This window comes from Chamaea fasciata, unplaced genomic scaffold (assembly GCF_029207755.1).
Source record: "Chamaea fasciata isolate MVZ Bird 193981 ecotype frontalis unplaced genomic scaffold, bChaFas1.0.hap1 SCAF_29, whole genome shotgun sequence".
Classification (NCBI taxonomy): domain Eukaryota; kingdom Metazoa; phylum Chordata; class Aves; order Passeriformes; family Sylviidae; genus Chamaea; species Chamaea fasciata.
The window spans coordinates 4,596,681-4,667,554 of NW_027094114.1; the positions used below are offsets into that span (position 1 = coordinate 4,596,681).

Sequence of the window (70,874 nt, forward strand, 5' to 3'; positions counted from 1 at the left end):
CCTGCTGACCGGGCCCTGTGCCACTGCCCTCTGCCTTTCAGGTCCTGGAGTGCCTGGACTTTACTAAATGTGGTGGCAGGGCCCTGATGGTCATGTCCAGGTACCTGCGGAGCAAGTGCAGAGAGAGGCATCGCCTGGCGCTCAGAGGCCTCCTGGTGCTCAGCAAGGATCCCCTGATGGTGAGAAGGGGACAGCAGCTGAAGCTGCACTGGGGAGAGCAGCCCCATGGGCTGGCTGGGCTTCAGGAGCTGAGGCAGCTGCTCCCAGCTCTCCTGCCTCAGCTGCCCAAGTGCTTTGGGGACAGGCCTTTGGCCTCTGGGCCCTGTGGCAGCAGGCTGGGCTTGCAGTGCCAGGGCGCTGTCGCTGGTGCAGCTGTTGACGGCTTCACAGCACAGCCTTGTGTTCCACACAGGTCAGAGGAACAGGCATCCTATCTCATCGGCTTGTGGATGTACTGGGTGATGCAGATGGAGAGGTGGTCAGGCTGTCCCTGTCTGTCTTCATGAACGTTCTCCAGGACAAGTATGTCCGGGTATCAAGCACCACTGCTCCAAAGCTGGCCGAGGCACTCCTACCGCTCTTTGACCACGTAAGGAAGGCTCTGTGCCCCCAGCCATGGGCACTGGCTGCTGCCCAGAAACCTTGTGCCCCGTGGATTTTTAGGCTTTTTCTCAGGTGCGCCTTGAGAAGTTTGTGCTCAGGTCTTTTACTCTTCCTTTCCTCCAGGACAACAGCCATGTGCAGCTGCTATCCATTCAGCTTTTTGAAAAGGTGATGGACTTGGTAGTGGATCAGGGAAAAGAGCCACTGAAGAGAACTGTGGGCCAGAGCCTGCTCCCTCTCTTCTTGCACTGCCATGATGACAACCAGCGCGTAGCAAAGGTGAGGTTTCCTGTGATGCTGGTGCATCCCTTGGGACAGGGCTCGGATGACTCCTGCCGTGGCGTCTTGCAGGCTGCAGCCTCCTCCAGGCCTTGGCACATGGACGAGAGTCTTGTGCCCTGGGCTGTGGTGCTATCTCTGCATCTCTGCTACTTTCCAGGCCTCTTTGGACACACTGCTGCCTGCAACCAGGTTCCTGAAGAAGAGGGGTCTGAAGCAGGCGGTTCAAAAGAAGAACCTGATGAAGTTCGGCAAATGCCTGGTAAGGATGGCCTGGAGAAGCCCCAGCCTCAGCCTGGAGAAGATCCGTGGCCGCGGGGCTGGCAGCTGTGGCCCCTGCCCAGTGCTGCACCCAGGGGCTCCGGCCTGCGCCCCACACGCCGCTCCCTTCCCTGGGCCCCGCGGGCTCTTCTCCAGGCTCCTGCGGCCCCGAGCCGGGTGCCTGTGGAGTCCCGGCCCAGCGGGGCTGCGGGGCAGAACGGCACCGCCGCTCCCCGGGCAGCAGCCGGCCCTCTGCCCCCTCCAGAGCCCGGCACCAGCAGCTGCTGGCTGGGCTACAGGGCCCCGAGCCGGGCAGGGGAGACCGGGGCAAGGCGTGGCCAGAGCCCGGCCCGGGGCTGAGACCCTCGCCAACTCTTCCTTCCTGTCGCTCTCTCCAGCTGGCAGACGACAGGAGCCGAGAAACCGAGCACCAGCGCCGGGCCCTGCCGTACCTGGAGAACCCACAGGAGTCCCTGCGAGAGGTGGCCATGCGGTTCATAGGTGAGCCACGAGCCCGGGCTCCCTCCCCGGCCCGCCGCAGCTCGGCCCCGGCCCCGGCTGCTGCCCCGGCTGCAGCGGCATCCGGGCCCGGTGCCGTGGAGCCCCGCCTGCCCTCGGGGCTGCTGCCGCCCTCTGGCAGCCATGCCCTAGGGCGGCAGCAGGCAGCAAGGGCCCGGGCTGAGCCCTGCCGGGGCAGGAAGCCGTGTGGCCACAGGGCTGGCAGCGGCACTGGCAGGGAGCCGTGCCGCTGGGGCCGTGACACGCTCTGTGTTCACAGGCACGGCCGGGCGGTACCTGAGGGGGCAGCCAGGAGATCTTCACATACTCAGTCAGGGTGAGTGAGGACAGCGGGCTGTCAGCGGCTCTGGCGGGAAGAGCTGTAATCCCTGGCCCGGCTGCAGAGGGCTTTGCTCCCTATGTGGACCAGGGCTGGTGTGAGCAGAGCACAGAGAGATTTCAAGGTCATGGGAAGGGGCATTTGTGGCCAGCACCTTCCAGCTGATGCTGTTGGTCCCTCCTCTCTTGTCGCCATGACGAGAGCTGGGAGGGATGACTTTAGCAGAGCAATCGCTGGCTGTCCTCGCAGGTCTGGGCTCTGACCATGGGAGTTCATCTGTCTTCCAGCCCTTGAAGCCATGAGCAAAGATGGCAGCCCATCCTCCATTAACTTGGAAATCCAAACAATTTTTCAACAAAGATCTGCAGAACTAAGGTCTTCTGCTGGATTCGGAGAACCAGTGTCCCAAGAACAGTAGCAGGAGCCAGTGAAGAGAACATCGCTCAGTGTCACTCCAGGCACAGCTGATGCCGGGCACAGCTCAGCCTGTGGGGAGCTCCCATAGCTCCTGCCTTCTCCCTCCCTGCTGACAGCTCCCTCCCTCCAGCCCTCAGACCCTGCCCATCCCCCCTTATTCCCTCCCAGCTCATCCCTTTGCTTCACCTTTCATTAATAAACACTTTGGCTTCTTCACTTTACCTGCGTCTCTGTGGAGCTGAAGCGGCGTAAAAACCTGAGCCCTGGGAAACACAGGCCCCTGCTGCCGTCCTCTTCCACGCCGTGTTTTGTGCAGAGACACAGAGGAGCGAGGCCGCGTCAGGCTGGAAAGGTGTCTGTGCTGAAGGTCCAGTTCCACAACACTGTGGAGTTTAAGGTCCTACTGAGCAGCCTGAAGCTCCTGGATTTTGGAAGAGCCAACCTGAGTATGCTCTGAACCCAGCTGTGAGGGATTCCATGGCAAGCATCTACAGAGGGCAAAGGAGCTTGGAATGCTGGAAGCTTTCAAGAACAGCTTCCTGAAAGCACAGCAGTGCTCCATCGCTGCACAGGGTCAGGGAGAGGGCAGAAGAAGAGACCATCAGGCCATAACAGGGAGCTTTGGGTGTGCCTAAGGGCAAGTGAAGCAGCAGCAGCAAGGTGGCCGAGACTTGGACGCGTGACCGAGCCAATGTCCCGAGCGCCGTCACGCAGTGCCGGGATCCCGACGGCGGTTCTGGTCCCTAGAGCTGAGGAATCGCAGCCCCTGCCTCAGAGCCTGTCAGAAAGCCAAGCAAGTGAGAGCAGAGGGAGGGCAGCCTTCCAGTCTCCCTTGGTCATGGCCACAAAGCAGCCCCTGCTTCTCCTTCCTCCGCCTGTGTTTGGGGTGTGCTGATGGCAGCGCCAGCCAGGCTGTGCTCTGTGTTCCAAAGGCTGTGGAGAGCGGGCATGAAAAGTGCTGGGTGCACAGCGGAGAGTCCTGGAAGGTGCTGGCAAGAGCGTCCTGCGGGAACAGGGCTTTGGTCTCTGGCCGGGAAGAGCCTGGTTTTGCTGCTGTGAGCGCAGGCAGGTGTCGAGGCAGGTGAAGAGGCAGCAGACAGCTTGTGTTTGTAGAGGGCCTGGGGCTGCATGTGCGAACCTCCACCTGGAATCACACTGGGGGAAATCCCAGCTAGAGCTGGAGCACCTGTCCAGAAAGCACCAGAAGGAATTCAGCCGTGCCAGGGTTTCTTAAAAGTGTGTTGGTGTTCCCCAGGAAAGGTACACATTTGGGGAAACGCCTCTGGGGGAAAGGGGCTTGCTGCGGAAGGAAAGCGCTTTCGTAGGAGCCCCCAGTGCTGTAGGAGCAACTGTCCCCCTTTGGCTCTCTGTGGTCCTTTCAGTCCTTGAGGCCCATTGCACTTGGCAGATGGACAAGGGAAGGGAGAAGTCTGTGAAGAGCAGGTTTGGAATCCACCTGGACTTGCGGAGACTAAGGCCAACACCTGCAGCAGGGTGTGTTCCCCCCCATTTGGACACAGGTGTGAGCAGGAGCATCTCTGTCCAGCTGCCAGCCCCAAAGCTGTCTTTGAGAGCTGTGAATTCAAAGGCCTTTGCGCACACATCTCTCACATCTTACCTGTGTGCTGTGTTTCAACTTTTGGCAATATGCATTTGCCTCTTGCTGGCTGGAAGCTGCTGCGGCCCAGAGGGCCGGCACTGAGCTGGGCTGTGTGGGCCAGGTGGCACGGAGAGTCTTGGCTGATCTTGGGGTGTCCATGGCCTTGGAAAAGGCTTAGAAGGTTTGCCTCCCAAGGCGCCCTGCTCACTGGCTCTTCCTGTGCATCTTGGAGAGAACAAGGCAGGCATTTCTGGCAGCTGGGCATTAGCAGGCCTTCAAATTGAGGCGTGTTGTGGAGCAGGCCCAGCTGAGACACCCTGAGAGGAGCCCAGCGCTCCTTGCCCCTCTCCGCAGACACGTGAGCGTTATCTGCTTTCGGGATGACCCCGGCTGTGTCAGGGGGTGCTGCTACGTGGACACGAGACAGCCGGTCCTGTCCTGCTGGGTCCCAGCAGTTCCTCGCAGCAGTCCTGCATCCCCATCAGGATGCCGGCCAAGAGAAGTCCGGGAAGTTGAGGCAGCTGATTTGAAGCTTGCGTGAGTGCCTACAGGTCAAGGCCAAGGCCAAGAGCGTTCCGTCAGGATAGCGCAGTCCTGAGAGGTCTCTAGAATTCAAAGAAATCAGCAGACAAATGCATTGTCCACCAAAAGCTCTTTGATTGGCAGGAGGTTAGGGCTCTGCACCCCACCACAAGGCTTCTTTGCCACGTCCAAATTGCAGTGGGTTTCTGTAGGAATTCTATCAAAAATACCTTGCGTCTTCAGACTGCTGAGGTGATTCCATAGGCAGGGGCTTAGAAAGAAACACATTGCCTCAGAATCCTAGACTTGAAGCTAATGTCCATCTGCTGGCCAGGAGGAGTGTCAGCGCACCAAAGCAGCTCATCTTCCTCACCCCTTCCCTGCACAGGGCTGATTCCATAGCTGCCCTTAGGTCTTCCCCAAGGCTATGTCTAAAGCTTTTTGTCAAGTCACTCTCTTGCCAAGTTAGGCTTCCAGGTTTTTCTTATGTTAACTGGTGCTAAGTACTTCTGGATATGTGTGCTGAGTACTCTTCCCTTCTCTCAATTGCCTGTGCTTCCGTACATCAAACAAAGGCCTTGTTTGGTTCCTAAATGTGCCTGATGCTGGCCCAAGTCTTTTGGCACTGCTTGCTTTCCTGTGGCATGCTCTACCTCCCCCGAGAGTAAAGAGGGAGCTGGAGAAGGAGCTTGCCAGGCTGCTCTTCATCCTTTACCAGCAGTCCTGCTTAAGCGGACAAGTCCAAGCTGAGCGCAAATGGAACAGCCGAGCACGGGAAGGGTGGGTGGGAAGGATGATCCAGGAACCGTAGGCCTGGCAGCCTGAGCTTGCTGCCGGGGAAGGCCTTGGAGCACATCCTCCTGAGTGCCATCCCACGGCACGTGCAGGGAACCAGGGGGTGGGAAAGCTCTGCGGCGGGATGGGGACAGCTGCGGGTCTTGGCAGGGTGTTGAGCTGGGGTTGGTGTTGCTGGGCGTGTTGGGGAAGGAGTCGTCTGGAAGAGGAGAGGTCTAGGCTGGAACTGGAGTCACTTTGAAGGCACCACCTGTGGTATGGCACAGCTTTGGATATGGAGGACAGAAGGAATAGCTGGGACTTATCAAAAGCCTGATGTCTCTGTGGAAGTGAAGAAGGAATCGAGAAAAATGCAGAACACTTCCACAAGCCAAATACAGGTCCCAAATGGGAAAACAAACAAAGAAAACCTTGTGACCTCCAGAAGGAGCCCATGCACCTTTGGGCTAGAGCGCTGCAGAAGCCAAGACATAGAGCTTCACTGAGCCAGATGCTCACCTGGAGCACCAGCCCTTTGGTGCCTCAACATGGCAGATCAAAGCCCATTTCCCAGCTGTCACTGGCTGGGGCAAATGCTAGGTCCTGGCAGGACTGCAGCACTCAGCATCCTTAGCCAGCAGCAGCAAGTGCTGGCTGGGCAGAAACTTGCACCTCTGCCTTGCACTAAAGACAGCACCCTCCAGAATTGGCATTTACTATCTCAGGAAAATCTGACTCTGCTGTCACCACAGCTGTAGGGTTGTGGGAACTTATCCAATTTTGCTCTTCTCTGGCCTGTTCTCCACTGCAGGTGGCTGAGGAGCTACCACTAACTGTAGCAATGTATCTGCAGCAATGTATCTGCATAACTTGGAATACAAAGTGCTCAAGCCCAACTACCACCTAGAGATATTAGTTACAAGTAGCAGCTCTTTGGGAATATATCAAGGCCACAGAGACACAAACTGGTCTAAAAAGAAGAGGAGCATGGGAAATTGAATACCAGGACAAGAAGAATGAGCTAGAGGCCATCAAGGCTCGGAATTATAGCCAATCAAATTGCCTAAGGGACGTGTGCTGAGCCAACAAAGAAGACGAACCAATCAAGAAAGGCATGAAGGTGTGAACAGTGGTCTTACAATCTATAAACATAGTGTAATGTAAATATGAAATGGCTTCTGCAGAAATCCTATTGGTTCTGTCGTTCAGAGGTACCGAGCTCCAGAAGTATCATTCAGATGTATTTGCTGGCAGCCAGAAATGAAAATTCAGGACTCAAGCTGTAGCCCTAAAGAGCAGGGAGATGCTCGAGGAGGCACCACCTTTGTTTTAGCAATTCAGCAAGCGAGCGAGTCCTTCTGTGAAAGGAACCATTACCCTCCTTGCCTTCCTTCTGGCAGCTGAGAAGGACAAAGACTGTCCCAAATGCAATTTGCAGGCTGCCACAAGTCTGTGCTTCTTGTGTCTTTTCAACACAGCTCTACCCAAAGCTGCAGCCACAGCTGACACCAGAGAGGAAAGCCCCTGAGAGCAGCAGAGTCTGTGGGGGCTGTTGACATTTACCTCTCCTCCTGTGGCAGTGTTGAGTGCTTTACAAACCTCTCCAAAAGTCCGAGAAACAAAAGAGCCACAAAGAAAGGAGAAAGCGTTTAGATCTTGGAGTGCAAGCCAGCCCAGACTGGAGATCTCTGCTGGAAATGCCTAAAATCTGCAGGATGCAGAAGGGCTCTGTCAGAAGGCAGATGAGGCATTTTGCTCTCAAGTGCATGGCCACTGGGCCTGAAGCATTGAGGATGACTGCCTCAGCTCAGAAAGAGAGTTTCTTCTTTCTTCTCGGGTTTCAGTCTCTAAATTATGCAGTTCTAATCCTGACCATGGAGTATTTCCTTCAGCAAACTCTTGGAAAGAAAGCTATGATAGGGGGTAGGTTTCTCTTTCAGGCAAGCAAGATTCTTCTCCCTCTGTATGTGTGGCCAGCTGATTATAGCTATACAAAAATGCAGAGGAAATTAACACACAGCTGTCCCACACTTGAGAGACCAGGAGATCTACCAGGTCTTGTTGCCTACTGCAGGCAAGACCTTGGCAGTGTGGAGATGTCTTTGACAATGCCTTCTGGCCAGGCTCACAAATTCTGACTGGTACTGAGAGATGGGACAGTCTAGCCTCAGTGTCTGAACACGTTTGCAGTAGGCCATACTCCAGACCTGATAGATACTCCACCAGGAAAACACCTGGCACATGGTTTTGTGGTCGGACTCACCCGCTGCCGATATTTTTGACTTTGATGTATTTTGTCATGGGAGTTTCCGTGCTCAAAAATGTCCCTGAGGAAAACAAAATTCAAGATGCTCACTTTCAAGCAGAGATCCCAGCTTCCAGGAGATACCTAAAAAGGCAGCCCCATTGCGTGGGGCTCTGAACCCTTTGTGGTCAGCTGGGTAACAGCAACAACAACAAGCAGACAGACAGACAGACAGCTCTGAAGCAGAAATGGCCAGCAGAGACTGATTTTCTCCAGAAGTTCCTGTGGGGAATCCTAAATGTCCCTGTGATATCAAACTGAGGAGGAACATTTGGTCCAGCTACGCTGCCAGGTGCACACAATACGCTATCCTCCAGACAACAAATACACAAGACGTACTCAGTAGCTCCAGGGAGTCCTCCTCGATCTGCTGTTGCTGAGCAGCAGCTGTGTCAGCTCATGAGATGAACCGACTGCCCAGGATCACCTTCTCAGCTTGGAAAGCAAAGGCTCCTTGACACAATGCTCCTGCTGCAGCTGGTTTGGTGCAAGAGCCTGTGTAGATCTGGGAGAAGAAATGAGTTTGGTTCAGAAAGGTGGCTGGCAGAGATGACCCTGAGATGCCATTCCAAATGCAAGCCCTTAGGAAGATGCTGTCAGCCTGCCACACGCAGGGCTCTTCAGATGGATTTTTTGCATGTCCACTTCCCTTTGACTGGATGGCTCAAAGCCAAAGACTGGTTTTACTGGAGTTCATGGCCAGATTCATCTTCCATTTTCAGGGATTTTCTGAAGGAGGACTGCCACAAGGACCATTCCACCTCCTCCCAAGGGCTCTTTTCCCCCTCCAAGGGCTGCAGACACACTTGCAGCTCCTTGTTCAAATGTTCTACCTCCTCCCACGGAGTGCTCTTGTCCTCCACCACGTTCAGGTCATGCTCAACCGGCAGCACTTCTGGTGGAGACAGTTCCTGTGGCTCACGCCCATCCTGGGGCACCTCCTCCTCAGTCATTTGCAGAGAGGCCTTTGCAGGCTGCCTGGCCAGACGTCAACACTTCCACCTCGAGTCAAACAGAACAAAGCAGTCAGAGACTACAGCTTGTCCCTGTCAGCCAAGAGTCATCAGCTGTGAGCAAAGGGAAAGAAGAGATTTACAAGGGCTACAGACAGCTTGTTTCCATCCTCCGTCTTGGGCACCATGTTCCACTGTTAAAACACCACAAGAAACGAGGAGAGCAGGAAGAGGCCAGCAGGAATCAGTTTGGATGACTGCTGGCCAAAAGGCCAAAGGACTACTTCCATTGTCCAGGGCAGCAGTTGAGATTCAAGATACCAGGAAATGTCCTTCAGAACGGCTGCCACAGACACTACAGCAGGATGGCCCTCAGTGGCATCACCCCACTTGCCTGCTTCTCTGCAGTGGAAAGGCAAGAAGGGCAGAAAGCACCAGCTTGGTGACTGTGGCGGTTATTGCTGTTTCACTCACTTGCTTTTCTGGACTTTGAGGGAGGGCATTAATTTTGTCTCTCATGAGTTTCCTTTCTTCCTCCAGCCTCTTCTCCCTTGCCTTGATCCTAGCCTCTGTTTCCTGCATCCCTGCTTGCAGCTGTTCCTTGATGTTCTGTAAAAAAAGAGAGAGAGGATGTTTCATCATTCATCTCCTCTTGGAGATGAATCTCCATCATGTCTTCTCTGTTGCTCCTCTTCAGTGCCTTGATGTCACTCTGAGCTTCAGGCAGCTCTGCTTGTGGCTCTGCCTTGATATTCTGCACACACAAACGCAGAGCAAGTGACAGGGAGCTGCCATCAGGCTCAGCTTTTTCCTCTTTCAGCCTCAAAATCACATTCACTCAGCCACTTCTTTCTGTGTCCCTGCCCACCTTTGCTTCCACTGCCAACCTCCTTTCCCAGTGCCGATCTCTGCACATGACAAGGCTCGGTGCTTTCTGTGCCTCTGGGACTCCTGGTCTCCTCAGTCCCAAGAGCTCTGTTTTATGCCCCTCTTCCTGCCCTTCACTCTGTCATCTGCTGAGCCAGGCTTACCTCTTCATTCTCCTGTGGCTCTTCCACCTGCTGCCTGAGCTGCTCTTCCTGCTCTTGGGCTGGCAACAGCTCTCCCTGAGTCTGGCATGGCATCTCTGAGAGCGCAACCTGCTCATGCCTGTTGTCTGGCAGGAGCTGCACAGAAAGCAAGAGAAGATGGCTTTCAACTTCCCATACAACATCTGTGGGCAGGAGGAAACCCCAGAGACAGAAAGCACCATTTCTAGAGCCCTGGCAGGGCAAAAGTCCCATCAAGATGAAGACACCAGAATAAACAGATGAGTGGGATTCTGGGCCAGGTTTGCCTATGATGCCAAGGTCCTCCTATGAAGCTGTAGGTGCAGATTGTCCCATTGGTCCTGTCTCTGGCTCTTTCTAGGAACCAGAGGGACCCTGATTGAGCCTGTGAAGCACTCAGCTTGGAAAGTCATGGTTCATTGATTTTTGATTTGTGGTTTTAATTTTTTTTCCTGTGCACAGCATCCGTTTGTAACATCAGCGAATTCAGCGTTCACCCTGACACTGCTGATCACGGCAGTAAAGAAGAAGAAGAAGAAGAAGAAGAAGAAGAAGAAGAAGAAGAAGAAGAAGAAGAAGGAGTAGACATGAATGTGACATTCGTGTAATGACTGGTTATCTCAATAATCACCTTAGAGTAGGCTTGTAGAGTAGGATTATAGGATTAATATTCTATATTATCTATATAGAATAAGGTTATGAGGAAATAAAATTGCTGAAACGTAAGCTCATCTGGAAGATTCCATTCTTTCTCACCCTGTCAATAAGCGCAGCGTTTCCGTCGGAGTGTTCAGTTGTCTGTTGAAGGTGCAGAGCGACGTTGATGGCTTCTTTGGTGTGCCTTGAAAGTGGGGAAGGCTCAGCTTCAGTCATCCTCTCCAGACCACAGTGCCTTTGGCATACGGCCCACTGACCGTATTTTGCACACCTGTGGTGCTTCAATTTGAGGCAGAAAAGGCAGTGGCATTTGCAGGCAAAACCAAAGGAGGAGTGGGGCAGACAAAAGTTCCTGTGCTCATGCAGGTCTTCAGCTGTGACTTAAGAGCATTTGGGTTGGTGCCATTTGGATTTGTATCCCGAAGTGCAATCTCTTTGGCTGCAGGAGAGTCTTGCTCAAGTGAGAAATCAGCAAGATCAGTGAGAGTGCTCGGAGAGGTTTCCTCTGGTGCAGAGCTGTCAGCATCTGTGAGGTGACAGCGGGCCCAGCCTCGCCCAGGGCGGAGGCCCCTGGCAGAGCCCGGAGCAGCCTGAGCCTGGGCAGAGGCAGGCTGCAAGGAGGCCCTTGTAGCCTGGGAGTGGGCGAATGCTCCGCTCTCAGAGCCCGGCTGGCAGCTGGCCGCTCCCGAGGGGAAGCGTAGCTGAGCTGGGCACAGCACAGACGGTTGGCATCGGCCGTTGGCAGTCTGCACAGGAGCAGAGAAAGGCAAACGGCAGCCGAGGGCTGCAGGCCTGGCTGAGGATTCCCACTCTTGTGCCGGTTGCCCTGTAACTCCTGGCAAAGGTGAGCAGTGTGTGCAGCACTCCGGGCACAGGGGAGGGAGCCGGGCTGCTCCGCAGGCTCCAGCACAGAGCAGCGTCCTTCAGGCACGGCACTTCTGCCGGGGGAACCGAGGCCAGCGCGAGGCAGGGACAGCTTGCCCCAAGAGCCAAACACACACACCCACTGCAATGGAATGCTGCTTTTTATTGCTTTTCCCAGCCCAGGGCGAACGGTGTGCCCTTTCCCTTTGGCTGGGTACTGGGGAACTTTTATTCTCTCCTGACCGCCTACTTTTCTGTCCCCTCCCCTCTTCTCCTACTTCCCTTTTGGTCTGGGCTTCCAGCTGGCCCCTCTCCCATCTCACATCAAAAGCCAACAAATTAACTAGGACAAATCCAAGCCATAAATAACAATGCCTAGAACCAACAATTTTCATTCATCTTTCTAATCATCTTCCAACTGCAGCAAAATGTTGCCCTGTATCTCACAGAGGGAATCGGGGATGAGCCTGTGGCTTGCGCTTGAGCAGTGAACTGATTTGGATGGGAGCAGAAGGCTTTCAGTAGGTAATTGGTGTTTTCTTGATTAATTTCTGAAGGAAAGACACAATGTGGCTTCAGTCAGCAAACACATTTTCAAGGTGTAGTGACAAAATGCTTGGGAGCAATTCCCAGAGAAGGAAGGTGCTGAGAAAATCTTGAACTGAAACAAATCACGAATTCCCTTAGCATTAACAGAGAGTGTTGAGCCGTCTATTTCCTCCAGTGCACTGATTAATGTGTGCAAGTGGCTACCTTAGCCTTGAGAATAGAGTAGTCTTCCTAAGAAGGTAGCTGGAATGCATTCAAGGGGAAGCAAGTGGTTCTAGGAGGCTCTTGAGCATCAGAGGAGAATTTGAGGAATGGGATGTTCCCCGAATGACCACCAGAGATCCTTAAGAGACCCCTACTCTCTCGTTCTTCACTTCTGAGATGTGATTAAAATTTGTCCAATAATTTGAGGGAATATTTAGCCTGTGAGTTTCTGCAAAGTAATAAGTAGGTCTTATTTCCATGGTTACAAATCAGTAGGTGAGATTTCTGAGTGAGCACATGTTAGAGGAGTGATTCCCCACACAGCCAGCACTGAAATAAAGTCATGCCTCCTTTCTCACACTGAGCTGGCACCGGGGACCAGGCCCTGCTTGGGAACTTCCATTTTAGTCTCTTCTATTGAAAGGTGAGAATGAAACTTCTTCCAGCCGTTTCCCTCTGGTTTCCATTCTTGGGGGCCAAAGATCTGTGCTGCAGGTGGCCCGGCTGTGTGCAGAGGAATGCAGCCTCCACAAAGCCCTTGGTTTCCCCACAAGCCATCATGATTTCTTGCCAGGTGTGCCCAGCTCTGGCAGGAGAAAGAGCCCGCAGCGCAGTGGGCGCCGTGCCCCGCCCAGCCGGGGCTCTCTGGCACAGAGCAGCAGCAGTGCCAGCACCTTTCAACCCACTCCTGCCTTGGCTTCGCCTGGGACACAGAAGCCTCTGGAAATCAGCACCACATGTCGCGCTCCCAGCTTGGAGCAGCTGCTGCTGCTGGCGGGCAGACCTGGCCCCTTGTATTACTTCCAAGTAGGAATCCAGGCGGAGATAAGAGACATACATACATGGAAATCCCGGGCTTGTCCAATAAGTGGGCAAATGTATGGGGGAATGTGTTAGCAATCATTTCAGCTGTTATGCCAACACTGCCTGCTCTCCTTTTCTCTCTTCACATTTCCTCTTCTTTCCCGTCTCACATTTCCCCCCCTTCCCACTCACAATTCTCACAGTTTTCCTGTCGTTTTTCCCTCCCAACTTTTTCTCATTTTCCCCACCCTCTTCAGCTCACTTTCCTCCTGCTTTACCTCTCACCTTTTCCCACCTTCCCACTCTTTCCTGTTTTTTTCTTCCCTCATGCTTCTCCCCATTTTTCCCTCACTTATCCTGCCCTTTTCTCCCCTCACGTTTCTCTCCTTTTCTCCGTCATTTTCCTCAGCATTTTCTCTTCCTGTTTCTCACTTTCACCCTCCTGTTTCTCACCCTTTTCCTCTCACATTTCTCACACTTTTCCCCTCACGATTAGCATTCTTTCCCCGCCACGGTCCTTATACTTCTCCTCTTGCATTTTGTGCCCTTTATTCACTTGGAATATTATTTATACTAAAATATTCACTTTATTCATTTGGAAGCTGGAATAACCAGTGCCCAGAACAAAGAAAAGGCGATGATTAAAGGAGACTGAAAAGGGGAGGGGGTGGTTGCTCACATCAAAGAAGACTGAGGAGGACCAGAGGATTTTATCCTAGGGGAGCCTCTGGTTATAATCAAGATAGGGAACAAAGGAAAGAAAATGAAATTTTGGGGGAACACAGGGACAACGTACTCAGTGTTAAATAAAGCTTTAATACCTATAACAGATGATTATGGTATGGTGAAGGAGGCAACTGGCCAACCTGAAAGTGTATTTATGTAGACCACTGAAATATAAACTTGGGAAACAATGGGGAATTCATAAGTTTTTATACATGCCCAATGCCCCATCAGCACTTTTGAGTAGAGATTTATTGGAGCAACTAGAAGCAAAGGTAATATTCAAAAATGGAGAGATTATTTTGGAGGTTAAGGATTGACAATATGTGGAATGGTTAAGCTTAGTTTCAATAGCCAACGGGACCAAAACTAAAAGTGAAGAAGAGACTAGCAGAAAAGGAATGGATCAGGTATATCCTGGGGTATGGGCTTCTAACATACCATTGAGGGCAAAGAATGCACCTCTAGTGCAAATTGAACTTAAAGAAGGAAAACAACCAGTTAGAGTTAAACAGTATCCTTTTAATAAAGGAAGACAGGGAAGGGATTAGCCCAGTAATTGAAAACTTTTTGCAGACAGGGCTATTAAAAGAGTGTCAGTCTGATTTTAATACTCCTATTTGGCCTGTTAAAAAGCCTGATGGGTCAGACTGAGTAGTATACAGGATTTGCAGGCTGTTAATAGGCTAATTGAAAATTTACACCCAGTGATTGCCAACCCCTACATATTGTTAACCCATTTAACACCTGAACTAATTTGGTTTACCATTTTAGATTTGAAAGATGCTTTCTTTTGTCTTCCTCTCCATGAAGCCAGCCAGACAATTTCTGCATTTGAATGGGAAAGACCCAAGACTGGGCGCAAAACCCAGCTCACATGGACAGTTTTAACCCAAGGATTCAAACACTCTTCCATATTTGAAGAACAGCTTGAAAAATATTTGGAATCCTGGGAAGCCCCATCAGGAGAAGGACAGCTGTTGCAGTATGTAGATGACCTCCGGATAGCTACTTGAACTGAAGAGACATGCGTGGATCGGACAGTAAGCCTCCTAAACTTTTTGGGTCTAAAAGGGTATCTAGTATCCCAGAAGAAAGCTCAGATAGTGAGGCAGAGTTTTCTACCTGGGCTACGAGGTCAGTGCTGGACAAAAGATCTTAGGGCAGGATTGCAAGGAAGCAACATGCCAGACCCCAAAACCCCAGACAGTAAAGGAACTGAGAACCTTTTTGGGCCTGACAGGCTGGTGTAGACTGTGGATTTACAATTGTGGATTTACAATCCCCTATATGCCTTGGTTATAGAAGGAACCAGAGACCTCCAATGGACAAAAGAAGCAACACGAGCCTTCAAACACCTAAGGAAGGCCCGCATGTCAGCTCCAGCCCTGGGACTTCCAGATGTGAGTAAACCATTCTTTTTGTTTTCTCACAAAAAGCAGGGGATTGCTTTGGGAATACTGGCACAAGACCTGGGTCTGTGTCACAGGGCAGTCACCTACTTTTCCAAGCAGCTGGATGCAGCAGCCAAGGGATGGCCAGGGTGCCTCAGAGCCACTGCTGCAGTGGTGATGAACATTCAGGAAGCACACAAGTTCACCCTAGGCCAGAAGATGACTGTGTCCCACAGTCATGCTAGAAGATGCTAGCAGATCTAGAAGATACTAGTGTCCCACACAGTGTCCGCAGTCCTGCAGGTAAAAGGCAGACATTGTCTTTCCCCACAGAGGTTCCAGAAATACCAAGCCATAATGGTAGAGCAAGATCATGTAGAAATTGTGGTAACTAATCTTGTGAACCCAGCTTCCTTTGTCAGTGGGGATACGGGAGAACCAGTGATCCATGATTGCCTGGAGACCATCAAAGCCACCTACTCCAGTCGCCCTGATCTGAAGGACACCGCTCTCGAGGACCCTGAGACTTGATTTACTGATGGAAGCAGCTGTGTGATCAGTGGAAAAAGATATGCTGGGTATGCTGTTACCACGAGCAGAGAAGTAATAGAGTCTGGACCATTACCAACCAACACCTCTGCACAGAAGGCTGAAATAATTGCCCTAACCTGGGCTTTAGAACAGGCAAAAGGAAAGAAAATTATTATTTATACAAACTCAAAGTATGCATTTGGGATGGCTCATGCTCATGGAGCCATCTGGAAAGAAAGAGGACTGTTGAACTCACCAGGGAAAAGTATTAAACATTCCCAGGAGATAATAAAACTATTGGGGGCAGTCCTGCTACCTGAAAAAGTAGCCATCATGCACATCAAGGAAATGAGCAGGTGGACAGAAAGGCAAAAGAAGCAGCTAAAGGTGAGGTGATTATTGAGACAGTTGAGGCAGCCTTAATTCCAGATGGACAGATTTCTACTGAAGGTAAGTCAAGGTATAGCAAAAAAGAACAAGATGCTAACTGAGCAAGAAAATGGAAGTTATAACCAAGAAGGGCGGGCAATCACAGATGAAGGGAAAGGAAGACTTGTGATTCCCTATTACATGCCATGGTCGTTGGTGAAAGAGGAACATGAGAAAACACACTGGGGAATAGACACTCTGTATAACTATTTGAAGGACAGAATCATTTCCAGAATTTTGCAAACAACAGTAATTCCAGTGACTCGCCAATGTAGCCTTTGTCTCCAAACTAATCCCCAAAGTATTCCTAAACCAAAGCTTGGACAAATCGGGAAAGGTTATGGGCCTGAGCAGCAATGACAAATTGATTTTTCAGAACTACCCAGGATGGGGAGGGTATCGATATTGGTATTTACAGAAACCTCTTCAGGGTGGCCAGAAGCTTTCCCTACCAGAACTGCCAAAGCACAGGAAGTAACCAAAGCATTGTTACAGGAAATAATACCGTGTTTTGGAGTCCCAGGCACAATGTCTTCAGACAGGGGGCCACATTTTATTTCAAAACTTGAGCAGCAAATTAGCCGGCACCGAGGCATAGACTGGGAACTTCATATCCCATATCATCCTCAGTCAAGTGGCCAGGTGGAAAAAATGAACCATCTGATTAAGCAGCAAATTGTAAGACAGGACAAGAAGCAAAGTTACCTTTGCCTAAAGCTCTTACAGTAGCATTATTACGAATTCAGACGAAGCCAAGGACAAAAGAAAAATTAAGCTCTTTTGAAATATTATATAGAAGATCATATGGGGTCCAAGAAGGAACAACACCTACCCAAGTAGGGGAAGAAACCCTACACAGGTATATGGTGGTCCTAAACAAACAACTTAGAGAATCTGAGAAACATGTGGCTGGGCCTCAAAGGAGAGAACTAGATGGGCCAGTACATAACATACAGCCAGGGGATTATGTATATGTTATGTCTTTTGCAGAAAAGACTCTGGAACCCCAGTGGGAAGGACCATTCCAGGTGCTCCTCACCACCTTTACTGCAATCAAGATCAGAGAGCAAAATGCCTGCATTCATCACACTCGAGTGAAGAAGGCTCCTGAAGTGATCTGGAGAGCCACACCAGGTGACAATGAACTAAAACTGAAGCTTATTCGGGAAAGTGAATGGTGTGTGTGTAAAATGTTAGAATAGGTCAATAACTTTTGAAGAATAGAAAGATTTGTAGTTATGGAAAATCAAACAGGCATAGTTTGGAGAATTGTGGCCTTTGCAACCATCGTTATAGCCACCGCTGGGGTTAAGGCAACACCACACACATATAATGTGACAGGTATATAGAGGTGTCAAGGAAAAGCCTATGATTTTCACTCCAGTAGGTTTTTGGGGCAGATGTTGAAGGTTACAAAGGCAATTTCTGGGAAAGGAAGAAACATTTGGGGATATGAATACATGTGCTCAGGACAGATTCCATTAGTCTTAGCAAGAACCCATGAAACACATCCAAATTGGTCCTGAATGTTGTGACAAATGTTCAGGCAATGGCAGCCTGGGCATCCCTGGGAGGGGGGGAGGGGGGGAGGGAGGGAGGGACTACTACCCAAAAAGCTACCGGGCAAGATAATACTGGGCAAGAAACTAATCCCCAAGAAACTAGTCCCCAAGAAACTACTGACCAAGAAACTACTCCCCTAGGAAGTACTGGGCAACAAAGTGTTTGAAATGCAATCACTGTGCTGTATGGCAAGACTGAAGGAAAAGAAAGAAGCAGAGAAGGAAGGATAGAAATGTTTGTCCAGACTGTGAAACTATCACCCTTGTTTTTGCCATGTTCCTGTCTCAGCAAGATGAGCAGGAATTCAGCACCAGAAAATGCAACAGCAGTTACTGAGTTCATCCTAGAGGGTTTCCCAGAGCATGATCCAAGACTGCAGCAGTTTTTCTCTCAAGTCCTCCTGCTCATGTACCTGACAACAGTGATGGGGAATGAAACCATCCTTTTCCTCCTGTGTGTGGATCACCACCTGCAAACCCCCATGGACATTTTCATCTGCAGCCTGGCCTTCCCGGAAATCTGGTTTACATCCTCCACAAGCATCAAATGGTTTGTGATGCTGAGTTCTGGTCAGAACACTCTCTCACTAAGCAGCTGCTTTGCCCAAAACTATTTTTATTTTGCCCTGGGCTGCACAGAGTTTGTCTGGCAGGTTGTCATGTCCTTTGACCGGTGTGTTGCCATCTGCCACCCTTTGCTCTACGCTGACATCACAAAGCCTCAGCTCTGTGTCCACCTGGGTGTTGCTGCTTGGGTCCTCGGCTTTGTCCTGCTGAGCTACCGCTGCTCTTCCTCTCTGAGCTGTCTTTCTGTGGCTCCAAGATCCCCCATTTCCTCTGGGACAACTCCCCCTTGTTCAAACTGTCCTGCTCTGACACCAGCCTGCTTTGGGAAACAGACTCTGTCTTCTTACCGTGTGTCGTGCTGGGCTCCTTATGTTTGACTCTGGCATTTGACATCTGCGTCCTTTTCTGTGTTCTGCATCTTCCAGCAGCCTCTGGGAGGAAGAAAGCTTTGACCACGTGTTCTTCCCATCCCATCACCTTATCCATTGCCCGTGGGAGCTGCATTGCTCTCTGCACGTGTCCTGCAGAAGATGTTTCCTTGAGGACCAACAGAACTGGAGCTCTGCTGAACACAGTCCTGTTCCCATTCCTAAATCCATTCATCTGCAGCCTTGGGAACAAATCTGTGATCCTGGCCCTGAACAAATCCATTGCCAGGCCAAGAACAAAGCCTTTCCTCTAAGCATGGTGCATTTCTGGAAAGCCATCCCAAGGATCTGGTATCATCTGTTACACAAAACCAGTGCCTGTGTGTGCAGCCTCCAAACACGGCTGCCTCAGGAGATTGATGCTCCTGCTGGGTTGTGTCAGGTTAAGAGAGAAGAGACTCATCTGCACTCCCAGACAGGGCACCAACAATGGCAGCAGGACAAACTCAGTTCATTCTCTGCCCGGGCTGCTCCCGGGCCCATCTCAGGAGAGCCACCAGCTCATTAAGAGCCCATCTCTGGAACAGAGAAGAGCTCAGAGGAACAGTGTGGCAAGTGACAATCCAAATTACAGCTCCTGAGCGATGGACACCTTGTCCCAGCTCCTTTCCTGGGACAGCCATCAGCCCTGCTTTGAAATCCCAAAGTCTGAAACCCCAAAGTCACTGAGAGCAGGTCACCATTTGGACTAAGGGGATTCTTGCCCTGGTGTGTAGGAAACATTATGGGATGGAGGGGAAGAGCAGTTTTGGATAGCACAGGACTTGTGGGAAGGTGAGGCGAGGAGCCCAACCAGAGCAGTCTGTCCTGTGCTCTCATTAAACTTAAATTCTCCCTCCTGTGTGAGCAAATCTCTGTTCTGCCTGAGCACAGAGCCTGGGGCTGTGAGGGCAGCAGCTGGAGGACGGCACCAAATAGCCCATCTGCCCATGGTGCCGCCACGGAGTGACCGGAGGGACTGGACTGAAGGGTTTGGGGCTGTGGGGTGTGTCTGGTCTGCACCAGCACCTGCAGTGGGGCTGTGGCCTCGGGGCTCAGATGTCCAAATGCCTCAGCTGCTGAGACTGGAATCCAGGGGAAGCTGCTGAGCAGACGAGTGTCTGAGCACAGCTGCTGCAGGGATCCATGTGCAGCTGTGACTGTGGAATGGGATAGGCTGGACCAGGATAGTGCCGTTGGGAATGATCTGCAGGTCAGAGCAGAATGATGGTCTGGTCCCACTGACCGACCCCTCCAGGGCTGACCAAAACTTCAAGCAGTCATTAAGGGCACTATCCAAATGTCTCTGAAACACTGAAAGCCTGGGGCATCAACCACCTCTCCAGGGAGCCTGTTCAGTGTTTGAACACTCTCCCAGTAAAGAAAGACTTTCTCCTGTGCAGTCTAAACCATCCCTGGTACAGCTTTGAACCATTCTCACACGTTCCATCCCAGGATATCAGGGAGAAGAGAAAGGGAAATGCAGGGCAGAGCCAGGGGGGCAGCGAGATGGGAGTGTGCAGCCTGCAGGGACACAGCAGCAGCTGTGGGACAGCGCAGGACAAGCTGTGCTGGACATGGCCAAGGGCCTGGCAGGGCTGGCAGTGCCCAGGAGAAGCCAAGTCTTGGTGCCCTGGGGCACAGCAGGGTCTGTGCCACCAAGGGCTGGGAGGGGACACCTTGTCCTGAGGCCCTGGGGCCTCCTGGCACAGCCCCAGCAAGGCTGGGCACTGTCACCCCCTTGTCCTGCCCTCAGCATCCCCCCACACCCCAGTGGCCCCAGGGATCTGCTGGGACCAGTCCCTGGGGAGCCTTGGTCAGGAATGGCCCTGGGGGGCTCCTCAGTGCTCCCAGGGACTGCAGGTTTTTCAAAGCACTTTGGGTTTTGCTTTTGCCTGGGAGTCTCTGAGGGCTTTGTGCAATCAGGGCCTCGAATTGTCTGCTGTAATAAGTCCCTTGAGATGTTTTGTCACTAACAATACTCAGTGGGGCTCATTAATGCCTCAAGTTACTCAAGTGTCATTAAAGTACTACTTTTTGACACTGAATCACTCTGAGAGGTTTGTGCAGTCATGGCCTCCAATTATCTGCTGTAATTAGTCCCTAGAGAGGCTTTGTACTGACACTCAGTGGGGCTCATTAATGCTCTGAGCTACTCAATGTCTTTTAAGGTACTTTGGGTTTTCCTTCCCACACTCCGTCTCTGAGAGGTTTTTGGGCACTCTTGGCCTCCAGTTCTCTCCTCCAAGGAGTCCATGAGGAGCCTGTGTTGGGGATGGACCTCAGTGGGACCCAGGAATGCTTTGAGACACGCTGGGTTTTTCCTCTGACTTGGACTCCTGGAAAGGTTTGTGCCATCTCCTCTCAGGCCCTGAGGGCTCAGCACCAAATGCACCACGGGGCTCTTTGGGATCAAGCAAGTCCTGACAAACCACGGCTCTGCCTTGATTTCCCTCTGCTCTGGTGCAGTTCATTAGGAAGGTTTTGTACTGCAGTTATGGAGAAAGATTTCAAAGAGCTTCTAAGAAATACACATTCCTGTTATAAAGAGTGTGTTTTATTACTGTTCTCTTTAGAGGAGAGGTGATTGCAGCATTCTGTGATTGATATTGATCCAGGGCCTCTCCTCAGAAGGCCTGCTCAGAGAAGCTGTGCCTTGAGGTCTGACCCAGTATGGATAACATTCCCCAAGCCCATCCTGCCTGTCCTCACTCACCTGGGACCTGCTTTGCTAAGAGAGCTGCCTGCACTCAGGCAAAAAGGGCTTTTCTATTTTTGAAGCAACGTAAAACTCGTAATTTTCCCCACTGAAAACAGACACACTCCTCAAGTGTGTGCCAGCCCAAGGGGCCACCAAAACCACTCCAGCCCTGCCCTGGGCCGGCTGTGAGGGTGGATCAGCATCCCAACCTGCTCTGGGCCACTGCAAGGGGCTGTGGCCATGGACACACTGGGACAAACTAGGGACAATGGCAACAGTGTGAGGAAGACTGGGGGATATGGGGGCGTGCTATGAAAGATATTGGGGGGAATTGGAAGGGAAAGGGAATGAACTCAGGGGTATTGGGAGGGACTGGGCTGTACTGGTGATGAAATGGGCTGTAAAGGGGGGGACTGAAGGGGCACTGGGGTACAACTGGGCTGTACGGGGAAGGACTAGAGGGGTTGAATCGGCTGTTCCCGCCTCCGCAAACTCCCATTTGCCGAGGCTCCCGCCCGTCAACGCCAGCACCTAATCAGTGCCAGGAAACCGGGGCCTCGGGGCGGTGCCTGGTGTCGGTGCCACGTTTTGGTTTTGCCTTCAACTCCCGTCATGCACCGCGGCCCAATTGAGCCACTTTGCACCCCGGACAACAATGCCCGTCATGCCCCGCGCTCCACAGAACCCCGCCCCCGTATCCCCTTTCCCCCCCATGTGTCCCCTAAGTTTCCCCCAGACCCTCCAGGATCCCTAAGTGCCCCCTCCGTATTTATTTGGAACCCCCCAAAATCGTCCCCGACTCCCCTGAATGCTCCCAACCCCAGAGATGCCCGTTAGAGCCACTTCTGGGAATTCATCTCCGATCATCCCCCGTGCTCTCAGAGCTCTGCCGAACACAGTCTCGCGCCGAAAATTCCTGCTGTGCCCCGTGTCCTAAAGCGCCCGGTTCGAGCTCCCCAAGTTCCCCCCAATTCCTCCCGAACCGCACACGTTTCCCCCGAGGGCCTCAAGTCGCGACTCGGACGCAGAAGTGTCCGCCAAGCGCCTTCCGGGACCCGCCACAGCTCGGCTTTATGCACTCCCGGGACTACAGCTCCCAGCATGCTCCGCGGCGCACACAGAGCCCTATTCCAGCCGTGACTCCATCTCCCGTCATGCCCAGCGCCTCTCCGACAGCCATTGGAGATGCGCCTCGAACTCCCGTGATGCTCCGCGGCCCCGTTACACCGTGTTCTACCCGCGCCTACAACTCCCATCATTCCCCGCGCCCCAGAGAGTCCCCTCAGGGTCCCCCAAGTGCCCGCCCGGACCCCGAAGGGCCCCAGATTCCCCTCCCTGACCTCCAAGTGCCCACCCGGCTCCCCCAGATGTCCTTCAGACCCCCAAATTTTCTTCAGATTCCATCCCCAGGTCCAGAACTGCCCCAAATGTGCCCCAGAAATGTCTCCGTGGTCCCCAAAGTGGCCCCTTTTACTCTGTCTGAGAAAACGATAAAGAAGATGACTAAAGGAATAAAAATAGGACTAATTGGCATAAAGAGGGAGGAATCAATAGCCAGATATTGTCAATGAATTAATGAAGGGAATTGTGTTACTTAGAACCAATGACCAATAATTTTGGGGGGGTGTAAAAATGTAGCAATTTGGGTTTTTTTAAATAGATGTCAAACATAGGTAAAAAACATATATAATAGTGTTCTATATATTTATAAATATTATTATGATTTCCTTATAAATTTTATTTTTAAAGAAAAATTGCTAATTTACAAAAATTATTTCAGATGTCAGTCCTTGGTGGATGATTTCAGACACGGTGAGGTTAGCATGAGGAGCAGGTTGTCCAAACAAGGTCAGCCTGCAAGGGGCTAATTCTCCATGCCCAGACCTCCTAAGGAGACATTCAGCATTAAGATCACTTGGGGAATGCTTCTTTCATGTTGGCAATGATCTGAAAAATTAAAAAAAATGCACCCTGGATTAGAAAAAAAAGCAGGAGGTGCACTTTGAAATCTTCCTCCATAAGAGAACTCCAAACTGACTCCAAGCAGCTGCACAAGCCCTGGAGACTTGAAGACAAATGAAGGAAGACAAGGAGATCCTGAGACCTTTCTGGATTTTCATGAGCACCACGGTGGGTTTGGGGCTGAGTCCAGAAGCTCCAGGCACTGAGAGAAGGTTGAAGAAGCTGCTCAAGGAGGCAGAAGCAGAACTCCAAGTCCCTTGGAGCATCCCTGGGCCCCACTGAGGGCAGGGAGTGCCAAAGGCTCCCCAGGGACTGCTGAGAGCAGATCCTTGAGGCCAGGATTGCAGGGAGCTGCAGGCTGTGAGCAGGGAACTGCAATGCTGAGCAAGGCCTGGGCTGGTTGGAGGGAGCAGAAAGGCCAAGCCCTGAGCCCAGGCCTGGCACAGCAGGGCCTGTCCCTCCCGGGTGGCTCGGGGCTGGTTGTGGGGCAGTGGGATGGGAGGGGCAGTGAGGACAAATGGCACAAAGCTGCAAGCCCTGCCAGCCTCCGCAGGGAGGGGCCGGGCAGGAGCAAAGTGCAGCCCCTGAAAGGAAAGTTCGTTTTGTGGGGCCTCCAGAGGCGCTGGCAGAGCCCAGGGGACAAAGGCCTGGGTGCCTGTGGCCCTGCCAGCCCTGCCCGGCCCTTGGCCATGTGTCCTGCAGGCTGTGCCCCCTGTGCGTGCTGCTGGTGTGCCCTGGCCGGCTGCACACGCCCATCTCGCTGTCCCCCCAGCATTTCTCAGCCCAGCATTTCTGTGCCCTCCCTGGGCTCCCTGCACCCAGCGCTGCCGGCTCCTGGCACACAGAGCCAGGCCATGGCCCGGCCTCACGCTGGGACACCTCCTGCACCAAAATTCTGCCCTGGAGGGACTTTTCTTTTTGCTCAGCTCCAGGCTGAACCTTTCAAGCTTTGGGGAGGTTTCCTTCTCTTCCCACTGCCAAGGAAAGCTCTGTCTCTTGCTGTTCAAAAACAGAGAAGGGCTGGTGGGAGATGTGGTGGTCAGAGGTACAGTGATGATGCAATTTTTGAGTTTTTAAATATTATGAAAAAAGGAGGGGCATCAACAAACTTCTACACTGGCCTGACAGAGAGCAGACTTCAGTGTATTCAGGATGCAAATTTGGGGAGTGCCAAATAAGGTACCAATTTTTTTAAAGGGAAACAGCCCTTAAAAACAAAGGATTCCCATAAAGATGGACACACTTCAAGAAAGAAATCTGGAAGGAGCAGGAACAGCCTGTCCCTCTGTGCCAAAATATGAGCAAGAAAGGAAAATGACTGCCCTGGCTGGGCATAAGGTTTTTTGCAGGAACTCAGGGGAAAAAACAGGGTAAATCACCTTTGGACAGATGGGGAGGAAACTCAGGAAATATTAAAGGATGTTGCTAGGTCATGCACAAAGAATATTAGAGAGGTGAAAGCTCAATTAGGACTTAAGCAGGCTGCTTCTGTAAATGGTAATACAAATGATTTTATCAATACATTAATGGCAAAAGGATGGGTAAGGAAAATCTCCATTCCTTATTGGGGGGGGGGATATGGTTACCAAAAATGAGGAAAAGGTTGAGGTACTTAACCCCTTCTTTGCCTCAGTTTTCAACAATCAGTCAGGTTGTCTTTAGGACAAGTGTTCTCCTGAGCTGGTAGATGGGCACAGGGAGAAGAACAGCCCCCCTGTAATCCAGGAGGAAGCAGCTGCTGACCTGCTGAGCCACTCAGATGCTCACAGGTGTCTCTGGGACCAGATGGGACCCCTCCTAGGGGGATGAGGGAGCTGGTGGATGAGCTCCCCAAGCTGCTCTCCATCATTTCTCATCAGTCCTGGCTCCCCAGGGAGGTCCCAGAGGACTGGAGGTGCCAATGTGAGCCCATCCCCAAGAAGGGCTGGCAGGAGGATCTGGGGAACTCCAGGCCTGTCAGCCTGACCTCGGTGCCCAGCAAGGTTATGGAACAGATCACCTCGAGTGCCATCACATGGCACCCACAGGATGGCCGAGGGATCAGACCCAGCCAGCATGGATTTCAACATCTGCATTGATGGTCTGGATGAGGGGATTGAGTCCACCATCAGCAAATTTGCAGCTGACACCAAGCTGGGTGTGAGTGTGGATCTGCTGCAGGGTAGGAGGGCTCTGCACAGGGCCCTGGACAGGCTAGACATGGTCTGGGTTACAAGGTGGTGTTGGGTCACTGGTTGGACTTCCTGATCTCAAACAGCTTTTCCAACCTGATTACTTCTGTGATTCTGTGATGATTTTGACACTGGAGGGCTCTGGGGAAGCAAGGGCTGTTGTGAGATTGCAGGATCTTTTGTAACCAGGGATCCATGGTGACACTGCACCGCCAAGGAGACCATTGTGGCACTCTGGGCCTTCATGGAACCAAGGGGCCACTGTGACACTGTATGTGGCCTCATGGAGCCATGGAGACCACTGTGACACTGCAGGACCTCATCTAACCAGGGTGCCGTTGTTGCACTGAGGGGAGTCATTGAGTGAAGGAAAGTATTTTGACACTGTGGTGCCTCATGGGACCAAGAGGCCATTGTGACAGGGGCCGGGTAGCCAAGGGACCATTGTGGCACCAAGGGGCCCCTTGGAATGTGGAGGCCATTGTGAAACTGTAGAGCCTTTGGGACTAAAGGGACCATTGTGAAATTGCACAGCCTCACGGAACATGGAGACAGTTTTTACTGTAAGGCCTCATGGAAAAAGGGTGACACCAAGCTGGGTGTGAGTGTGGATCTGCTGGGGGGTAGGCGAGCTCTGCACAGGGCCCTGGACAGGCTGGATCCAGGGCCCAAATCCCACAATGGGAGGTTTAACAAGACCAAGGGCCGGGTCCTGCACTTTGGCCATAACAACCCCTGCAGTGCTACAGGCTGGGCACAGAGCAGCTGGACAGTGGCCAGGCAGAAAGGGACCTGGAGCACTGCTGGACAGCAGGCTGGACAAGAGTCAGCAGTGTACCCAGGTGGACAAGTAGGCCAATGCCACTTGGCCTGGATCAGGAATGGTGTGGCCAGCAGGACCAGGGCAATGATTCTTCCCCTGTACTTGGCACTGGTGACGCAGCACCTCGAGTGCTGTGCCCAGTTCTGGGCCCCCAGTTTAGGAAGGACATTGAAAGGCTGGAGCGTGTCCACAGAACGGCAACAAGGCTGGTGAAGGGTCTGGAACACAAGTCCTATGAGGAATGGCTGAAGGGTCTGGGCATTTTATCGTGGAGGAGAGAAGGCTCAGGGGAGAAAAGGTGGTGTCAGGGCACAGGTTGGACTTGATGATCTCCAAAGTCATTTCCAACCTTCCTGATTGTGTGATTCTCTGAAACCACCTTTGAAGCAGTTGCAGGATGAGCCCTGGGCCTCTTCTTCAGAAGGTCCAGGAGCCCAGGTCCCTCAGCTTCCCCACACAGCCAAGGGAGGCTCCCATGGTGGGATGCTGTTTGCCCCCACCCTGTCCACAGCCATCCTGGGGCTGCTCATGGGCTTTTCTCTGCTGAGCTTTGGCCTGGGCGTGTCCTGGAGAGAGCCTGGGCAAGGAGCCTGGAGCCCCCAGGCCCTGCCCTGAGGCGTCAGCGCTGCCCCAGCGGAGCCCATGGCCTGTCCCTGCTGCAGCCCCAGCACTGCGACCCCCAGCCCTGTGCCCGATTCCCGAGAGCACTCAGGCCCTACAGCAACACCAGGGCCAGGAGGGCAGCGGGGCAGGGCCACGGGAGCAGCACTGCCAACACCAAGGGCTGCTGCTCCTGGGCACAGCTGCTGTGCCTGCCCTGATCTGCCCCCAGCTCTGCATACAGACATTGCTGCTGCAGCTCTAGAGAAGAGAACAAAAGGGGAATCTCAGGTAAAAACCTAGCTGGGAGATCCTTTTGTTTATTTAAAAGCCAGCAAGAGCATAGCTCATCAATAACACAGTCTGGGGCCACAGGAAACATTCAGGGAAACAAAACAATAAAGGACAGCAACAATTGCCTTGCTTTGTGAAGATCACTGAAAACTTACACCAAGAAAATCACCCAGTAACCAAACCAGACAGGGCTATCAAATATGTCATTTATTACAAGTGATCTGCAGAACCTGGCAAGCAGTTTAGTCTTTCTGAAGACATCCAGTGATCAGTGTCCACACTGCAGCCTTGAGCTCCTGGTTCCTCAGGCTGTAAATGAGGGGGTTCAGGGCTGGAGGCACCACCGAGTACAGAACTGACAGTGACAGATCCAGGCATGGGAAGGAGACTCAAAGTGGCTTCAAGTGGGCAGAGGCTACAGTGCTGACAAACAAGGAGACCACAGTCCGGTGGGGGAGGCAGGTGGAAAAGACTTTGTGCCGTCCCTGCTCAGAGGCAATCCTCAGCACGGCCCTGAAGATCTGCACATAGGAGAAAACCATGAACACAAAACAGCCAAGTCCTAATGAGGTAGTGAAAACAGAAACCCCAAATTCCCTGAGGTAGGATTTGGAGCAGGAGAGCTTGAAGATGTGTGGGATTTCACAGAAGAACTGGCCCAGGACATTGCCCTGGCACAGGGGCAAGGAAAATGTATTGGCCGTGTGCAGCAGAGCATAGAGAAAGGCACTGGCCCAGGCAGCTGCTGCCATGTGGGCACAAGCTCTGCTGCCCAGGAGGGTCCTGTAGTGCAGGGGTTTGCAGATGGACACGTAGAGATCATAGGACATGATGGGCAGGAGGAAATACTCTGCTGAAATGAAAAATACAAACAGAAACACCTGTGCAGCACATCCTGTGTAGGAGATGGTCCTGGTGTCCCAGAGGGAATTGTGCATGGCTTTGGGGACAGTGGTGAGGATGGAGCCCAGGTCGGTGAGGGCCAGGTTGAGCAGGAAGAAGAACATGGGGCTGTGCAGGTGGTGGCCGCAGGCTACGGCGCTGATGACGAGGCCGTTGCCCAGGAGGGCAGCCAGGGAGATGCCCAGGAAGAGGCAGAAGTGCAGGAGCTGCAGCTGCCACGTGTCTGCCAATGCCAGCAGGAGGAAATGGCTGATGGAGCTGCTGTTGGACATTTGCTGACTCTGGACATGGGGGCCTGTTCACGGAGAAAAGATCAGTGACAAGTTAGGAGAAAGTTCTTTCAGTAAAATCCAAGCCTTTTCCCACAGACCATTCTTCTGTATCACACTGACAGCCTTTAGATTTTCTAGCAGATTTTCCTTAAACTCCAACTGGGGAGCCCTGGTTGGTGCTGGCTGAGTGGGTCTTCAGGTTCAGGGCAATTACATGCAGGGTTTTTACAATTCAGCCTTGCCGTGCAGACGTGAGAGGGGGACAGGGAACCCGTCCTCGTGTTCCACTTTGAAACCCTGTTAATACAGAAGTCTCTGTCAGCTTGTACTCCCACTGCCAGTGACCAGGAATGGTAAAGTCTGTTTAAATGTTCTAGAGTTTTTTCAACAGCTTTTCTTCATCTCCACTTGACTATTTTTGATGTCAGAAACTCTCAGCATTTCTGCTGCTGTGCTTAGGGAGAACAGAGCAAGTTCTCTGAGGCAAGGTGGTGCATGGAGAATGAGGGGAGGAGGTCTGTCACCCTGTCCTGTTCCAGGATTCTCTGGGCTTTCACCTGTCCCCTACACAGGATGATCACCCTCCCATGTTTCCTTTAAAAACCATCCTGACACTGCTGAGAGCTGATGGATCCACCACAGTCCACCCAATGTCCATCCTCTTCTCGAGGGCTCAGCCCCACATTTGTACCCAAGGACACACGGGACTCATTCCACCAACCCAACAGCATTTTCTCCATCACAGAACTTGTGTGTCTCCCCGTGGGGCTTTCAGATAACACAAAGATGCTACAGGGCAGGTTTGCATTGTGGAGGGAAGCTGGAAGCTTGGAAGGAAGTCTCAGGGAGACTTTCAAGTGTCCTAATGATGGCACTGGATTAAATGAGATGGAGCTCCTTCCCTGGCTGCACTGACAGCTTGCCCACAGCCGGGCACTGGGGACAGGGTCACCCTGAGCCAGCTGTGCCCCCTCCCAGAGCCCCCCAGTGCCAGGCAGCTGCTCCCAGCCCTGTGCCCTGCAGAGGGAACTGGGCCCTGGGCTGCAGAGCTGCCCCACGGCTCTGCTGCAGCTCTGCCTGCACAGGAGGGGCTTCATGCCTTGGACCCTCTCTTGTTTTGGGAAGACAGGTATCTGCTAGGTAATAAAAAAAAAAAACAACTGCAGTTTCTTTTGGGATGGAGAGTGTAACCCCCCCCCCCCTTCACTCTCTTTTTTTTCTTTTTTAATTATAAATTACAATCAGAGGCTCTTAGGCAAAGATTTGGGAAATAGGAATAGCAGTTTTTTATTAGTATGTATTACAAAGTAAAAAAAACACAAAAAAACCCTCACCGAACAACTACAGCATTAATAATAAACGAAAACAGTACCAAGATCCTTGAGGGTTTTGTTTCACAAAACTTAGGGCAGTTTGGTTTCGGTGTCTCTGCAGGATCCTCAGAGCACCAAGCTGAAACAATGGAAAAGTCCCGGGCTGGTAGCTGGGATGGCAGGGTGTCCCGGCAGCGCAGGGGGTGCAGGGTCACGCTGTAGCAAGAGGAGCAGCGGCGAAGAAGCCGAAGGCGAGGCAGAACTGATGATAGTAGATTTTCCAGGACTGGATCCTTTTGGCCACAGTGAAACTTTTCCAGCCAGCAACTGCCGTTCTCTCTCTCCCCGACCGCCAGAAAAAGAAGAGCCCGCAGCTGTCTCAAACTTTGTCTTTTACCTGCATTATCTCTTCCTTCTAACTTTGTCCACCTCTTTGTTTTGGTTAAGTACTCTCAAGTATCCAACACTTGGTCTCCTTGGTAACTTATGGGGAAAAAATTCTTTAGAGAAAGAAGAAACAAACCTTACCCCCAACAGACCCCCAGCCCTGAGGGCAGAGGCTTGGCTGGGGGACAAGAGGGAGGGGGCTTGTTCCGAGGGAGGGGCTGCACTGGAAAGGATCCTATGGAGATCTCGCCCTGCCACAGCATTTCTGGGTTTTGTTTTCTCTCATTGCCTGATCTTCTCTCTGCTTCCTGGAGATTTTTCTCCTGGAGGTATTTCCCTGTTCCGGATCTCTCCTTGCCAGCACTCACAGACCCCAAATCTCTGTGCACTCTCCTTGGCCCTACAGAAACCTGCCTGTTTGCAGGGCACTGGCTGGGGGCAGGTTCTGTTTGGAGCTTGGAGATAGGACTAAGCCTGATGGCTCCAGTGAAGGTGATGCTGGTGCTGTCCATGGGCAAAGGAGTGGATGAAAGCACTTTTGGGAACCCATGAATAGCACTGGAGGTATAGTTCAGATGCCTTAGGGACTTTTAAACATGAAGTTGTTTATTATTTATCCCCCCCATTCACCAGGAGTAAGAAACTGAAAACAATGACTGAGTAAATTTTATCTTTATAAAAATTATTGTCCTGGAAATATTCCTGGAGTGAGCAGAAGCCCTGAGCATGTCCACATGCTTACAGCAGAGATAGTCTGAGTTGTACTTACAGAATCCATAGTCAGTGGGATGTTCCTGCTCTAGGAGATCATTGCAGGAGCTGCAGCTGCATTGTCCTGCAGCCAGAGGCTTCCAGTGTCAAGGGCTGGAAATGATTCTCGCCCAGTCAGTCCTCAGCGTCTTCCCAGCCCTGAGTGATTGAAGCTCTCTGTGCCTGTGTGCTGTGCCCAGGGTGGCTGCAAGCAGTGCCCCAGCCCTGCTGGGCTGTGCACAGGAGCCACTTTGATGGAGAAATGCCTTTTTGAAGCTCATCTTGGTTGCCAGGAGGTGCCTCTGTGTCAGGAGCCCGGCCCAGCTCAGCAGCACAGACACAGCACAAGGATGTTAATGAGCCTCTTGGGGATTTGCTGTTGTTTACATCAGACTCAGTCCCTGAGAGAGTGTTCAAAAAACTTCTTAAGGACTCAAAGTCAGATTAAAAACGCCAAAGTTTCTTGAAGTTTTAAATAGGTCCCATTGAGGGACACGCCTGAGAAAGTGTCCCCAGGTTCCAGTTAGAGCAGAACACCGCAGGCACTGATGACAGGTGGGGACAAACAAGGCAAAGGTGTCTCTGATGCTGAGCAAACCTGCATGTGTTTCAGGAATGCAAAAGGCCAAGGCCTGAGCTCCAGCCCCTGGCAAGGCAGATGCTGTCCCTTCCTGTGGTGGTTTTATGTTTGCTGAATTTTGTTTACTAGCTGGGAGATAAGATTTTGGGAGAAAAAGCTGAAACAGGCTCAACTTAAAAGTAAAAACAGATAGGTTTTATTAGCATACACTAAGAAAAGAGAACAAGGAAAAATGAGACATTCAAACATCCTTGCACTTACCACAAACCGTTCACTTTCCAAATCAACAGAGAGAAAACTATGATCTTTAGCCAGTTGCAACTATTTAAACACAATCCTGCATCACCTTGGGAGAGGAGCCTCTCTAGAGTTTATGGAGATACGTGCCACAGGAAAAGGTCTGGTGGTTCTCATGGTCACAAATCTGCAACCACATGGAATTTTTGCAGATTCTGTGCAGTCCCACCCATATAACAGTTTCCCAAGCTGCTTATGGGCCTCTGCATGTTTGGGGTACCATTTTAAGAATGCTTTTCTAGTATAAAGCAAGGATTCTCTTCTTCTTTCTCTAAAATCATCACTATCTCAAAAGAAATAGAGACCCCCTTTTATGCCTAGGAGCCAGAACTTCAAAATTACTTCCTTTCTAGAAGCATCTTCTTCTCAAAGGCTGAGACTTCCTTATTTTTTCCCGGGAGCCGGGTTTATTTTCTATTCAAAATCCTAAATTAAATCTCATTCATATCAGTACATACAACTGTTTGACTAGAACTTGCATTCTCCCAAACACCATTATAATAATCTATTTTTTCTGTAATTCACATCCAGAGAAGTCTGGTCAGAAATATCCACTTCTTCCAATACTCTTTATCAGTTCTTTTGCTAACTTTTGTCTCATACTCTCTCCTTACATTTCAAATCACTCTGTCTTCTATGAAGGAAGGAAAAAGGTTAATGTCTTTGCCTAAAGCCTTTTTTTTTCCCCCCCTTCTCCAGCTGACTCCCAGAACTTCAAGGCTGAAAGTGATAGCAGGGGGAGCATGGAGAAGAATCATGCTCAACAACACTGATGGATGACCCTCCTCCACCCCTGGTCTGATCTAAAGCAACTCAAACTTGGATTAGCTCCCTGGAGCTCCAGAGAAGAATTTTCAAAATTCTCTCCTCCATCAGCCAGCACGGGTTTAGGATAGGTAAGTCATGTTTGAGCAACCTGATCTCCTTTTATGACCAGGCGACCCGCCTGGTGGATGTGGGAAAGGCTGTGGATGTTGTCTGTTGGGACTTCAGCAAGGCCTTAGGCACTGTCTCCCACAGCACGCTCCTGGAAAAGCTGGCAGCCCACGGCTTGAACAGGAGCACTCTTTGCTGGGTTAACAACTGGCTGCATGGCCGGGCCCAGAGAGTGGTGGGGAAGGGTGCTGCATCCAGCTGGCAGCCAGTCACCAGGGGTGTTCCTCAGGGGTCTGTGCTGGGGCCAGCTCTGTTCAACATTTGTATTGACGACATGGATGGGGCTATTGAATCTCTTATTAGTAAATTTTTAGATGACACTAAGCTGGGAACATTTGTCGATCTGTTGGCAGGTAGGAGGGCTCTGCAGAGAGACCTGGAACAGTTGGATGGGTGGGCAGAGTGCAACAACGTGAAGTTTATTAAGTCCAAGTGCTGAGTCCCGCATTTTGGCCACAATAACCCCTGCAGTGCTCTAGGCTGGGGACGGTGTGGCTGGGCAGTGCCCAGGCAGAAAGGGCCCTGGGGGTTCTGGTCGACAGCCAACTGAACATGAGGCAGCAGTGTGCCCAGGTGGCCAAGAAGGCCAATGGCACCTGGCCTGGATCAGAAATGGTGTGGCCATCAGGAGCAGGGAGTTCATTCTTCTCCTGTACTCAGCACTGCTGAGGCCACACCTCGAGTGCTGTGTCCAGTTCTGGGCCCTCAGTTAAGAATAACCTTGAGATGCTTAAATGTGTCCAGAGGAGGCAACAAGGCTGATGAGGGGCTTGGAAGATAACTCCTGTGAGGAACGACTGAGGGAGCTGGGGCTGTTTAGCCTGGAGAAAAGGAGACTCAGAGGTGACCTTATCACTCTCTACAACTCCCTGAAAGGTGTTTGTAGTCAGGTGGGGCTTGGTCTCTTTTTCCAGGCAGCCACTGACAGAATGAGAGGACAGAGTCTTAAGGCTGCACAAAGGGAAATATAGGTTGGAAATTAGGAAAAAGATTTTTATGGAAAGGGTGATAAAGTTCTGGAGTGATCTGACCAGAGAGGTGGTGGCATCACCATCTCTGGATGTGTTTTTAAAAAAGACTGGATGTGGCACTAGGTGCCATGGCTTAGGTGAGGTGTTGGGACATGGGTTGAACTCAATGATCTTGGAGGTCTCTTCCAATCTAGTCATTTTGTCATTCTGTAATTCTGTAAAGGTTTCCAGGTCAAACGGGCTCAGTCAATGAAGCTAATGCTATGATAAGAGTTTTATTTTGAGTTGGATGTTTTATTAAATGGTTTTCCAAGTTCCTTGATTTTCTATATTTTGCCAGTAAAGCCGTGTGTTGCTTTGACCTCTTAGCTCAGTTGGTTAAATTATGGTGCTAATATCACTACGGTTGTCGGTTCCATCCCTCTATGGGCCATTAACTTCAGAATTGGACTTATGATCCTTGACTGTTCCTTGCAAATAAGAATATTCTGTGCATCTGTTCATCCTGAGACTATCTGGTTGGCATTTCTCCTTGTGCACCAAACACGAGTAAGAGAACCTTTGGGTACCCCCATTATTTCAGTGCTCTGGGGTGTTACAGCCCCACAGGCTCATTATGGCCTCTTGTTTCCATGAGGCCCTGCTGTGTCACACTGGCCCGCAGTGCCATGAGGATCGGGAGTGTCACACAGCTTTGTGCCATTTGTCCTCGCTGCCGCTCCCATCCCACTGCCCCACAACCAGCCCCGAGCCACCCGGGAGGGACAGGCCCTGCTGTGCCAGGTCTGGGCTCAGGGCTTGGCCTTTCTGCTCCCTCCAACCAGCCCAGGCTCTAATATTCTTTGTGCATGACCTAGCAACATCCTTTAATATTTCCTGAGTTTCCTCCCCATCTGTCCAAAGGTGATTTACCCTGTTTTTTCCCCTGAGTTCCTGCAAAAAACCTTATGCCCAGCCAGGGCAGTCATTTTCCTTTCTTGCTCATATTTTGGCACAGAGGGACAGGCTGTTCCTGCTCCTTCCAGATTTCTTTCTTGAAGTGTGTCCATCTTTATGGGAATCCTTTGTTTTTAAGGGCTGTTTCCCTTTAAAAAAATTGGTACCTTATTTGGCACTCCCCAAATTTGCATCCTGAATACACTGAAGTCTGCTCTCTGTCAGGCCAGTGTAGAAGTTTGTTGATGCCCCTCCTTTTTTCATAATATTTAAAAACTCAAAAATTGCATCATCACTGTACCTCTGACCACCACATCTCCCACCAGCCCTTCTCTGTTTTTGAACAGCAAGAGACAGAGCTTTCCTTGGCAGTGGGAAGAGAAGGAAACCTCCCCAAAGCTTGAAAGGTTCAGCCTGGAGCTGAGCAAAAAGAAAAGTCCCTCCAGGGCAGAATTTTGGTGCAGGAGGTGTCCCAGCGTGAGGCCGGGCCATGGCCTGGCTCTGTGTGCCAGGAGCCGGCAGCGCTGGGTGCAGGGAGCCCAGGGAGGGCACAGAAATGCTGGGCTGAGAAATGCTGGGGGGACAGCGAGATGGGCGTGTGCAGCCGGCCAGGGCACACCAGCAGCACGCACAGGGGGCACAGCCTGCAGGACACATGGCCAAGGGCCGGGCAGGGCTGGCAGGGCCACAGGCACCCAGGCCTTTGTCCCCTGGGCTCTGCCAGCGCCTCTGGAGGCCCCACAAAACGAACTTTCCTTTCAGGGGCTGCACTTTGCTCCTGCCCGGCCCCTCCCTGCGGAGGCTGGCAGGGCTTGCAGCTTTGTGCCATTTGTCCTCACTGCCCCTCCCATCCCACTGCCCCACAACCAGCCCCGAGCCACCCGGGAGGGACAGGCCCTGCTGTGCCAGGTCTGGGCTCAGGGCTTGGCCTTTCTGCTCCCTCCAACCAGCCCAGGCCCTGCTCAGCCTTGCAGTTCCCTGCTCACAGCCTGCGGCTCCCTGCAATCCTGGCCTCAAGGATCTGCTCTAAGCAGTCCCTGGGGAGCCTTTGGCACTCCCTGCCCTCAGTGGGGCCCAGGGATGCTCCAAGGGACTTGGAGTTTTGCTTCTGCCTCCTTGAGCAGCTTCTTCAACCTTCTCTCAGTGCCTGGAGCTTCTGGACTCAGCCCCAAATCCAGCATGGGGCTGATTCAAATCCAGAAAGCAGTCACGACCTCCTTTTCTTCCTTCATTTGTCTTCAAGTCTCCAGGGCTTGTGCAGCTGCTTGGAGTCAGTTTGGAGTTCTCTTATGGAGGAAGATTTCAAAGTGCACCTCCTGCTTTTTTTTCTAATCCAGGGTGCATTTTTTTTAATTTTTCAGATCATTGCCAACATGAAAGAAGCATTCCCCAAGTGATCTTAATGCTGAATGTCTCCTTAGGAGGTCTGGGCATGGAGAATTAGCCCCTTGCAGGCTGACCTTGTTTGGACAACCTGCTCCTCATGCTAACCTCACCGTGTCTGAAATCATCCACCAAGGACTGACATCTGAAATAATTTTTGTAAATTAGCAATTTTTCTTTAAAAATAAAATTTATAAGGAAATCATAATAATATTTATAAATATATAGAACACTATTATATATGTTTTTTACCTATGTTTGACATCTATTTAAAAAAACCCAAATTGCTACATTTTTACACCCCCCCAAAATTATTGGTCATTGGTTCTAAGTAACACAATTCCCTTCATTAATTCATTGACAATATCTGGCTATTGATTCCTCCCTCTTTATGCCAATTAGTCCTATTTTTATTCCTTTAGTCATCTTCTTTATCGTTTTCTCAGACAGAGTAAAAGGGGCCACTTTGGGGACCACGGAGACATTTCTGGGGCACATTTGGGGCAGTTCTGGACCTGGGGATGGAATCTGAAGAAAATTTGGGGGTCTGAAGGACATCTGGGGGAGCCGGGTGGGCACTTGGAGGTCAGGGAGGGGAATCTGGGGCCCTTCGGGGTCCGGGCGGGCACTTGGGGGACCCTGAGGGGACTCTCTGGGGCGCGGGGAATGATGGGAGTTGTAGGCGCGGGTAGAACACGGTGTAACGGGGCCGCGGAGCATCACGGGAGTTCGAGGCGCATCTCCAATGGCTGTCGGAGAGGCGCTGGGCATGACGGGAGATGGAGTCACGGCTGGAATAGGGCTCTGTGTGCGCCGCGGAGCATGCTGGGAGCTGTAGTCCCGGGAGTGCATAAAGCCGAGCTGTGGCGGGTCCCGGAAGGCGCTTGGCGGACACTTCTGCGTCCGAGTCGCGACTTGAGGCCCTCGGGGGAAACGTGTGCGGTTCGGGAGGAATTGGGGGGAACTTGGGGAGCTCGAACCGGGCGCTTTAGGACACGGGGCACAGCAGGAATTTTCGGCGCGAGACTGTGTTCGGCAGAGCTCTGAGAGCACGGGGGATGATCGGAGATGAATTCCCAGAAGTGGCTCTAACGGGCATCTCTGGGGTTGGGAGCATTCAGGGGAGTCGGGGACGATTTTGGGGGGTTCCAAATAAATACGGAGGGGGCACTTAGGGATCCTGGAGGGTCTGGGGGAAACTTAGGGGACACATGGGGGGGGAAAGGGGATACGGGGGCGGGGTTCTGTGGAGCGCGGGGCATGACGGGCATTGTTGTCCGGGGTGCAAAGTGGCTCAATTGGGCCGCGGTGCATGACGGGAGTTGAAGGCAAAACCAAAACGTGGCACCGACACCAGGCACCGCCCCGAGGCCCCGGTTTCCTGGCACTGATTAGGTGCTGGCGTTGACGGGCGGGAGCCTCGGCAAATGGGAGTTTGCGGAGGCGGGAACAGCCGATTCAACCCCTCTAGTCCTTCCCTGTACAGCCCAGTTGTACCCCAGTGCCCCTTCAGTCCCCCCCTTTACAGCCCATTTCATCACCAGTACAGCCCAGTCCCTCCCAATACCCCTGAGTTCATTCCCTTTCCCTTCCAATTCCCCCCAATATCTTTCATAGCACGCCCCCATATCCCCCAGTCTTCCTCACACTGTTGCCATTGTCCCTAGTTTGTCCCAGTGTGTCCATGGCCACAGCCCCTTGCAGTGGCCCAGAGCAGGTTGGGATGCTGATCCACCCTCACAGCCGGCCCAGGGCAGGGCTGGAGTGGTTTTGGTGGCCCCTTGGGCTGGCACACACTTGAGGAGTGTGTCTGTTTTCAGTGGGGAAAATTACGAGTTTTACGTTGCTTCAAAAATAGAAAAGCCCTTTTTGCCTGAGTGCAGGCAGCTCTCTTAGCAAAGCAGGTCCCAGGTGAGTGAGGACAGGCAGGATGGGCTTGGGGAATGTTATCCATACTGGGTCAGACCTCAAGGCACAGCTTCTCTGAGCAGGCCTTCTGAGGAGAGGCCCTGGATCAATATCAATCACAGAATGCTGCAATCACCTCTCCTCTAAAGAGAACAGTAATAAAACACACTCTTTATAACAGGAATGTGTATTTCTTAGAAGCTCTTTGAAATCTTTCTCCATAACTGCAGTACAAAACCTTCCTAATGAACTGCACCAGAGCAGAGGGAAATCAAGGCAGAGCCGTGGTTTGTCAGGACTTGCTTGATCCCAAAGAGCCCCGTGGTGCATTTGGTGCTGAGCCCTCAGGGCCTGAGAGGAGATGGCACAAACCTTTCCAGGAGTCCAAGTCAGAGGAAAAACCCAGCGTGTCTCAAAGCATTCCTGGGTCCCACTGAGGTCCATCCCCAACACAGGCTCCTCATGGACTCCTTGGAGGAGAGAACTGGAGGCCAAGAGTGCCCAAAAACCTCTCAGAGACGGAGTGTGGGAAGGAAAACCCAAAGTACCTTAAAAGACATTGAGTATCTCAGAGCATTAATGAGCCCCACTGAGTGTCAGTACAAAGCCTCTCTAGGGACTAATTACAGCAGATAATTGGAGGCCATGACTGCACAAACCTCTCAGAGTGATTCAGTGTCAAAAAGTAGTACTTTAATGACACTTGAGTAACTTGAGGCATTAATGAGCCCCACTGAGTATTGTTAGTGACAAAACATCTCAAGGGACTTATTACAGCAGACAATTCGAGGCCCTGATTGCACAAAGCCCTCAGAGACTCCCAGGCAAAAGCAAAACCCAAAGTGCTTTGAAAAACCTGCAGTCCCTGGGAGCACTGAGGAGCCCCCCAGGGCCATTCCTGACCAAGGCTCCCCAGGGACTGGTCCCAGCAGATCCCTGGGGCCACTGGGGTGTGGGGGGATGCTGAGGGCAGGACAAGGGGGTGACAGTGCCCAGCCTTGCTGGGGCTGTGCCAGGAGGCCCCAGGGCCTCAGGACAAGGTGTCCCCTCCCAGCCCTTGGTGGCACAGACCCTGCTGTGCCCCAGGGCACCAAGACTTGGCTTCTCCTGGGCACTGCCAGCCCTGCCAGGCCCTTGGCCACGTCCAGCACAGCTTGTCCTGCGCTGTCCCACAGCTGCTGCTGTGTCCCTGCAGGCTGCACACTCCCATCTCGCTGCCCCCCTGGCTCTGCCCTGCATTTCCCTTTCTCTTCTCCCTGATATCCTGGGATGGAACGTGTGAGAATGGTTCAAAGCTGTACCAGGGATGGTTTAGACTGCACAGGAGAAAGTCTTTCTTTACTGGGAGAGTGTTCAAACACTGAACAGGCTCCCTGGAGAGGTGGTTGATGCCCCAGGCTTTCAGTGTTTCAGAGACATTTGGATAGTGCCCTTAATGACTGCTTGAAGTTTTGGTCAGCCCTGGAGGGGTCGGTCAGTGGGACCAGACCATCATTCTGCTCTGACCTGCAGATCATTCCCAACGGCACTATCCTGGTCCAGCCTATCCCATTCCACAGTCACAGCTGCACATGGATCCCTGCAGCAGCTGTGCTCAGACACTCGTCTGCTCAGCAGCTTCCCCTGGATTCCAGTCTCAGCAGCTGAGGCATTTGGACATCTGAGCCCCGAGGCCACAGCCCCACTGCAGGTGCTGGTGCAGACCAGACACACCCCACAGCCCCAAACCCTTCAGTCCAGTCCCTCCGGTCACTCCATGGCGGCACCATGGGCAGATGGGCTATTTGGTGCCGTCCTCCAGCTGCTGCCCTCACAGCCCCAGGCTCTGTGCTCAGGCAGAACAGAGATTTGCTCACACAGGAGGGAGAATTTAAGTTTAATGAGAGCACAGGACAGACTGCTCTGGTTGGGCTCCTCGCCTCACCTTCCCACAAGTCCTGTGCTATCCAAAACTGCTCTTCCCCTCCATCCCATAATGTTTCCTACACACCAGGGCAAGAATCCCCTTAGTCCAAATGGTGACCTGCTCTCAGTGACTTTGGGGTTTCAGACTTTGGGATTTCAAAGCAGGGCTGATGGCTGTCCCAGGAAAGGAGCTGGGACAAGGTGTCCATCGCTCAGGAGCTGTAATTTGGATTGTCACTTGCCACACTGTTCCTCTGAGCTCTTCTCTGTTCCAGAGATGGGCTCTTAATGAGCTGGTGGCTCTCCTGAGATGGGCCCGGGAGCAGCCCGGGCAGAGAATGAACTGAGTTTGTCCTGCTGCCATTGTTGGTGCCCTGTCTGGGAGTGCAGATGAGTCTCTTCTCTCTTAACCTGACACAACCCAGCAGGAGCATCAATCTCCTGAGGCAGCCGTGTTTGGAGGCTGCACACACAGGCACTGGTTTTGTGTAACAGATGATACCAGATCCTTGGGATGGCTTTCCAGAAATGCACCATGCTTAGAGGAAAGGCTTTGTTCTTGGCCTGGCAATGGATTTGTTCAGGGCCAGGATCACAGATTTGTTCCCAAGGCTGCAGATGAATGGATTTAGGAATGGGAACAGGACTGTGTTCAGCAGAGCTCCAGTTCTGTTGGTCCTCAAGGAAACATCTTCTGCAGGACACGTGCAGAGAGCAATGCAGCTCCCACGGGCAATGGATAAGGTGATGGGATGGGAAGAACACGTGGTCAAAGCTTTCTTCCTCCCAGAGGCTGCTGGAAGATGCAGAACACAGAAAAGGACGCAGATGTCAAATGCCAGAGTCAAACATAAGGAGCCCAGCACGACACACGGTAAGAAGACAGAGTCTGTTTCCCAAAGCAGGCTGGTGTCAGAGCAGGACAGTTTGAACAAGGGGGAGTTGTCCCAGAGGAAATGGGGGATCTTGGAGCCACAGAAAGACAGCTCAGAGAGGAAGAGCAGCGGTAGCTCAGCAGGACAAAGCCGAGGACCCAAGCAGCAACACCCAGGTGGACACAGAGCTGAGGCTTTGTGATGTCAGCGTAGAGCAAAGGGTGGCAGATGGCAACACACCGGTCAAAGGACATGACAACCTGCCAGACAAACTCTGTGCAGCCCAGGGCAAAATAAAAATAGTTTTGGGCAAAGCAGCTGCTTAGTGAGAGAGTGTTCTGACCAGAACTCAGCATCACAAACCATTTGATGCTTGTGGAGGATGTAAACCAGATTTCCGGGAAGGCCAGGCTGCAGATGAAAATGTCCATGGGGGTTTGCAGGTGGTGATCCACACACAGGAGGAAAAGGATGGTTTCATTCCCCATCACTGTTGTCAGGTACATGAGCAGGAGGACTTGAGAGAAAAACTGCTGCAGTCTTGGATCATGCTCTGGGAAACCCTCTAGGATGAACTCAGTAACTGCTGTTGCATTTTCTGGTGCTGAATTCCTGCTCATCTTGCTGAGACAGGAACATGGCAAAAACAAGGGTGATAGTTTCACAGTCTGGACAAACATTTCTATCCTTCCTTCTCTGCTTCTTTCTTTTCCTTCAGTCTTGCCATACAGCACAGTGATTGCATTTCAAACACTTTGTTGCCCAGTACTTCCTAGGGGAGTAGTTTCTTGGTCAGTAGTTTCTTGGGGACTAGTTTCTTGGGGATTAGTTTCTTGCCCAGTATTATCTTGCCCGGTAGCTTTTTGGGTAGTAGTCCCTCCCTCCCTCCCCCCCCTCCCCCCCTCCCAGGGATGCCCAGGCTGCCATTGCCTGAACATTTGTCACAACATTCAGGACCAATTTGGATGTGTTTCATGGGTTCTTGCTAAGACTAATGGAATCTGTCCTGAGCACATGTATTCATATCCCCAAATGTTTCTTCCTTTCCCAGAAATTGCCTTTGTAACCTTCAACATCTGCCCCAAAAACCTACTGGAGTGAAAATCATAGGCTTTTCCTTGACACCTCTATATACCTGTCACATTATATGTGTGTGGTGTTGCCTTAACCCCAGCGGTGGCTATAACGATGGTTGCAAAGGCCACAATTCTCCAAACTATGCCTGTTTGATTTTCCATAACTACAAATCTTTCTATTCTTCAAAAGTTATTGACCTATTCTAACATTTTACACACACACCATTCACTTTCCCGAATAAGCTTCAGTTTTAGTTCATTGTCACCTGGTGTGGCTCTCCAGATCACTTCAGGAGCCTTCTTCACTCGAGTGTGATGAATGCAGGCATTTTGCTCTCTGATCTTGATTGCAGTAAAGGTGGTGAGGAGCACCTGGAATGGTCCTTCCCACTGGGGTTCCAGAGTCTTTTCTGCAAAAGACATAACATATACATAATCCCCTGGCTGTATGTTATGTACTGGCCCATCTAGTTCTCTCCTTTGAGGCCCAGCCACATGTTTCTCAGATTCTCTAAGTTGTTTGTTTAGGACCACCATATACCTGTGTAGGGTTTCTTCCCCTACTTGGGTAGGTGTTGTTCCTTCTTGGACCCCATATGATCTTCTATATAATATTTCAAAAGAGCTTAATTTTTCTTTTGTCCTTGGCTTCGTCTGAATTCGTAATAATGCTACTGTAAGAGCTTTAGGCAAAGGTAACTTTGCTTCTTGTCCTGTCTTACAATTTGCTGCTTAATCAGATGGTTCATTTTTTCCACCTGGCCACTTGACTGAGGATGATATGGGATATGAAGTTCCCAGTCTATGCCTCGGTGCCGGCTAATTTGCTGCTCAAGTTTTGAAATAAAATGTGGCCCCCTGTCTGAAGACATTGTGCCTGGGACTCCAAAACACGGTATTATTTCCTGTAACAATGCTTTGGTTACTTCCTGTGCTTTGGCAGTTCTGGTAGGGAAAGCTTCTGGCCACCCTGAAGAGGTTTCTGTAAATACCAATATCGATACCCTCCCCATCCTGGGTAGTTCTGAAAAATCAATTTGTCATTGCTGCTCAGGCCCATAACCTTTCCCGATTTGTCCAAGCTTTGGTTTAGGAATACTTTGGGGATTAGTTTGGAGACAAAGGCTACATTGGCGAGTCACTGGAATTACTGTTGTTTGCAAAATTCTGGAAATGATTCTGTCCTTCAAATAGTTATACAGAGTGTCTATTCCCCAGTGTGTTTTCTCATGTTCCTCTTTCACCAACGACCATGGCATGTAATAGGGAATCACAAGTCTTCCTTTCCCTTCATCTGTGATTGGCCGCCCTTCTTGGTTATAACTTCCATTTTCTTGCTCAGTTAGCATCTTGTTCTTTTTTGCTATACCTTGACTTACCTTCAGTAGAAATCTGTCCATCTGGAATTAAGGCTGCCTCAACTGTCTCAATAATCACCTCACCTTTAGCTGCTTCTTTTGCCTTTCTGTCCACCTGCTCATTTCCTTGATGTGCATGATGGCTACTTTTTCAGGTAGCAGGACTGCCCCCAATAGTTTTATTATCTCCTGGGAATGTTTAATACTTTTCCCTGGTGAGTTCAACAGTCCTCTTTCTTTCCAGATGGCTCCATGAGCATGAGCCATCCCAAATGCATACTTTGAGTCTGTATAAATAATAATTTTCTTTCCTTTTGCCTGTTCTAAAGCCCAGGTTAGGGCAATTATTTCAGCCTTCTGTGCAGAGGTGTTGGTTGGTAATGGTCCAGACTCTATTACTTCTCTGCTCGTGGTAACAGCATACCCAGCATGTCTTTTTCCACTGATCACACAGCTGCTTCCATCAGTAAATCAAGTCTCAGGGTCCTCGAGAGCGGTGTCCTTCAGATCAGGGCGACTGGAGTAGGTGGCTTTGATGGTCTCCAGGCAATCATGGATCACTGGTTCTCCCGTATCCCCACTGACAAAGGAAGCTGGGTTCACAAGATTAGTTACCACAATTTCTACATGATCTTGCTCTACCATTATGGCTTGGTATTTCTGGAACCTCTGTGGGGAAAGACAATGTCTGCCTTTTACCTGCAGGACTGCAGACACTGTGTGGGACACTAGTATCTTCTAGATCTGCTAGCATCTTCTAGCATGACTGTGGGACACAATCATCTTCTGGCCTAGGGTGAACTTGTGTGCTTCCTGAATGTTCATCACCACTGCAGCAGTGGCTCTGAGGCACCCTGGCCATCCCTTGGCTGCTGCATCCAGCTGCTTGGAAAAGTAGGTGACTGCCCTGTGATACAGGCCCAGGTCTTGTGCCAGTATTCCCAAAGCAATCCCCTGCTTTTCGTGAGAAATCAAAAAGAATGGTTTTCTCACATCTGGAAGTCCCAGGGCTGGAGCTGACATGAGGGCCTTCTTTAGTTGGTTGAAGGCTCATGTTGCTTCTTCCACTTATTGGAGGTCTCTGTTTCCTCGTGTAATCAAGACATGTTGGGGGTTGACTAACAGCCCATTATTGTAAATCCACAGTCTACACCAGCCTGTCAGGCCCAAAAAGGTTCTCAGTTCCTTTACTGTCTGGGGTTTTGGGGTCTGGCATGTTGCTTCCTTGCAATCCTGCCCTCGTAGCCCAGGTAGAAAACTGTTTGCTTCGCTGTCTGAGCTTTCTTCTGGGATACTCGATACCCTTGTAGACCCAAAACGTTTAAGAGGCTTCCCATCCAATAAATGCATGTCTCTTGTGTTTGAGCAGCTATCAGGAGGTCTTCTACATACTGTAACAACTGTCTTCCTGGTGTGACTTCTCAGGATTCCAAACCTTTTTCAAGTTGTTCTCCAAATATCTTAACAGAGTTTTTGAATCCTTGGGTTAAAACTGTCCATGTGAGCTGTATTTTGCACCTACTCTTGGGGCTTCCCCATTGAAATGCAAAAATTCTCTGGCTGGCTTCATGGAGAGGAAGGCAAAAGAAAGCATCTTTCAAATCTAAAATAGCAAGTCAAATTAGTTCTGGTGTTAAATGGGTTAACAATGTGTAGGAGTTGGCAACCAATGGGTGTAAAGTCGCAGTTATCTTATTAACAGCCTGCAAATCCTGTACTACTAGGTATGATCCATCAGGCTTTTTAACAGGTAAAATACAAGTATTAAAATCAGACCAACACTTTTTTAATAGCCCTATCTGCAAAAAGTTTTCAATTACTGGGCTAATCCCTTCCCCGTCTTCCTTTATTAAAAGGATACTGTTTAACTGGTTGTTTTCCTTCTTTAAGTTTAATTTGCACTGGGGGTGCATTCTTTGCCCTCCCTGGTATGTCAGAAGCCCATACCCCAGGAAATACCTGATCCATTACTTTTCTACTAGTCTCTTCCTCACTTTTAGCTTTGGACTCATTGGCAATTGACATTAAGCTTAGCCATTTCACATGTTGTCAATCCTTAACCTTCAAAATAATCTCTCCAGTTTTGAATATTATCTTTGCTTCTAGTTGCTCCAATAAATCTCTACTCAAAAGTGCTGATGGGGCATTGGGCAAGTATAAAAACTTATGAATTCCCCATTGTTTCCCAAGTTTATATTTCAGTGGTCTACAAAAATACGCTCTTTCAGGTTGGCCAGTTGCCTCCTTCACCATACCATAATCATCTGTTATAGGTATTAAAGCTTTATTTACACCGAGTACTTTGCCCCTGTGTCCCCCCCAAAATTTCATTTCCTTTCCTTTGTTCCCTATCTTGATTATAACCAGAGGCTCCCCTAAGATAAGATCCTCTGGTCCTCCTCAGTCTTCTTTGATGTGAGCAACCACCCCCTCCCCTTTTCGGTCTCCTTTGATCATCACCTTTTCTTCGTTTTGGGCACCGGTTCTTCCAGTTTCCAAATTTCTTACAGAATGCAGACTGGTCTTTCCCTAGTCGGGGTGGTCCTTGCCTTGGTGGTCCTTGTCCATATCTCCCTTTTCCTTCTTCCCTTACTATTACTACCAATTTTCTTATTCCTTGTTTGTATCCCTCCTCTTGATTGCTGAAAGCTTTCCACACCTCATCTAGCAAAGTCTCCAAATTCCGCCCCATCCACCCCCAGGTCTTCTGAAGTTTGTGTCCAATATCCCCTGTGGATTGTCCTAAAAATAAATTCACTAATTGTTGTATCCCTTCTTCAAAGTTAAGATCTGAGGACATATAGTGGCAAATTGCATCTTGCAAATTATCTCAGAATTCAGAAGGTGTTTCAGAGGGACCTTGCTTAATTGCATATAAGGCTGACCAGTTTATGGTTTTAGGAATTGTCCTCTCTAATCCTTTCACTTTAAGGTCTTGATAACTCGCTAATTTTTCCCAATTCCTTTCTTCATTGGCATTCCAATATGAATCGTGGAGAGGGAAAACATTCTTTAACATCATCCTGTGTTACTCTACAAACATCTTCTGCTAAATCCCCTGCTAATTTCTAAATCAATTGTTTTTCTGTCTCAGTTAAAATATCCAGGCAGACTGGATGTCTTCCCAGTCCTGTCTATGTTGTTTAATCATAAACGTTAACTTTTTAGCAATACCTCTTGGGTCACTATGGTAGTGTTTGGCAGTCTTCTCCCAGATCTCTAAATCCATTGTAGAAAAAGGAATTTTAACTAACGTTTTTCCCTCAGGGCCTATTGCCTCCCATAAGGCTGCTTGTATGGTTTCCCTAGTTTGTTTTCAGGCTGAGATGCTGGAGGACCCTTTGGGAAGGGCTCCTCTTCTTCCCTGTCACTGCTAGGCAATGGTGGATATAGTTTCATTGGTTCGTGTGTTTCAGGAGTAAGTGGGGTAGCAGACAGCTCAACTGGTGTCTTTTCCAAGGAAGATGAAGTGGGGGTTGGAGTTAACAACTGTTCTGAATTTACTTCTTCTCTCAGCCTCCCTTCCTTTCCAAGGGGTGGCCTAACCAAGTCCACCAGCTCTTGCTCCAGAGCCTCAGTTGGATACACCTTGTCAGGGTGTGTGCAGCGCTGGTTGATTGAGTGTGCACTGCAACATTGCTTGGGTTTTCCTCTGCTAGCCTTACTGTCCTATTCAAGGGCCAATACCAAGGGGTCAGAGGGGGGCCTAATTCCACAATCCCTCTGCCACTCAGGATGGTTCCGGAGGGAGAAAAAAATGTTGGCGTTTGTCACTTCCTCCCACTTCTGTTCCCATCTTAAGAATAACATCAGCTGTAACAGGGTGTCATAGTCTGAGGTCCCAGCTGGTGGCCATCTGACACCCTCTTCTAGCCTATAAAGTGGCCACCATTGTGTACAAAACTTAACGAAGGCCTTTTTGTTTTCTGTACCACCATAACCCACCATTTCCTTCCAGTGTGTCAGGATACATCCTAAAGGACGAGTTTTAGGGACCTCTTTGCTCTGATTAGTTCCCATTGTTTCTTTATTATATCCCAACTCTCTTACCTTAATTTGAAAAATCTCAGGGTATAAAAAAGGTTGAGCACACTCAGTCCTAATTGTTTTTGCTGGGTTACGTAAAGTATTTAAAACTCTCTTTTCAAGAACTCAAACAATCTACTACTGACTTTCCTTGCAACCAGTTGCCACTCAAAAGCCCTTAAGAAAAACTAGCACTCTACACCAATTCCTAGTATCTCCTTCTTTGCATCTTATCTTTCTTCCACCCAAACTTCACAGTCTCTCACAGTCCTTTCCCAGGTTTTTTTCCTGCACAACCCGCTGCTCAGGTACTAGGTGTGACCTACTGCACACTGACTGTACGTAAACCTAAATAAACCCTTTTGTTTCCTCTGTCTAACCAACAATTAGCCAAGTTCACAAATTCCCACAGAGTCCAGACTACTGCGGTAAAGGGATCCCTTCTATCCATCTAGCCAGGTTAAAATATACACAAATCACCACCTGTAATAATTCCCATATAAAAGGCACCCCTCTTATTGCTCTAACAATCCGCAAACACAACTTTTCTGCCTCAAATTCCAAAAATCACAACTAAGCCACTGCCAAAAGGGACTTTACTCCCTTTTGCCAAACTTACACTGTTCCTTTGTCTTTTCCCAATCTTCTTCAAAAACATCCATGTCCAAAATCCCAGAAACTAAACAATTCTTTCCACAAACTACATTTACTATTTCATTCTCAGCATCTGCTGCTTCCCTGTTATATCACAGCAGCTTTGGAGTGCACCTGGGGCACGCAGGTCTTCATCTGTAGGACACACAGTACCACCTCCTCTTACACTCCTTAAAGCAAAGGAAAACCCAAGCTGGATGCCCGTCTAGTTTCCAATGAAAACTTGTCAGGCTACGTACAAAACAGGGACCTACTCCCTCTCGTCCCCACCACAACAGGTTCTGAAGTCCTCCCTCAACCCATTGGGGGTAATTCCCAATCAAAAGCCAAATTATTATTGGTTTGGCTTGAGTATAATTCTCCACAGAACACCCTTTCTGTCCTTCCATCCTCTTGTCTCACCAAGACCCAGTCCCCCATCGCATTCAAAAAATCGCCCAGTTCAAGCTGAAGCCATTGCAAAGGGCCTGCCTAGATGGCCAGACCCTGTCAGCTCAGGGTCGAGCTTCAACTGCCACTTTCAACAGACCAAATCAACAAACACCAACTCAACCAGCTAAAAGCTAAATTGCAGTTTTCTGCAATTATTACTTTTGACACAAGTTGTCAGTATTACCTGAAAAATACACCACAACTCTTAAAGCCATTGCCACTCTCACAAAAGCTGCCGAATTTCACAAAGCCAAAGTCTAAAAAGCATTCACAACTCCACAAATCCTGTGGAAAAACTTACCAAAATACTATGCTGGAAAACTCAACTTATGTCTCTCAAATTCTACAAGGAGGGAACTGTTAAAAACTCAAGCACCGAATGTCACAGCAAATGCTGTCCTTGTTGCCTCCCAGGTTTCGGACTGTTTGAACCCAAACACCAGGTGTTACGGCAAATACCATCCACTGTAACCAGAAGTACACACACACCACAATCACAGTGGGGAGGGGTGCCTCTTTATAAAGGAATAAAATATTCACACAGCATGCAGGCCTATGCAGAGCTTTAGGCATTCACCCCACTCGCTTCATTCGTTCCCGGCCGTGTCCGTCACCTGAAGACGGAACTGCAGGTGGGAAGCGGTCGTTTGTATTTGCATCCAGGGTGGGTCTCAACAAGTACTTGCACAGTCACTCTCACAGCCAGGACACACTTAAAATGAAAACACATGATAAAATAAAAACAATAAACAAGGATTTGCCCCAAATTGTTAGTGAATTTGCCCCGAACTGCTAGTAAGCCCTCTACAGCTCAACAAATCCCTCCACAGGAGACTAAATCCCACTGTAGCTTGCAAGCAGACTACATAGGCTTGAGCTTAGTGTGGGACATCTCCCATGACTTACCAACAGCCTCCTGGCCACACGTATGCCTTATAGGCCACTATTTTCAATTTTTAAACAGACTGTTCTGTCCAGAGTTCTGCCAGTCCTTGTCTGTCCCGGGATGAACAGCCAGAGGGCAGAGCCCTCTCTCCAGGAAGATCCCAGGGGAAGCCCCGAGGGGTCCATGACCCGAACTGCTCTCACAGCTGAACAGAACCCAGTCCTGCCACGATCGCTAATTGGTTTCCATAAAATTGGTAGGATCACAGACAAAGTTAGATCACTATCTAAGTAGTTTAAGTTAGAAAGAGGTATGCTTTATTCGATGTTGGGTTGCGCAGGAGTAGCTTCCCAAAGGTGTGCACACCAATCACAAAGCTCTAGCCCTCTATTTATTTACAAAAGTCTCACATATTCATTCAACTACTCATAATGCCTATACATATGCATAATCCTAGGACTGCCTATCCCTGCTTCATATTAAAATGAGCTGTCCTGGAGTGATGTTGTGATGTTGGTATCCCCAGTCGCCTGTTGGGTTTGTGTTGGATATTGCCCTGTGTGCCTTTAGTGTTGGGTCTGGGAGCAGGGGGAAGGGAGAGAAGGGCAGTTTGTTTTCAGAAACTCTCCTCTGCCGGCTGGCCTTGAGAGTCAGAGTCAGAAACACATGGTGAGGGACGGAGAGTTCTTTTTTTCTTTCGTGCCTTTTTTTTATTATTAGTAGTTAGTTAGTGTGTAGCTAGCAGAGGGGGAGAAGCTTCGCTTTTTTCCTTCTCCTCCTGTTTTGTTTCCTTTTCGCTTTCCTTTTTTTTTCTTTTTCTTCTTTTTCTTTTTTTTTTTTTTTCCTGCCTTCCCTTGGAACTGTTAAAATCTCTCTGGACTGAGGACCCAGGGGAGTGCCGTGGGGGCTCACACCTGGAACCCACCTAGATCCATCCTGCTCAGCAACTTTTCCCACCACCAGAGGGACTGAGACAGAGCAACCACCTCCAGGGGAGAATTCTTTTCTAAATCTCTCATCTCTCCAGAGTGGCACAGAGTTCTTGTCATTGGGTATTGTTCAATTTATTGTGCTGGGGAGTGCTTTGCCTGTTTAATAAACAGGGCTCTTTCCACTTCTCTCTGAGGAGTTTTTTTTTTTTTTTCCCAATCGGTTGGGGGAGGGGAGGGAGGGCCCCTTAGGAGGTTTCCTCCCAAATTTGCCTTCAACTTCTACATCAGCCTAAAGTTTGTTACACCTGCCTGATTCTTCTCTCAAATTGGGTTGGTGGTCTTTGAAATGGGTCAGTGGTCTGAAGGATGAAGTCAGAGACATGTTCTTCACAGTGGCCTTTTTTACTTTCATCGTGTTGGCAGGCTACATGACCTCTTGGGCACAGTTCGAGTGATCCTGCTTGGTTCCAATTAGTTTCTGTGTCCAGGTGCAGTCATGGTTTCTTTCACTATTACAATGGTCCATCTATCTTATTTCCTTCTAAAAACAAAACTAAAATGAACAAGTAATATATTACCTATGCTCTTGCTTAAGCATCTAATAGTTATTAACTCTTCCACTTCATCTCTACTCTTCTAACTTAAATCCAAATAACTATAAACTGCTTCTCTCCCTTAGCTAAAATCATAACTCTTTAAAACCCTAACTCAAGGACCCTGCAGTCAATTCCTGAAGCACTTTGTGGGATGATTCTTCTCCCCAAGGGACGTTCCCATGGTGCCAACTCAGAAACTGAAATGCAGAGATAGGCCAGGGAGGAAAGGGAAAACAAAGATGGGCTGTTTGCATGAAAGGGGGCAGGGATGGGTAGAAGAAGAAGAAATTTGGACCAGGAAAGAGGAAAGAAAGCAAAGGTGAAGCAAAGGAAATACCCAGGGAAGTTTGGGGGTGGCTGCCAGGCAGCGCTGGCTCTGAGCAACAACGTCTGCAGTGGCACAGGCAACTCACAGCTCATGGGAACAAACTTTCTGGCTGAATTCAGAGGCCACAACAAACCTGAGTGGTTTTCCTGCTGTCCCCCAGCCCTTCCTGGCCCCAGGGGCTGATGGCATTTGTGCTCACTCAGGTTCATCTCCCCACACCAACACCATGGGGATGCTCACGCCTGCTCTGGGCAGTGCAAACAGGGGCTCCTGAGCCAGAGCTGCCATGTCTGTGCCTGCAAGGATCCAGCACCTCTGTGAGCTGGGGAGAGACCAGGGCTGCAGAGGGGGGATGTTCATGGAGGGTACATGAGGATGCTCTGAGATGCTGCCCTGGGGTGTCCAGCGCAGTGGAGATGGATCAGCCCCTGCTCTTCTGCTCCTTCCCATCTCCCACAGGGACCTTGCAGAGCCCCAGCCATGCTGTTTGCCCCCAGCCTGCCCACGGCCACCCTGGGGCTGCTCACGGGGCTTTTCTCTGCTGAGCTTTGGCCTGGGCATGTTCTGGAGAGAGCCTGGGCAAGGAGCCTGGAGCCCCCAGGCCATGCCCTGAGGCGTCAGCGCTGCCCCAGCGGAGCCCATGGCCTGTCCCTGCTGCAGCCCCGGCACTGCCACCCCCAGCCCTGTGCCCGGCCCCGAGAGCACTCAGGCCCTACAGCAACACCAGGGCCAGGAGGGCAGCGGGGCAGGGCCACGGGAGCAGCACTGGCAACACCAAAGGCTGCTGCTCCTGGGCACAGCTGCTGTGCCTGCCCTGATCTGCCCCCAGCTCTGCACACAGACATTGCTGCTGCACCTCCAGAGAAGAGAACAAAAGGGGGTTCTCCAGTGAAAACTTTACTGGGAGACCCTTTAGTTTGTTTAAAGCTACTGAGGCCACAGGTCCTCCTTGATACAGTCTATGGGTCGCAGCAAAGGTGGAGAGAAAAGAAACAAGAAAGGGCACAATCAATGACATTGCTTTGTGAACATCATTGAAAACTAAAATGAAGAATAAAAATCCAACAATCAAAAAAAGTGCTATCAAAAATGACTTTTATTACAAGTGATTGGATGAAATTGGCAACCAGTTTAATGTTTCTGAAATCGACCAGTGATCAGTGTCCACACTGCAGCCTTGAGCTCCTGGTTCCTCAGGCTGTAGATGACGGGGTTCAGAGCTGAAGGCACTACCAAGTACAGAACTGACTATGCCAGATCCAGGGATGGGGAGGAGATGGAGTGGGGCTTCAGGTATGCAAAATGTGCCAGTGCTGAGGAACAGGAAGACCACGTCCAGGTGAGGGAGGCAGGTGAAAAAGGCTTTGTGCCGTCCCTGCTCAGAGGCAATCCTCAGCACAGCCCTGAAGATCTGCACGTAGGAGAAAACCATGAACACAACCAGGAGCTACACGGAAACTAACAGCAAGAATCCCAAGTTCCCTGAGATTGGAATGTGACCAAGAGAGCTTGAGGATCTGGGGAACTTCACAAAAGAACTTGCCCAGGGCATTGCCATGGCACAGGGGTAGGGAAAATGTATTGGCTGTGTGCAGCACAGCAGTGAGAAAGGCACTGGCCCAGGCAGCTGCTGCCATGTGGGCACAAGCTCTGCTGCCCAGGAGGGTCCCGTAGTGCAGGGGTTTGCAGATGGACACGTAGCGGTCGTAGCACATGATGGTCAGGAGGGAAACCTCTGCTGAAATGAAAAACACAAACAGAAAGAGCTGTGCAGCACATCCTGCATAGGAGATGGTCCTGGTGTCCCAGAGGGAATTGTGCATGGCTTTGGGGACAGTGGTGAGGATGGAGCCCAGGTTGGTGAGGGCCAGGTTGAGCAGGAAGAAGAACATGGGGCTGTGCAGGTGGTGGCCGCAGGCTACGGTGCTGATGACGAGGCCGTTGCCCAGGAGGGCAGCCAGGGAGATGCCCAGGAAGAGGCAGAAGTGCAGGAGCTGCAGCTGCCGCGTGTCTGCCAGTGCCAGCAGGAGGAAGTGGCTGATGGAGCTGCTGTTGGACATTTGCTGCATTGGGGCATTGAAACCTGTTGAAGGAGGGAAGAAAGTGACTTTGAGGGAAGATTTCTCGCAGTAAAGTCAAAGGTCTTTCTCACAGAGCAGTCCCTGCCACTAAACATATCCCCCTTGTCTATGTCTAGGAGAACTTCCTTCACCTTGGTTGCTGGAGCCCTGATTGCTGCTGGCCAATGTTCAGTGAGGAGCCAGACTCCAACATGCAGGACACCTGTGAGTCAGCCCTGAGCCCCAGTCAGTGCAGGGGAACAATGAGGGCAGGGGCGAGTCCTGGGGTTTGAACCTGAATCTCTTCCTAAGGCACAGGAGACACAAAGGCAAACGGGATGGGGATTGCAGGTGGCAGAATGGGAGATTATGCTGCACCTGGGTGGAACAGAGAATCCAGTGAGGCAGGGGGATTGTCTGAGCCTTAGTTCAGACTGAGAGGAACTGCTCTGTCCCTCTCTCCTGTTCCCAGCAGCCCTGGATTTGCACTTTTCTGAGCTCCAATCCTGTGCTACCCTAGAAAGCCAGGTGACACTGCTGAGAGCAGAGGGATCCCTGGCACACAAAGTGGCCCCTGCCTTTCCCTAAATCAGGGAGATTCGGCTCATTCCCAGCCTGCCCTGCCCAGAGCTCCCCGGGGCAGAGGGAGCTGGGACACCCCATTGCTGTGCTCAGCCTGCACAGGAGGAGCCCAAGGGCTGGGCCTGAGCCTGCAGCTGGAACTGCCATTCCCAGAGAGCCCATCAGCAATGCCAGCAGCATCTGGGCAAGGCAGGGAGAGAGAGAGCCGGGCCCTGAGGAAAAGCCTTTCCCTGCACAGCCCTGCACAGCCCCTCCCAGGCAGCAGCAGTGCAGGACAGTGGCCCTCAGGCCCTGGTCAGCAGGCAATGGGCACATGGCAGGAGAGATGCCCTGCATCTCTGGGGCTGCTCTGCTGGCCCAGGAGGGGACTGAGGGCCCCGAGCCCCTGGGCTGAGGGCTGTGCTGGCTGGGAGGGGACACAAGAGCTGTGCTGCTCAGGGCAGTGTGTGCCCTGCAGGGCAGGGCCGGCAGGTGCCACATGTCCCCTGCAGCAGGGCTTCCCTCAGCACTGCCTCCCTCCCTCCCTGCCCATGGCTCTGCTGCAGAGCTGAGTTTCCATCGCTGCCAAGTTGAGCCAGGGAAAAGTGGGAGCACAGATTCAGGAAAGCAGACTCAAGTACAAAACACCTGCCCTGAATGAGCTCATGAAAAGTCTCCTCGGAAATGTCCTGGGCATGAACTGGAGCTCTGAGCAGCCCTGGCACACACAGCACCCTCTCCACAGCAGCAGAACCTACCCTGGCAGGAGTCACTCCTTGCACCCACAGCTCCCCTCCAGCATCCATGGGAGCTCCCAGGCAGGCTGAGAGCTGCCCCTGGCAGTGACAGATCCCCTGGCCTGGCCAAGAGCCCTCAGGGCTGCAGCACCTGGTCTGCATGACAGCCCTGGGCACCCCTGGCTGCAGCCCCAGCTTCAGCCCCTGCAGCCATCTCTGGCAGCAGGAGCCGTCCTGCCCTGTCCCTCTGACGGTGCCCAGGGCAGCCCCGCTCTGGAGCACATCCTCCCCCAAAGCAGAAAGGGCAGCAGAGCCATCCTTACAGTGCTGTCAGTCCTGTCCTGGGTCAGCTTTAAGAGATTCCTGCAGCCACAGACTGACTGTCAGAAGGGGTGAAGAGTTCTCCATGAAGAAGTCCAGAATTTTAAAAAGTTGTGAAAATTTCTCTGTGAATAATCTCAGAATTGTCCTTCTAGTAGCTTTAAGTCTCTGTTTCTCTTTTATCAGGTGCCTGCAAGCAGTGCCGTCAGCCCTGCTGGGCTGGGAGAAGAGCTGCTCCTCAGGAGAAATGTCTTTTTGAAGCTCTTCTTGGTTGCCAGGAGCTGCCTCTGTGCCAGGAGCCCGGCCCAGCTCAGCAGCACAGGAATAGCACAAGGACTTTAATGAGCCTCTTGGGGCTTTGGTGCTTTTTACATCAGACTCAGTCCCCGAGAGCATTAAAAAACTAATCAAGAACTTTTTCAAGAATATTTCAAGAACTTTTAAAAGTGAGATTGAAACTCCAAAGTTTCTTAAAGTTGTAATGGGTCCCACTGAGGAACATGACTGAGAAAGTGTCCCCAGGTTCCAGTTAGAGCAGAACACTGCAGGCAGTGATGACAGTTGGGGACAAACAAGGCAAAGGTGTCTCTGATGCTGAGCAAACCTGCATGTGTTTCAGGAATGCAAAAGGCCAAGGCCTGAGCCCCAGCCCCTGCCAAGGCACATCCTGTCCCTCCCTCAGTGCTCAGGGCTCTTCCCGGCCCACTGGGATGTGGGGATGTGCAATGCCAAGGGCAGCACCATGGGGCAGCCCCTGCCAGGCTGCTGAGCAGGGACAAGGAGGCAATGAGGCCCCAGGCCTGCAAGGGTCACTTGTCTCCTCCTCATGGCTCAGGCCCAGGCCCAGCAGCCATGGCCAAAGTGCTGCAGGAGTTGGCTCTGTCAGGGCCTTGCAGCTGCTGCCCATCCCTGTGCCCTGTGCAGCCCAGGCTGTCCTACGGTGTCCGTGCCCTGCGCCTCTGTCCCTGCAGGCTGTCATCATCCCCCGGCTGCCCCACCTGGCTGGGCCCTTCCTTTGCTGACAGCTCTGTGTCCTGCCTGCCTCTGCCTGGCCACACAGAGCCTTGGGCTGCTCCAGACTCTTTCTGGGGGACATGTTGCAGCACAGCCCTGCCCTGGGACAGAAATTCCTCTCCCTCTGTGTCCAGTCTGGTCCTCCACTGCTGCCCTTGGTATCATTCTTTATTTTTCAAGCTATTTTCTGCTCTGAAGAAGAGCTCTAATATCTCTGAAACCACATTTCAATTCCTGCCAGGCTACTCTTTTTCTATTCTCACTCTTCACACCACTGAGACCTGGGCCCTCATTCTCTATATGGGTCATGTGCTTGAGGCCTCCAAATTTCTTCTTGGGTGTCTTTTGTGTCTTTCAAGGTCTTTTCAGATTAAAACATTGTGGTCATACATAACCCAAGAAAGACTGTGTTTATTTTTAGGCCTTTAGTGGCAGAGGAAGGGGAATGCCTTTAAAATGGATAAGGATAAATTTAGATTTGATATAAGGACAAAATATTTTATGATAGGTTGACAAGACAGAAAAACAGGTTGTCAGTGGGAGTGGATGTCCCATCCCAAAGGTGTTCAAAGTCAGGAGATACTAGCATCCTGCATCCTGATCCAGTGGTAGCTGTGCCTTCCCATAGCAGGGACAGTGCAGTAGAGGATATTTTTGGGCCATTCTAATTAAAAACAAAAAAAAATTACTTCAAGGAAAGTTCTGACACTTCCTCCTGAAAGACTCACCAAGGGAGTCTATGGCAGAGCTTTCCTGCATGACCTTGCCAGTTGGGCATGGGGGGGTTCTGAGACACATGATAAGCATCCACAAAGGGCATTTGGAGCCTGTGCAAGATTTCCCATGGGATGTCTGAGAAAAGAACAGAGGAACGGAAAGGGTTGGGGGATCAAAGTGGTTTTATGAGGAACAGGCATAAGAAAACAGAGAGAAAGAAGGATAAAAAAAATATCATAATGTATAAAAAGGGTTTACACTGTTGGCTGGTCAAGACAAGTTTTGGCTGCGCCCTGTAGCTGATCCCCAAAGCCTGTGGAATTTTCCTAAACCCTTGATTGCCAACAACTCTCTGGGACAAGGCAGCTCTCTCTGCTGTGGTACTGAGGGATGTCCAAGTGCCAGATACTGGCGTGGGGACCACAAACCATCAGGTCCTGTGTCCTTTGGGGCCCAGGCACTGTTGAGACTGGTGTGTGTGCACACAGCACTGGTGTGTGTGGGGCTGGGTGTGACCACCAGGGAACATCAAACCAGAGCAACCAGAGAGCAGCAGAGGCCTGGGAGCCACTGAGTGAGATCAGCTCCTGCAGGGATCCACATGGTCTGGGTGTCTGTGCAGCTCTGCGTCTCATCCTGCCATGGCAGAGCACACAGACAGCCCCTCCCTGTGTCCCTTTCTCCACTGACTGTGTTTTGGCCTGGCCTGGAAACCTCCCGAGGTCCCACCCAGGGGGAGTTTCTGTGCATTTCTCTCCCCCATGGCTCTGCCCTTCCTGATCCAGCAGCTGTGGGGCAGCAGAGCTGGGGCAGAGCAGGGACAGGGCTGGCTCTGACAGGGCTGTTGTGATTTAGGAATAGTGCTCTCCATTTTACTACTCCCACTGAAAAAGACCATGTGTCTCCCCAGATTTATGTTCCCACCATCATCCCCCACACCACAGGGGCTTTCCCTGCCTGGCCCTGCTTGATCTCAGCCCACATTTCACACTCAGGGATAACCTGGAGATGGTGTCCATGGTTAAATCCACCCCTCACTCACCAGCCCATCTGGAGGTTGAATCTCTGCCCTGATGACATGAGGTGTCCTGGGCCCATGGAGCCAGAAATAATTCACCCTTGTGTGGCCATTCCAGACCCACCTGAGACACTTTAATCCTGCAGCCTTATCCCCCTGTCCATTGTTGTGCTGCTCTTCAGTGCCCGACTCTGGGGTACGTGAGCATCCACAGGAGGGTCTTTCACAGCCACCTTCTCCCATGGGCAGAGATGTCTTGCCCCAGTCCAGCAGCTGAAATGTGTTTCCCTCTGTGCTGCCAGTTGTCCTTTTTCCATCATTCCAGCCACCCTACAGAGCATTTGCCACCATCCCCAAGTCAGTGCAGAGATGGAACTCTAGCCATTTCTTTCCTCAGAGTTCCGGGTATGGTCCCAGTATTGCAGTGACTGCAGGAACAGGGCACCCCACAAAGGGACATTTCTTGGCCAAATACAGACAGAAAGAGGGACAAACTGTCTGTGACTCCGGGTTTGGCCTCGCAGCCACCGCTGTGGTTTGCAGGGAGCTGCAGTGTGGCACGGCCCTGGCCATGCCCGGCAGCGCTGGCCTGGGAGAAGGTGTGGGTGCCAGCTGGCCCAGGGAGCTGCAGCGTGTGGGGAATGAATCCCTGCTGGCCCCCTGCCCCCAGGGTGACACTGCAGGGCCTTGTGGGACCAAGAGGCCATTGTGACACTGCAGATCCTCATGGAGCCACGGGACCATTGTGACACTGCAGATCCTCATGGAGCCATGGGCCCACTGTGACACTGCAGATCCTCATGGAGCCAGGGGGCCATTGTGACACTGCATAACCTCAGGGAGCCAAGGGACCATTGTGACACTCCCAAACCAAGAGCCAGAGTGAAACTACGGCACCCTATGAAACTGATACTGAAATCAGCCGGATAGAAACTTTCTAAAACAATTTGAGTATTAGAAAGTGTTCTGCCAATTGAAAGGGGCGATTTTAAAAACAGAGACACCAATAGAAAGAATGGTCATATTTTACTATGAATATTAAGGCAACACAAAAGTAAAATGATATATTCAATGAAATTACATGCTTGGCTTTAGCAACAAGCAAATGTAAGCAAGGTAATGCACCTAATCATTACTAGACAAGAGAAAGGATAGGACTTGAGAAAGACACATCACCAATTGCCTAAATACTTTACCACTATGCAGAGTCTGCAGTGGCTGGGGAGCCTTGTTTCACAGCGAGGATCTGGAGAACCCTTCCCAGCAATTGGCAAAATCCTGAGCTGTGCATCCACCCATAGGTGAGGTCTCCAAATTCACCCCAAATGTGGGTCCAGCTTTCATAAGCCAAATGACTAACTCCTCACAGTGTGGGCTATGACATCACAGGGTGGGCTGTGACATCACAGAGTGGGCTGTGACATCACGGGGGGCTGTGACATCACGGGGGGCTGTGCGGAGTCACAGTAGGGCTGTGTGAGGTCACTGGGTTGGTCACTCTGCCCCAGTCCCCCTCACAGTTTCCCCAGAGAAGTCCAATGCTGTTCATGCCCAGAAGGGTTCCCTGTCCCCTGGTACCCCCCGGTGCACCTGGAGCCACAGCCTCCACCAAAGGATGTTCCACAGGACTGGCCCCAGAGCCTGACATGGGGACAAGGGGCTGGGCTGTGTGACCAGGACATCAAGGACATGGATTATCCAGGTCACTGTGGCCTGGCTTGGGTTCCCCAGGGCAGGAAAGATGTCTGACAGCTGGAGCAGGGTTAGGGAAGGGCTCCAAGGTGGGGCTGGAGCCCTTGGGCTGTGAGGAGAGGCTGAGGGAGCTGGGCTTGTCCATCCCCGAGCAGGGAAGGCTGAGGGGCTCCTGATCCCGGCCTGGCAGTGCCACCCAGGAGATGATGGAGAACACAGAGCCAAGCTCTTCACCCGGGGGGCTGGTGGGAGACAAAAGACTGGGTGGAAGGGGAAAGAGAGGAGCTTCAGCCAGGAGCTTCAGGAGGAGATAAAAAGAGTCAGGCTGGTTTCAGCATTTCCTCACCACCAAAAGCAGCCTGACCCCCTTTCTCCATTCACCACTGACAGCTTTGCAAATCAGGAATTGTTCAGGCTGTTTTATCCCCACTTCATGCAGAACATCCTGATACAAAAACTGAACTGTATTTTATCTATCACAGAATCATCTTTGTCTAAAATTGTTTTTATACAGAAATCCCTTGTGAATGGTGGACATGTCAGATGTTTCTGGGTTGTCTCACATTGCTGAGGGAAGAGTTTCCATGTCCCTTATATTGTATCATGTTTACATTTTTTATTTCTTGGCCATGAAGAGACATTTTCTGTGCCTCTGAGTCCCACCAGCTCCCAGCCCCAAAGGACACAAACCTGGTGAGTTGTGGTTCCCACTTGCACCTCCCACCATACCCAAAGCAGAGCTGCCTTGTCCCAGAAAGTCCCTGGCAATGCAGAGATGAAGGGAACAGGACAGGCTGTGGGGATCAGGGGCAGGCCACACCCAGGGATTTGGGGTGGTTGTGAGCCCAGGGCAGGAGCCTGCCCTTGGCCCTGCTGAACCTCATCCAATTGTCCTCGGCCCATGGCTCCAGCCTGTCCAGATCCCTCTGCAGAGCTTCCTGCCCTCCAGCACAGCCACACTCCCACCCAGCTTGGGCTCACTGGGAACTGACTGAGGGTGCCCTCGATGCCCTTGTCCAGATCATCCATCAGGAGATTTAACTGACCTGGCCCCAATCCTGAGCCCTGGGGACACCCCTGGATGTGACTCCATTCCCCAGCACCCATCCAGCCAGATTTTGACCCAGGCAACAGATGCTGCAGATGGTGCTGGATTCAGTTCTTGTGAGCCCAGAATACTGGGATTAGTGCAGCTGTAGCTCTGCACAAGGGAGATCTTCATCCACTTTCTCTCTTTTGCTCCCTGTGGACTTGGAGAGAACTCCTTACTTCAGTGTGTGATTTGTGTGTGCAAAGGGAAAATCTGGACAGAATTGGGGCAGGGAGGGTTTGGGGCATCTTGGGATCTGTGCTGGGCACAGAATGTATTTAACATTGCTCTGAGACTGTCTGATGTGGAAAGTGGATCTAATATGCAGCAGAGGAATGACTTTTGCTTGTTATGGAGTTGTGTCTTCCCTTGGTTTTGTTTGCTAACAATAAATGTACATCCCTGTGTGTCTCAGGCAGCTCTTTTTCCCAGTAAAGCAGGTGGGAGTTTGTGCCAAGGAGCTGAAAGCTGCAGGTGCAGCCTGGAGTGGAGGAAGCTCAGATTTGCACAAGGCTGCTCTGAGTGCCAGGGGCTGGATGAGGGAAATGGTGGGGTGGGGGTAGGGACAGAGTCTGATTGATTGTCAGTCATGAAGGGTCTAGATTTTCAGATCTATTCAGACTGCACTAGGAGGTGCTGGGGATCAGTGTGAACTGGGGATTGCTGATATCAATCTATAAATAGCAAAAGAAAACAAAGCAGGACAAAACAATTCTGTCTTCATTGTTTTCAATACAGTATATTCACTTTGAATACACTTCTGAAATGTGTCTAATAAACCACAGAAGAATTGAAGACTTGAGTTATTCCCAGTGGCTTGACTTGTTTGTGAGTTTTGAAGAAATGTTAATGAGCCTTTGTCAATGAATTTCTCAACTGAAGAGCTCAAGAAAGAAGAATAGATCTTTGGAAAAGTAAAATTCATCAGCAACCTTCAAGTGGCTGAGGATCCATCCTCATCAGAGCAGGAATGAACTGAAATGGGCACAGCTTTGTGGCTGCCCCAGCTCTGGGATGGGCCCTGGGCTGGGAGCAGGAGCAGCTCCTGAGGGCCACAAGGCTGGGGCTCTTGTGCTGGCCTGGGCAGATGGGATGGCAGCAGCGGCTGCAGAGATCTGTGCCCTTGGTGGCATGGGCAGAGCAGGGAGGGGGCCCAGGACATTTGTCACCCATGCCAGCCTCTGTCCCCAGGCATTGCCAGCCCTGGCTGCTCAGCCCAGGTTTGTGGGGCAGTTTGGCTCTGGCCCAGCTCCATCCTCCTGCAGGGCTCAGGGCCTGTTCCCGGCCACGGCCAGCCCTGCCCAGCCTCTCTGCTGGCCCAGAGCCCGGGGCAGGGCTGTCTGTGCCATGGGCTGTGCAGGAGCTGGCAGAGGCTGCCCAGCAGGGAGGCCACGGGGCACAGAGCCCCAAGGCTGCTGTGGGCACCACGGCACAGGGGCCGTTCCCACCCGCAGTGCTCCTGTCCTGCCCTGGGCCTGCACATGGGCTGTGGCACCATGGCTGGGCCAGCGCGGCACAAAGGGGCCACGCGGCCGCTGCCGGGGCTGACAGCAAGGCCAGGCACAGACAAGGAATTGCTGGGCATTGCCTGCGCTGGGCAGGGCTGGCTGTGGGAAGGGCAGAGCTCAGCTGGCCTTGGTGGCTGCAGGAAAAGTCAAGAGCCAAAAGAGCCTCCATGCCTGTGCTGGAGACCAAGGCTGGAGGAGGGAGAGGCAGGGCTGCTGTGGGATCGGGAGGGAGATTGAATTCGGGCAGACACCAGTGTCAGGCTTAGGAAAGCTTGAAGAGAAGAGAAGCTTCACAAGTCTCGAAGTGGGGGATGTAACCAGATCTAAAACTATCTCCATCTGTGCAGCACACACAATGGTTGTTCTTCAAAACACACTGGCCCATGGAACTGCACATTGTCCATTGTGTAAGAAGGAGAATTGGAAGGTGACCAGATCCAGTTGTGCCAACTTTTAACAGTCCACTGGGCAGTCAAGTGTGACTCTGGCATCACCAACCACCAGGGACCACCAAAGAGACCCCCAGGACAGAAGAACACATCTGTGAAGGGAGGGGAGAATATGTTAATGATTTCAGGAAAATGATTATCATATGTATGATTATTCTGTGTCAATCAGTGCACAGGTATGTAAAACACAGCCTGTAAGCAGGAACTTTCCTGTACTCTGGATGTACACCTTTGGGAGATGCTATTCGCCCTTGTGCATCTGGGTGAATAAAGAATGGTGCTTCTTCCTGCACCCTTGGTTTTAAGCAGCTTATTTTATTCTTTCTCATTTTTGGTAGCAGTGTCACAATGGATGCTTGCTTCTGTGGAGCCCTGCAGTGTCACAAGGGTCCTTTGGTTCCATGATGTCCCATCATGTCACAGTGGTTGCCTTAGTTCCATGGGGTCCCAAAGTGACACAATGGCCCCTCATGGAACCACATGAGACCCTGTAGTGGCATAATGATCTCCTTGGCTCTGCAGTGTCACAATTGGACTCCTGGTTAAAGGAGACCCCAAAGTGTCACAATGGATCCTTTTTTTCCATTAAGTCTCACTGTGTCACCATCAGTTCAGTCAGGCCCCACAGTGTCCCAATGGTCTACTTGATTCTGCAGTTTTGAAATGGCCTTGGTTCCACGAGGCCCTGCAGTGCCACACAGGCTCTTGTTATACAAGACCCCACAGTGCCACAAGGATGCCCCTGCTTTCATGAGGCCCTGGGGTGCCATAATGGCCCCTTGGTTCCTTGAGGGCCCTCGATGTCACAATGGATCACTTGGTTCCCTTGGCCTCCCCTGTGACACAATGGTTCCTTGATTCCAAGAGCTCTTGCAGTGCCACACTGCTCTCCTTGGTTCCATGAGGTCCTGAAATGTCACAGTGGCCCCTTGTTTCCAAGGGGCACCCCAGTGTCACAAGGGTTTCCTTGGTTCCACAGTGTGACAATGCACCCTTGGTTACAGGAAGCCCTGCGGTATCACAATGGACATTTGCAAGGCTGGAACTGCTCTGGAGCCAGGCTGAGAGAGCTGGAGCTGTTCAGCCTGGGTGTGAGAAGGCTCCAGGGAGACACTGGAGTCCATTCCAGCACCTAAAGGGGCTTTGAGAGAGCTGCAGAGGGTCTTTGTCCAAAGTGACAGAACAAGGGGGAATGGCCATGAGGGGAAGAAGGGCAGGTTTTAGATGGGATACTGGGAAGACATTTTTCCAAGTGAGGGTGGTGAGGCCCTGGCACAGGGAGGCTGCAGACTCACCACCTCTGAAGGTATTCAAGGCCAGGTTGCGTGGAGCAATCTGGTCCAGTGGAAGTTGTCCCTACCCACGGCAGGAGATTGGAACTGGATGATCTTTAGGAGTCCAACCCAGGCCATTGTATGATCCTAGATTTGCCCCTCCTGCCCTCGTTTAGCAGCAGGTTGGCATTGTCCTTTTGCAGACATTTCCTGCAAACACAGCAGCTGAATTAACTTTGGTCTTGATGTTGCCTGCAGCCTCCATCAGCTCCAGCTGAACTTTGGCTTTCCTAAATACGTGAACACATGCTCAGGTCAGATTTCTGAATTCTTCCCCTGTAGCCTGTGCTCACTTCCACCTCCTGGTCGCTGTGTTGTTGCTCATCCCTGTCATTTGTCCCTGAGGCAGCACAGCCCCCCTGCCCAGCACAGGCCCCACATCCCCCTCAGCAGACACGGCACAGCACAGGGTGTGTTTTGGGTGGGCAAATGTTCGCCACCAGAGTGTCCACAGCAGACCTCAGTGTCCAGTTCCAACACCCACACCCCATGCCAGGGTTCACAGAGAGCCCTGCCCTGGGGTCTGCCAAGGGCTGAGTGAGGAGGGAGCCTGGGCAGGGCTGATGCTGCCCCTAAACCAGTGCTGAAATCAGCAGGAGGAAGGAGATAACCGCAGAACAAATAGACCAATAAACTGGGGTGAGTGCCCAGGTGTGCCAGTGGCTGATGGAAGAGGCTGGAGGGATGGTCAAAGCCCTGGGGCACCTTCTCACACTGGCCATGCCACCAAGGCCATAGACCAACCTCCTCAGTGCTGCACCTGCCAGTGTGAGATCCCTGCCAGGGGACTGGCACAGCTCCACACACCTGCTGGAACGTGTCCTGGCCCTGCGGAGTGACACAGTTCAGCTGACATGGGTGGGTTTTATCTCCTGGGCACTTCTCAGTTTAGCCCAGCCCAGCCCAGCCCAGCTTCTGCTCAACCCAGTCCAGCCCATTCTGGGTGAGCCCCATGGCAGTGCCTGCTCTGGGCTGCTCCAGCATTGGGTGCACTCACCCCACAGCCCTGGCCCCCTTGAAGGGATCAGCTGATACTGAGGGGCAGAGAGGGAGGTCAGCCCCCACATCAGCCCCAGGGCTGGAGCTCCCCATGGCAGGGAAATGGAGCTCAGTGACAGTGCAGAACTCCTGCTCCTGGCTCCAGGAGATGCCCAGCACAGGCTGCCTCTGCCCACTCAGTGCCAGCCCCTCTCCCCAGGCCAGCACAGCAGCCCTGGGCAGAGGAGAGAGGGGCCTGGCCAGAGCTGGTGCCTGCCGCAGCTTCTTCCTCTGGATTACTCCCTGCAGGCACAGAAACCCTCCCTTCCTCTTCTCCCTGGACATCCCTTTCCCCACCTGAGCATGCCCTGACTGGCCGGGCTGGCTTTTCCTGCTGCGCTAGCCCCTACTCCCCACAGGGCCCTGAGCTGGCCTGCTGCTCGGGACACACCAGGTTCTGCTGCTGTCCATGGCCGGGGCTGCAGGGAAGCAGCAGCTCCAGGGGAAGGTTGCAGAAAGGCTCTGGGCACTGAGGCTGAAAGGGGCACCCCAGGGTGTGCAAGTTCTCTGTGTGGGAGCTGAACCTGTGACCCCTTGAGCCCTCCCACGTGCTGGGGCTGCACCTCCGTCTCCAGAGATGTGACAGATGGAAGCAGAGACAAATAATTCCTGCTGGATTCTTTATTTTGTTTGCTTCTACAGGTGACCTGGATCCATAAGTAGAGGAGGGGTTTTGTGTCAGATCACACTGGTAGAATGATAGGAATATTTTTTAGCTGAAAATAATATTCAATGCATAATGCACAATAAGAAAAAAAGACACATGATCAGAAGACCATCTGAATTTTTCAGAGGATGAGAGACTCATTGATATTACAGTAGTCAAACCTGTTCAAATACTTCCCTCAGGGTTTTCTTGACATGAGAAGTGACCACCAGAGGCCAAAGTCACCCAGAGCTCTCTGTGCTGGCAACTTTTGTCTGGAAGAACCCTTGCATATATGGAATTTTTCAGGGGGAGTATCAGTTTTGGCCATAGGCACCTGGAAAGACAGATGGTTCTTCTCCATCTCATGGTAACTCATAAGGTTCCATGGACATGTTATTCTAAAAGAGTGTTACTTATATACAGTAGCTACACGTGTATTACAATTTACCCATTACCATAACATCCACCCCAAGTCCCCAGATTTACTCCTTGTTTTACCTATCCCTGCAATCTTGAGCCAGATGTCTTCTACTTGACTTACAACTGTCCTGGCAGGGAGAGCAGGCCCTGCATGCCTTGTTCCTGAGCTAAAACATCACAGGCACAGGAAAAGTTGAATTAAGCCTCCTGGTTTCAAGCCCAAGGCTCTGTGTGGCCAGGCAGAGGCAGGCAGGACGCAGAGCTATCAGCAATAGAAGGGCCCAGCCAGGTGGGGCAGCCGGGGGATGACGACAGCCTGCAGGGACACAGGCGCAGGGCACGGACACCGTAGGACAGCCTGGGCTGCACAGGGCACAGGGATGGGCAGCAGCTTCAAGGCCCTGACAGAGCCAACTCCTGCAGCACTTTGGCCATGGCTGCTGGGCCTGGGCCTGAGCCATGAGGAGGAGACAAGTGACCCTTGCAGGCCTGGGGCCTCATTGCCTCCTTGTCCCTGCTCAGCAGCCTGGCAGGGGCCGCCCCATGGTGCTGCCCTTGGCATTGCACATCCCCACATCCCAGTGGGCCGGGAAGAGCCCTGAGCACTGAGGGAGGGACAGGATGTGCCTTGGCAGGGGCTGGGGCTCAGGCCTTGGCCCTTGGCATTCCTGAAACACATGCAGGTTTGCTCAGCATCAGAGACACCTTTGCCTTGTTTGTCCCCACCTGTCATCACTACCTGCAGTGTTCTGCTCTAACTGGAACCTAGGGACACCTTCTCAGTTGTGTCTCTCAGTGGGTCCCATTAAAACTTCAAGAAACTTTGGAGTTTCAATTTCATTTTGAAAAGTTCTCAAAAAGTTCTTGAAAGAGTTCTTGAAAAGTTTTTTAAACACTCTCTGGGACTGATACCACTGTAAACAACACCAACGTCCCAAGAGGGTCATTAAATTCCTTTCTCAGTCGTGTCCTTCAGTGGGATCCATTAAAACTTCAGGAAACTTTTGAGTTTGTATGTGATTTTAGATTCTTGAGTAATTTATTTAACTGACTCTCAGGGACTGATGTTCAGAGAGTCAGCACTAAATCTCCAAGAGGGTCATCACCTTGTCTCCCCTGAGCCTTCTCTCCTCCAGGATAAAATGCCCAGACCCTTCAGCCATTCCTCATAGGACTTGTGTTCCAGACCCCTCATCAGCCTTGTTGCCCTTCTCTGGACACGCTCCAGCCTTTCAATGTCCTTCCTAAACTGGGGGCCCAGAACTGGACACAGCACTCGAGGTGCTGCGTCACCAGTGCCAAGTACAGGGGAAGAATCACTGCCCTGCTCCTGCTGGCCACACCATTCCTGATCCAGGCCAAGTGGCATTGGCCTACTTGTCCACCTGGGCACACTGCTGCCTCATGTGCAGCCTGCTGTCCAGCAGTGCTCCAGGTCCCTTTCTGCCTGGCCACTGTCCAGCCGCTCTGTCCCCAGCCTGTAGCACTGCAGGGGTTGTTATGGCCAAAGTGCAGGACCCGGCCCTTGGTCTTGTTAAACCTCCCATTGTGGGATTTGGGTCCTGGATCCAGCCTGTCCAGGGCCCTGTGCAGAGCCCTCCTACCCGCCAGCAGATCCACACTCACACCCAGCTTGGTGTCACCCTTTTTCCATGAGTCCTTACAGTCAAAATTGTCTCCATGTTCCGTGAGGCTGTGCAATTTCACAATGGTCCCTTTGGTCCCAAAGGCTCTACAGTTTCACAATGGCCTCCACGTTCCAAGGGGCCCCTTGGTGCCACAATGGTCCCTTGGCTACCCGGCCCCTGCAATGTCACAATGGCCTCTTGGTCCCATGAGGCACCACAGTGTCAAAATACTTTCCTTCACTCAATGACTCCCCTCAGTGCAACAACGGCACCCTGGTTAGATGAGGTCCTGCAGTGTCACAGTGGTCTCCATGGCTCCATGAGGCCACATACAGTGTCACAGTGGCCCCTTGGTTCCATGAAGGCCCAGAGTGCCACAATGGACTCATTGGTGGTGCAGTGTCACCATGGATCCCTGGTTACAAAAGATCCTGCAATCTCACAACAGCCCTTGCTTCCCCAGAGCCCTCCAGTGTCAAAATCATCACAGAATCACAGAAGTAATCAGGTTGGAAAAGCTGTTTCAGACCAGCAAGTCCAACCAGTGACCCAACACCACCTTGTAACCCAGACCATGTCTAGCTTGTCCAGGTCCCTGTACAGAGCCCTCCTACCCTGCAGCAGATCCACACTCACACCCAGCTTGGTGTCAGCTGCAAATTTGCTGATGGTGGACTCAATACCCTCATCCAGATCATCAGTGCAGATGTTGAAATCCACACTGACTGGGTCTGATCTCTCAGCCATCATGTAGGTGCCATGTGATGGCACTCAAGGTGATCTGTTCCATAACCTTGCTGGGCACCGAGGTCAGGCTGACAGGCCTGGAGTTTCCCAGATCCTCCTGCCAGCCCTTCTTGGGGATGGGCTCACATTGGCACCTCCAGTCCTCTGGGACCTCCCTGGGGAGCCAGCACTGATGAGAAATGATGGAGAGCAGCTTGGGGAGCTCATCCACCAGTTCCCTCATCCCCCTAGGAGGGGTCCCGTCTGGTCCCAGGGACACCTGTGAGCATCTGAGTGGCTCAGCAGCTCAGCAGCTGCTTCCTTCTGGATTAGAGGAGGGCTGTTCTGCTCCCTGTGCCCATCTACCAGCTCAGGAGAACACTTGTTCTGAGGACAACGTGTCTGGTTGTTAAAACCTGAGGCAAAGAAGATGTTCAGTACCTCAGCCTTTTCCTCATCTTTGGAAACCATGTACTCACCAATTAGGAATGGAGATTTTCCTTACTCCTCCTTTTGCCATTAATGTATTGATAAAATAATTGGTATTATCCCTCACAGAAGCAGCCAGGTTAAGTTCTAATTTTCTTTTTGCATGACCTACCAACATCTTTAAACATTTCCCGAGTTGCCTTTCCTTCTGTCCAAAGGTGATGCACCCCCTTTTTTTCCCCCTGAGTTCCTGCAAAAGCTCCATGTCCAGCAAGGCCAGTCACTTTCCTTGCTGGCTTATCATTGGGCACACAGCCTTCTCCATTCCTTCAAACTATATTTCTTGAAATGTTTCCATCCTTCTTGAACTCCCTTGTTTTTAAGGGCTGTTTCCCTTAAAAAAATCAGTACCTGTTTCAATACTCTCCAAATCTGCATCTTGGATAGGTCAAAGTCTGCCCTCTGTAAGTCCGCTGCAGAATTTTGTTGATGCCCCTCCTTCTTTCACAGAATATATAAAAACTCTATAATTTCATGGTCATTGTACCCCAAACAGCTTCTGATCAGCACATCTCCCACCAGCCCTTCTCTGTTTTTGAACAGCAGGAGACAGAGCTTTCCTTGGCAGTGGGAAGAGAAGGAAACCTCCCCAAAGCTTGAAAGGTTCAGCCTGGAGCTGAGCAAAAAGAAAAGTCCCTCTAGGGCAGAATTTTGGTGCAGGAGGTGTCCCAGCGTGAGGCCGGGCCATGGCCTGGCTCTGTGTGCCAGGAGCCGGCAGCGCTGGGTGCAGGGAGCCCAGGGAGGGCACAGAAATGCTGGGCTGAGAAATGCTGGGGGGGACAGTGAGATGGGCGTGTGCAGCCGGCCAGGGCACAGCAGCAGCACACACAGGGGGCACAGCCTGCAGGACACATGGCCAAGGGCTGGGCAGGGCTGGCAGGGCCACAGGCACCCAGGCCTTTGTCCCCTGGGCTCTGCCAGCGCCTCTGCAGGCCCCACAGAAGGAACTTTCCTTTCAGGGGCTGCACTTTGCTCCTGCCCGGCCCCTCCCTGAGAAGGCTGGCAGGGCTTGCAGCTTTATGACATTTGTCCTTGCTGCTTGTTAAAAACGAGCAGGAGACAATGTTTCCTCCTAAATTGCCTTTATTAGAAAGGAGTTGGCTCAGAGGGATGCCCTACGCTGCTGGGGAGTCTCGCTTCCACTGCTGAGGAGGTGGTGCCGAGTCGATGCTGCAGAGACCGCTGCAGATCCAGGAGTTTGCTCACCACACGGGAGCTCTCAGGAACTCATTTGGGCTCATCAAGTCTAGGGGTGTCTTTCCTTCGGAGTGTCTTTGAGGTCATGACCAGATACCAGGATCAGTCAGCCAACACTTCAAGGTGTCCACAGTTCACTGCTGTTCTCCGGGGGGTTGAACTTTTGGAGATTCGACTCGGCTGGGGACTGTTGTGGTCAGTTCCGTCCCAGTTTGCAGCGGGGTCCATAATTTTCGTAGGGGTGGCAACAGCAGCTTGATAGGCAGGCTGGGGCTGACAGGATGGAGGAAGATGGCTAGCAGGAAATAGAAAGATGGCTGGAGGGAAGCCAGCAGGGCAGCAGCAGCAGTCCAACTTGGGAGAATTGCTACGGCATTCTAAGTGGTTTCAAAAGGGCTACAAAACTTACAACTCAAGAAAGAAAAAACTGGGGCTGGGATACATATAACGTGTAACAATTCATGGGCACAACTGGGATAAATATAGCATGTAACCACTAATGGGGTATAATTAGTAACTTTTCAGCTTGAACGTTCAGCATGGGGTCTGTAGCCTAGGACGATGAGACAGGTAAGTGGGGTTTCTAAGGGAGGAGGGAGGGGACAGGATTTGGGGTACAGAACGGGGATTTTACAGCTTTTATAAACGACGTTTTAACCTTTAATGTTATGGAACCTCATAACATACAACTAGTAACTTCCTTTACTCAGAGTTGTCTAATCTTAGTTTATTACAGTTGGGCCCTCACCTGTGGCTGGAGGCACCTGCAGGAATTCCCAGTGTCCAGGAGTGGCTCTGCAGTCCTTGGCTGTGACAGCTTCCCCCAGCTGATGTGTGGATCTGGTTGATGGGAAAGTCTGAGAGTAACTGGTACATCTTTTTTCATAATCACTGCAGGCAATCTTTGGTAGTGATGATTGGGTGCATTGCTGAGCTTCTCCTTTTGTCATTCTTTGCAGTTTTGTGTTATAATAAATCACACCATACCTGAACTTTGTGTCTGTGTTTTTGGTGCTGACCCTGCTCAGCAGCAGAACAGACACTGCAGCCCCACAGAACCAAGGGTACATTGTGACACTGCGGGGCCTGGTGTGACCAAGGGGACCAGAGTGACACTGTGGGGCCACATGGAACCATGGAGACCATTTTGACACTGCAGGTGCTCATGTAACCAAAGATCCATTTTTTCCTCTCCCTGGCACTGCAGAGTCCAGACTCTCCTTGTCACAGCCCCACAGGGCAGCAAAGTCAGGTCTGGCCCTGCAGTAGGAACTGGAGGCCATGAGGGTCAGGGACAGTGACTCTTTCTGCTTCCTCAAGATTTTCCCCCTGGATGTGTTTCCCTGTTCCTGATCTCTCCCTGCCAGCACTCATAGATCCCAAATCTCTGTGAACTTTCCTTGGGCCTGCAGAATTCTGCCTGTCAGCAGGGCACTGTCTGGGGGCAGGTTCTGTTTGCAGGTGGGACAAAGGACAGGTCAGTCTCAGCCTGATGGGTCCTCATGCTGAGACAACAAGATAATGCTTGAACTATGCAAAAAGCTGTAGCTGAGCAGAAAGAAGTAGTTACTTTGTAACAAGGAATGTGAATAAGCCCTTTTCAGAAATCGGCAAATTTAGCAGAATTAGCTGTATTGTTTTGGCATGGCCTGGTTTGTGGCAGCAGGGGCACGACAAAG

At 51.3% G+C, this 70,874-nt stretch overlaps 1 protein-coding gene across 1 annotated transcript; it reads right to left on the reverse strand.

Annotated features, from left to right (window-relative positions):
• Positions 1 to 27,232: 27,232 nt before the first annotated feature.
• Positions 27,233 to 28,018, reverse strand: LOC136302582 (olfactory receptor 14C36-like). Its single transcript, XM_066206050.1, has one exon. It carries the CDS (start codon positions 28,016 to 28,018, stop codon positions 27,233 to 27,235), a length of 786 nt encoding a protein of 261 aa, XP_066062147.1.
• Between the last annotated feature and the right edge of the window lie 42,856 nt (positions 28,019 to 70,874).

Coding starts and splice junctions, on each gene's coding strand:
- LOC136302582 (XM_066206050.1), bottom strand. CDS start 28,018: ATGTCCAACAGCAGCTCCATCAGCCATTTCCTCCTGCTGGCATTGGCA.